This window comes from Alosa pseudoharengus, unplaced genomic scaffold (assembly GCF_046254945.1).
Source record: "Alosa pseudoharengus isolate Yale_2024_CS ecotype anadromous, Long Island Sound unplaced genomic scaffold, YU_APseudo_1.1 YU_APseudo_1.1_scf_17, whole genome shotgun sequence".
NCBI classification, from domain to species: domain Eukaryota; kingdom Metazoa; phylum Chordata; class Actinopteri; order Clupeiformes; family Clupeidae; genus Alosa; species Alosa pseudoharengus.
This window is the reverse complement of record NW_027468640.1, coordinates 15,023,039-15,095,127: the sequence shown is the minus strand read 5'-3', so window position 1 is coordinate 15,095,127 and position 72,089 is coordinate 15,023,039. Positions and strand designations below refer to the sequence as shown.

The 72,089-nt window shown below is 42.2% G+C and overlaps 1 protein-coding gene across 11 annotated transcripts; it reads right to left on the bottom strand.

Annotated features, from left to right (window-relative positions):
* Positions 1-26,750: 26,750 nt before the first annotated feature.
* elavl2 (ELAV like neuron-specific RNA binding protein 2) lies at positions 26,751-60,784 on the bottom strand. Of its 11 annotated transcripts, XM_076289652.1 has the most exons (8): positions 50,642-50,894; positions 42,376-42,479; positions 34,014-34,167; positions 33,504-33,506; positions 30,764-30,989; positions 29,347-29,385; positions 27,197-27,214; positions 26,751-27,081 (listed from the first exon to the last, which is right to left on the bottom strand). In XM_076289652.1, exons 1-8 carry the CDS (start codon positions 50,868-50,870, stop codon positions 26,751-26,753), a joined length of 1,104 nt encoding a protein of 367 aa, XP_076145767.1. In that variant the 5' UTR covers positions 50,871-50,894. The 11 variants fall into 11 exon arrangements, with proteins under 11 accessions (XP_076145767.1, XP_076145769.1, XP_076145770.1 ...); XM_076289654.1 differs by lacking the exons at positions 27,197-27,214; positions 33,504-33,506 and adding an exon at positions 60,767-60,784 and having other exon boundaries at positions 50,642-50,882; XM_076289655.1 differs by lacking the exons at positions 27,197-27,214; positions 33,504-33,506 and adding an exon at positions 60,767-60,784 and having other exon boundaries at positions 26,751-27,078; positions 50,642-50,882.
* Positions 60,785-72,089: the final 11,305 nt, after the last annotated feature.

Genomic DNA, 72,089 nt, shown 5'->3' with positions numbered 1-72,089 from the left:
CATTTTCCACAATTTCCGCCTAAACTATACACTTTCTTTATGCCCTGTGGCATCAGAGAATATTACAGATACAAAAGACAGAAACTGAAATACTCTCTGGACTCCAAGGATTCTGGAAATGTATGCTTTACCCATACTACTTCATTGTTGGATGTGATTTCAGGACTAAACTAAGAAGGATGACTTTGGCCAAAATTCCAAATTCCAAAATTCCAAATTGGAACTTCATTGGTTTGTTAGGTAGATGTGTAATTGTGTTTCTATTGTCATGCCAAGTGTACATGAGTGTAAATCTAACATTTTGGCTACAGCTACATCAGGTAGCCTATGTAAAGTAGCTGGGTCATCCTTAGCATGGAAAAAAAGTTGTCCACACACAAATAGAACTATTGTTATTAAAATGTTCATTTAGGTCTATATTTTATTGTTTGTAACTGATCTGATTGAATTTGATGGATAATTACTCTTCGCATCATAAATATGGTGTGCAACCATACAGAAACAACATTTTTCACATGGCAATATTATACATATTTTTAGGGCCCTATTTTCCAACCTGGCGCATGGCGGGAAACAGGTTATTATCCCTGCGCAAAGTTTATTCGTATTTTGCGCGTCTCTTTTTTTGAGCAACATGCCCAGGGGTGTGGCAATTAATGACCTAAGGAGGGGTTCTGGTGCGTAAAAATCGCTATCGTACACTACCTAAAACGCATTACGCCACTGACCAAGAGAAACCTGGTCAGAAGTCCATGGTGAGTTGTTTATATGTTATTTTAAGGGCACATTATCAACAGTGATATGGGCGGGTGCACAGCGCACCATGCTTCTCTCATCCACAAACACGCATCGGCGCACATCCATGCAAAACATTACAAACTAGATGTACCGCAGAGCGGTACAAAATATGACCGCCGCCCAGTCCAGCACATTTTTTCCACAAAAAGAAATCACGCTGAAAGGCCTATATGATTCTAACTGTCTCACTAAATTGCATTATCCACACTCAATTCTCACTGGTATCTGCTAGAGTACCAAAACATGATTAGTTCATAGATTTCACATGTAAAATTCATTTTATACAACCCCACCTCCATCTTGCCTGTTTATAATTCTGAGAAATTCTTGATTGTTTGTGTTATGTTTATGTTATGTGTGTGTGTGTGTGTGTGTGTGTGTGTGTGTGTGAGTGTGTGTGTGTGTGTGTGTGTGCGTGCGTGCTTGTGTTTGTGCCTGCGTATGTGCCTGTGCATGCAAGCGTACATATGTCTACTGTGTGAGTATGTGTCATACGTATGATTACTGTGAATGTATGTGTGTGTGTGTGTGTATCTGTGAAATGGGTTAACATGACCCCTGGAGGCAAACATACAGAAAAAAATGGTCATCCTAGGCCCTACAGTTCTCAAGATATTCACAGAGAACTGTGTCTGCCCTACCCTCCTTTCGGGGGGTCCAGTCCAGCGGGGGGGCTACAGATCGATCAAAACGAAAAATGACGGTTCCATGCTATCCATGTGGGGGTACATGCCCACCAAGTTTTGTGTACCCCGGTCTTTCAGTGTCCCGGGAATCCTTCTTGGTGTACGTCACTAAATGTACACATAAATTATTTTATTGTAAGGCCCCCCATGAACGAAAGTACACAAAACTTGGCATGCATTCGGAGGGTGTCATAATGATCCTACACTTTTAATTTCGTGCAGTTTTGACCTTGTCAGCCAGAGATATTGTGATGAAAACACCTAATTTTTTGCTTTTTCATTTTTAACTAGGTGGCGCTATACATAAAATAAGTGGTAATGGGATGGGTTGACATGCCCCCTTAAGACCAACATACATAAAAAAGGTGGACCTCCTAGGCCCTACGGTTATCGAGATATTCACAGAAAACTGTCTCCGGCCACCTACAGGCCAGTTGGTGTATAGTAACATAAATTAATTTATTGTGTGGCCCCCCATGAACGGAATTCCACGAAACTTGGCGTGCATACAGAGGGTGTCATAATGATCCTACACTTCCAATTTTGTACAGTTTTGACTTTGTTAGGTCACAGATACCTTCAATTACAACACCTAATTTTTACTTTTTTGTGTTTAACTAGGTGGCGCTATACATGAAATGAGTGGTTATGGAATGGGTTGACATGGCCCCTTGAGATCAACATACAAAAAAAAAATGGTCCTCCTAAACCCTACGGTTTTCGAGATATTCACAGAAAACTGTGTCTGCCCTACCCTCCTTTCGGGGGGTCCAGTCCAGCGGGGGGGCTACAGATCAAAACGAAAAACGATGGTTCCATGCTATCCATGTGGGGTTACATGCCCACCAAGTTTCGTGTACCCCGGTCTTTCAGTGTCCCGGGAATCATTGACAGAAATTTGGGCATGCGAAAAAGAAAAAAAAAAAAAAAAAAGAAAAAAAAAAAAATCTGACTAAACCTATATGACCGCCGCTTCGCTGCGCGGCGGTCATAATTACACGATAACCATGGGAAACATAATTAGAATAAAGATATTACGAAATACATCTCACAATGAGTAGTTATTTACCATCATTTGCAAATTGGTAATGACGGAGAGGCAAATATGAGCTGAACAGCTAAAGACGTCATGAAATGTAGGCAACTCCTCTGCAGGATAAACGTCATTCGAACATTATTGGGGTAAGTGTTGCTTTTTCCAGGCTATGTTTTCGATGGTAACCCATTGTCAGTCAATAGTGAAAGTAATTAACTGTGTATAACTGTTTTGTTGTTGACTGACACCACGGTGACGTTAGTTTTACTTTGCCAATCAGTTCAAATAATAGGCGAGCACAAATGCGTGTAGGCTATACTCTGCTAGGTTTTAGTAAAGCATGGTTTAGTGGAATAACTGTTCCATACGGTCTGGCGTGCAAGCAGATTCCTTCAAATGCGCCACTGACTATGAAAATACTGATGCGCTGTTTAAAGTTGCACCGCTATCTGTTAAAGGGAATGACAGATGTGTGCCAAAACACACCCATGACTGATTAAGAAACCTAGGAACGTCTTGTTGCGCCATCCGCCCGACGTTTAAATGACTCATTACAGGGCAAATGAAGACTCTCTCGCCCGTCCCTACTGCCTGTAGGAAGAATATCCCACTTGCAAGTTCAGTGTATCGTATCCGCCGACCTGCAGTCTCACAAAGTCTCAGACATCGCGAGAAGCAGGATCAGTTTCCATCCTGCATCCACAGCACAGAGGCAGGCTAACGAAATGCTAGCGATTGTTGCAAAAGTGTGTATAATGGCAGAGCCGGCGAATAAGCAGCGAAAACCCTTGACGGAAGATGCAAAGAAAAGGAAAAGAGCTTCAGACCGAGCGAGGGCTCGTGCACGTATCGACACGTACAGATGCTAGGGGGAGTTTTGTAGAGAAAAAGCATCAGGCTTGCCTGGTATCCCTTTAAGAGCACAGCTCCTTACGTACATGCGTATGCGTGCCTGTGTGTGTGTGTTTATGTGTTTATTCGTGTGGGTGGGTGTTTGTGCATATGTGTGTGTGTCTGTGTTTTATGTAGTTTGTGGAGGACTGGTTCAGACATGTCACATCCATAACATGAAACCGTCAAATCCATAACGACACTTTTTCCTACATCAGGGGTCGGCAATTACGTTTGGACCCGGGCCAATTTTTTTTCAGACAATGGCATCGCGGGCCATAGCTTTTGTAATCGGGGGGGGGGGGGGGGGGGGGGGGGGGTTATAGGCCTACTATTTAAATTATGAATTATTATATTATATTAAAATAAACATCATCTAACTTTTAAAATGCATTTAATTTAATTCCATTAAAAACGTTTATTTGCTTATGTGCGCTGTTTTTATGCCGCCTGCTGCATCTCCTGTCGTCTCTCATGAAACAGGCGACTTGCCTAGCAACTTGCCGTAACTAATGTGTACAAATATTATTCTTTTGGATGACGTGTAAATGATTAGCTGAACATTGCTATATGCTAGTTATCGATGCAAAATGTCGTTGTCAAAAGCCTTGAAAAGAAAAATTGATTCAGAATGCAGGACCTACAAAGAAGAATGGAAGCAGAGGTATGTGTTGAGCCTGCCTGCATTTATTAATGCCAAGCCTATTAATTTAACGAAACATAGGCTATTTTTGACCTTGCCCACTGGAAGAGGGAGACAGGACACTTTTTTTTTTTTTTTTGCACAAGATTACGCGCACTCGCGTGCCAATACCGTTCCGACCTGTGCGTCATGGATAACTGCAAGGATGTTCCACCTGTTATTTTGTCACTTTAGTAGGACTATCATCTATACCTCAATAAATGTTTTGAAATTGATGGGATTGCTGTAGGCCTTTTTTTCTTTTTAAAAACATGGGGTTAAAAAAAATTTCATTTTTTTATTTTTTATTATTTAAACAGCAAATTAACGTCATCTCGCGGGCCAGATAGAATAGATGGCGGGCCAAAATTGGCCCGCGGGCCACTATTTGCCGACCCCTGTCCTACATAATGCCTTATGAAAATGACGCATAGTTTCAGGCTCATCATCATCATCAGGGACTGGCTAATCTACTGCTCAGAGGCCAGAATTTTTACTGCATAGCCACACAGATCAAGCTTGGGTTTTGTTATCAATATTTGCATAATATTCACAAAGTCTATGAATCGCAATGTTGGATGATACAAAAAAGTTAATATTTTAATTAATTTAATAAGTTGCTTGCGAATAGGTTGACAACGCTAACGTCCAATATTACCCAATAATTACATTGCTAATCATTGCTATCTCTTTTCCCAGTTGCCAGTGTCTGTCTTAAAGCAACACCAAAGCACTTTTCCTCTGTCGCATGCAAACTATTTGTTTATCAAGCACCAGCTTTGGAAATAACGATGTCCACAGACAAGGTAGAATATGTTGCATGATGAAAGTGTATGTACTGTGCATCAGATGCAAGTCAAATTTGTGGTTTCTTATGTCTCATTCCATCGAACTACAGGTCCGCTACCCGATCTGGCAAACTTGCAGTGCGGTTATAGCCGATAGAAGGTCGCAAAGCAACTGCAGAAGTGCCGTTCACCCTGTTAGTTGATGAACCATTGAAACGAAACATTATTTTAGGGTACAAAAAACTCTTTGGTGTTGCTTTAAAAAAATCTGTAAGCTTGGCACATTTGGCAACATCCTCCTCCAATGCCTTCCTTTCTTTTTTTTACCTTAAAAATGTTGTGTTTTTGATGGTTCAAAGAGCTCCAGTGACCTCTGTGTTTGTCACCAATGTGCTTTAATGAAAGCTTAGGATGTACTCTTTAAGATGATACCAAACACAATATTATACAACACTGACAAGTGTCTTAACCATGGCTTCAACCAGGATATGCACCAGGCATCTAAAATGCGATTTATATTAGAGGGTGGTTTACTTCATTAGGTGATAACCACTAAAAAGCTACCAATCTCACAGGTCTATCATATCAAAACATAAACTAGGGATGTGTAGGTATAAAAAAAATCACAACTAGAATTTGCCCACCCAGATGGTACCGGTATGCTATATTTTGGGTCTTTGGCCCAAGGACTAATACACTTATAGACCCTTTCAAGAGAGTTCCATTATCAGCATCATAGTTGTCCCCACCCACAAGGCTTCCATTTTAACATTCCATATGTTATGCAGAGGAAGTAGCCTGGCGAGCCAGACCCACATTAAAATGTAGGGTCTGGGCACTCACCGTTCGCAGCGCTCAGTCCGAGGGGGCGGGATAATCAGTTGTCTTTCAAATTCCCTCTGCATGCAATAGGACGCAATAGGATATTTGTTTTCAAGTAGCAGGGAATTCAAGCCAAACCGTTGCAACTCTGCCATCAATCATTATGTTAAGCCCACCAAACGACTCTATACACGATTTCAATGCCTGATTAAGTTTCGATTTCTGGAGCTCACAAGCCAACGGAGAGTTGCTAGACTAGCCCTGGCAGCAAATGTAATTTGCTGCCGCTAGGGGCGCATCTAGATTTCTAGGCTACAGAGGAAGTAGATTGGGAACCAAATAGAATGTTCAAGCATTGTTTTTGTTTTTATTGTTGAAAGGGTCTATCTATATACATGTACAAATGACATACAAAGAGTAAAGAGTACAAACAATGTGAATAAGTGTTCATCTACAGGATTATGGGAACAGAGTGAAACTGTGTACATGGGCACAAACAAATGCATGGGCACTTACTTCATGCCCAAAAGGCATAATTTCAACCAGGCTATCTTCAGGTCTGGCGTACAAAGTCACAACGTTACAAACAATCAAGCTCACCGACACTCAGAAGCACAGAGGTTCAAGATGACTGACAATCACACTCGCACACACACATATTTCCCCTCATTGTTTTGAAAATCTAATTTGACAGCTGTAATTTGGCAAGTGGTGTAGTGGTGTGTACAAAGTTCAGTGTGAGAGTAGGTGTAGGTTGTGTTCATATATCCCCTTTCATGTGTAGCTGAATCTGGAACTGATTTTTTTTTTCCTCTTCTTTTTTTTTGCCCTTCTTCCCTGCTCTAAGTTGACCGACCCTTTTTAGAAAAACACATAGTTCTGCACAGCAAAGTGACAGATCTGGATCAAAAGTGCTATTGCAGAATCAAAGTCAAAAGATGAATTTTTCATCTCTGTGAAAGAAGGAAGGTGAGAGGTGTGTGTGTGTGTGTTGTAGCAGGGAGCTGGAGTGTGGAACAGCAACCTTGCCCAGCTCAGTATCTGCAGTTTTTTTCTAAAATAAGATTTGTTTTTTAAGAGGAAAGAAAAGAGAAACAGTTCAAGGCTTGACCCATTTTTATAGGTATTTTTGGTTAGCTTTTTGCATGATCTGATGCTGCTGCCACTTTTGACTAATTTTAGTGGGATGGAGTGCCAGACTCCTTTGGTTTAAAAGACCTTCACACTCTCACTCACTCACACACACACACATAGATACACACAGAAATACACACATTCAGTGTGTTCAGGTATCGTTCCTGCTTGGCCAAAATTAAGAAATGCTTTTTGAGCACCTTGTGAAGTTGTTGAAAAATATAATCTTACATAATGCAGGTAATTTGTCATCTGTCATTTTTTTTAGTGATTTAATGAGTAATTTGTATTCACTGTTCCATCTCCTTGTTTCATCTCCCTGCAAACTTTAAATCCATAGATGACTCACTCGTTTTTTTTTTTTTTTTAGAATCCCCTCGGGATATTCTCAACTGATCACAATTTAAACAAACCTCAACAAGAACAAAAAAGAAACATCCTACCAGTTAGTGACCAGTTTTCTTTTGCGTCAGTAACTCACGGCATGGTGTTTACATCACTGATGTCATAAGTTAAATATTGTGGGCTCGTAAAACACTCTTACACTGAGTTTTTACAGAAGTGTTCTTCTATTCTAAGACTACGATTAATCCATGTACAGGAAGCAAGCCCCATCTAGTTAGAGATTTGAGTAGTTTTGGAAAAATGTAATACAACCTAATTTTCTGAACAGAGAGATTTTTCAATGGGTGGATGGTTTGAGTCTGGGCAATTCTTTATGACACAGATGACACAATTTTAACGTGCACATTCAATGTGGCTGCCCAAAGCTATTAAACACTTACCGATATTCAGCAATGGGTTAAAATATCCCACATTCTTCTCCCATCTTTCTTCTGTCATTCTTCATCTTTAAAAAAGAAAGAGAGAGATAGTGGGAGAGAGAGAGAGAAAGGAAGAAAGAATTGAAACTCTGCATTATTTCCAGAAGGGAAATGAGCTCTCAGCAAGTGCAATTATGAAGCTGCTAGGAGCCAGCTGATAGGATTGAGGCCCATGTTATTTTTTCTCCCTTTTCCTTTCCACCTCCTCACTTATCTCTTTGGCAAAACAGCACAGAGGGCTACATGCATTTTAATACGGAAATTATTGAGTGAATGCAAAATAGCAGCCGGAGCAACCACTTCTCTCCATCAGTATATTTAAATGGAGTCTGCTATTACAGTTCTATGCTCACAGTGTTTCTTTTTTTCTCTCCTCCTCGCAGTCCACACTTGAAGCCTCGGTCGTATGTTTACAACCGCTTGCACACACAATGACTTCCGTGTCACGGGTCGTCTGCTTAATTCAGTTTGTTTTGTCCGTTTCTGAGTGGATTGGGTTGTGGTTGCCCGCTAATGGGCTAGCAGTGGTTTTCAAGGGTGTTGTTGGAGGCATGCGACATTAACTTGAGGAGTTAGAGGCCATTATCGGAAGACATCCTTGAGATTGCATTTTGGGTAAAGCAACAAGCGCTGACAGTAGAGCATCTCTCTCTCCCTGTCTCTCTTTGTGTACGTTTAAAAGAATGATTCGGGCTCAGAGCATCAGCAGCGATGGGTTTTACTCGACAGCCTATTCTCCATGGAAATTGTCTCTTTTTTTGTGCTTAGCGGTTTCCCCGTTTTTTTTTATTCTTTTCCTGAGCCGAGCTAAAATGGATAGACACACAGCAGTGGTCCCAACAGGCCACTCTATCTCCAGGCGATGCCTTCCACTGTTTGATGAAGCTCGACAGACACGCTTCTCCACAGACGCCCTTGCCGCTGCTGACACCGCCGAGGAGAACAGGAAGAGCAGTTCACCACCTGGAGTCCGTGGTGCATCTCATGCTTTGCCAGCAAACTCCCCCTCCTGAGGAAACAAAAAGCCTTGCCTTCTTCCCAGAACTCGGCTGTAGCTGCCTGACAGAAACATCTCTAAAGCTCCCTGCTATGTGTGGATCATTTGTAAGAAACAAATCTAAAAGTGATAAAAAAAAACCCTATAAAAATGTATAAAAAACCCAAAACATACTTAGTCATTGTAGGCTTAAGTATGTCACAGATCTCTAGATCTATCTACCCATTATGCTTCTGTGCTTTGGCAGCCATTTTGGATCAATTGTTTCAGTTGCTACCTGACAGGGCCATAGACTGAACAACTGTGCTGTGGCAGACATTTTGGTTCAGGTGTTACAGATGGGGCTCACTTCCTGGCTGAGGGCTCCAGTGTGCATCTAGAGATTTCCGTGTCTCGTTCCCTTGTACTCTGCAGAGTAGCCCGAGGCAGGAGGATGTTGTATTAATTAGCTTGCCTCAGTGCACTTTCATCAAGAGACGGGTTTGTGGATGTGAGTGTGTGTGAGTGTGTGTGTGTGTGTGTGTGTGTGAGACTCCCGTCCAAGTCTTCTTCCCCTGGCGAGGGTGTTCGGAGCCAGCAGTCCGGGCTCCATAAACAGCTCGAGATTTACGACACTGCAGTTGGAACGCGCCAGGCATACACACACACACACACACACACACACACATTGCCAGTGTAGGCAGTGTGAGTGTACCCTCTGCATCCCATTAAGCAGAAAGGGGCTGAGAGACCGTCTGGTTCATTTGTGAATCCATTTCACTCGGCACGATGGTTCAGGACATATATATATATATATATGTGTGTGTGTGTGTGTGTGTGTGTGTGTGTATAAACACATATACACATACACACACAGACATGTACATGACGTTCTGTTTTACATGTAGGCAGAGCCCAGGACTACCCTTTTAATACTTTTGGTCCTCTGTCCTGGCCAGTTGTCACGGTATTGCATATACAGTAATTAGCTACAGGATGGTGCACTAAGGGTGACATTTTAATTAAAAAAAATGTGCTGATCCACAATCAGTAATTAAAGGGACTATTTCTTTGTACCTCCAAGGACTCAAGAGATGTACATGACATAAGGTTTTAAATACAATTTCTCATGTCATATCATAAAAGTAATGTAAGCAGGAGCACCTTAGGTAGGATGTAAGTAAGGATGAATGGATTATTGTTCTTTACTTGGCTACTACTTAGTTAGCGTGTAAAGTGGTGTGATGCTACCACATTTTTGTGCACTGAGATGCCAACAGAGTTTAAAGTGGAGGGAGAAAAATACTAGCTGGGCCATTTTGTCAATAGTTTTGTCAATAGCATTTCATTTAATTTCCTATTTATTATACAGGAAATTATTAAAATGGGCTTGGCTCAGTAAAAAGCTGATTTCCAGCAGGTTCCTGTTCTGCAGCACATATTATATAACAAGTAACAGGGACAGGGCACATCACACATCACATTTACATACAACACAAGGCAAACATATAGACATCAGACTTAGCACAGACAGTGATATATAGAGGTCAATGTTTGCAAGTGTATGTATTGAGGAGTAGCAGTTTATAGTTTTTTTTTTTTTATTCTGTGAGAGTGAGGGCGGGGAACCTGTACCACGTTGTTTTCCTCTCTCGCAGGATATCAAACGCAAACCTTGAGTAAACGACACACACCCTGCATTCTCCGTCAATCACCTGCCTATGAAGTGATTTGCTCACAGCATGTAGACTGAAGATTGTAATACAATGTGTTGTTAGCAAACACTGAAGAAAATCTAATTAATGTCCTTAATGTCGTCCTGTGGAAATTACATGTGTTTTTCTCCTTTCTTTTCTGTTGTTGTTGTTGTTGTTTTTGTTTTTGTTCTCTGTGAGAGCCGTTAGTCCTGCCGGGTGTAATCAGTGCTAATATTTTGCTGAGGCGCTGACAAGAAACACTGAATTATCTCAGGTAATTATCTCTGTCTGCACATTACGAGCTACATTAAGAGCTACAGTGCAGCTTAAACAATGTGGGTAAGATTGCGGCGTACTGACACCAAGAGCTACAGTAGGTGACAAGGACAGAGTTGTGGGTTAATGTTCTAAACAATGCCCTTTCTTCTCACATGGGAAGGGAGAGGAGAGAGGGATGAGGGGATAGGAGAGGAGAAAGGATAGAGCTGAGGAGAGGAGAACAGAGAGGATAAAAGAGGAGAGGAGAGAGTGATGAGGGGAGAGGAGAGGAGAAAGGATAGAGGAGAGCTGAGGAGAGGAGAACAGAGAGGAGAACAGAGGAGAGGAGAGAGTGATGAGGGGAGAGGAGAGGAGAAAGAATAGAGCTAAGGAGAGGAGAACAGAGGAGAAAAAAGGAGAGGGGAGAGGATACAGGAGAGCTGAGAAAAGGAAAGAGAGCAGAGGAGAGAAAGATAAATGATACAGAAGAGCTGAGGAGAGAGAGAGAGGAGATGAGAGAAGAAAGGATACAGAAAAGCTGATGAGAGAGAGAGAGGAGAGGAAAAAGGATACATAAGAGCTGAGGAGAGGAGAGAGGAGATGAGAGAAGGAAGGATACAGAAAAGCTGATGAGAGAGAGAGAGAGGAGAGGAAAAAGGATACATAAGAGCTGAGGAGAGGAGAGAGGAGAACAGGGTTGCAGATGGAGCCGTCCAAAACAGCCTCCTCATTAAAGGATCAAAACAAAGACTGCGTAGTAGCCAGCCCCCTGTGAAGGAGGGATTTTACAAACACACACACACACACACACACACACACACACACAGACATACCCGTACAGTGTGTAAGCTTACTAGCCGCTTTCAGGAACAATCTCCTCCTATATTCTAAGGAATCCTTAAAGCTACTCAAGTACAAGTGTGTTTTCTTTCAGAAAAAGACCCTGCAGTAACGTGTGTGAGCTATAGAGCTGTGACCTGGTACAATTGTAGGAGAGTGCATATGCCTCAAAAAGATACATTGTTGACACCGCATCCCAGGGTCACCCTGGACATGACAATGCCATGGACCTGTAACTCATTCATGCTGATCTTCCCAAGTCCACACTGACAATGTCTCATTTATCAATACCACTCAAGGCTCTATTTATCATTCACTCAAGTCTTCTTCACTTCAGTCACTCAGTCAGTCAGTCAGTCAGGCGCGCACACACACACGCACACACACACACACACACACACACACACACACACAGCCTTGGACCTTGGACACCCTCCCTCTCTCTCTCTCACTATATAGAGTTTGGGATTGTCGTAAAATCACTAAGATTAGAAAATAGACCTCTATTTTACGCTACTGACAGGCTCGACATGTAATCATCACACATGTTGGCCAACATGGAAAGGATCTCTATTGATATACTGTATAACTATGTCTGTTTTACCCAGTGGATGTAAAACAACTTAATACAAGTGATTGTACAGGCAGTAGTAAGGTACAGCATCGTAACATCAGTAGGCAAACTCAGTGTTACAAAGCCCACAGAACAGAAGCCAGTCTACAACATTTAATGGTCTTATTTTATTTAAGTAACTCTGTTGCCTTCTTGTACATCTCGTCGCTGTGAAGAAGCTCACATTTGCTTATATTACGGTCCATTTGTTTTTTCTTATCTCCTCTTGGCGCGTGGCTAACTACTTTGTCATTAGTAATTGCTGCGTCTTCCTTTAGGGTATCGGTAAAATGGCCGTTGGTACCTAAAAGTGACATAGTCGCCCAAACTCTATAGTCCAGTGTGACAGACAAAGTAACTGATCACTGTCTAAATAGGTGCAATTAATGCAAAGTACATGAGTGACTCACCAATGACGGTTACTACAGTTACAGCTGTGGCGTGTTTGAGTGTTCTACTGTTCTGCTCTCCTTTGTGTCCAGGTCCCACCTAATCCTGATTGGCTGGAAGTGGGGGTTCCTGATTGGGCAACCTTTAAAAACCCTCAGATGGCATACAGGCGGCTCTTGGTGCCAAGACGCGGATTTGTGGTCATTGGGACTTGTAACTGTGTTGTGTGTTGACTGTGTATACCTGTGGGTGGAGATGCAACGCGTGCCAGAGGCTATGTGGGTGTTTATTTTCCTTCATTTAATTAGTTTTGTTGATGCGGGGTTTAAACAGGGTTTTTTTTTTTTAAGCCTAATCTAACTCAAGGTCACTCTGCTATTTTCTGGTTTCAGTGTTAAACCTTTTTGGTTAGTTAAGAATTGATGGGTTATGTCGCCGTATGCTCCCTAGGCTTTAACTACGGCAGACGTACTATACACACACTATACACGTGAGATACTATATTCATACTTACCTACGTGTATACTATGATCTATACAGCACCTGGAAAGACTCAGATGGGGAGAGCTACCACCATATGCACACTGTATTATATTAAGCATACTCTTATGTATGACTTAATATATATGCTATCCACAGGGTAAGAAAATAAATAAATTCTCAAGTTGTATTTAAATCATCTGTGTGTTCAGGTGTTTTACCTGCCTATTGTACACTATGCTAGGCATACACTCATGCAAACATATATTGAGACGACCACAATTCAGAGTGAATAAAAATAAGTATTTCATGATAAGAAATTAAATGTTTTAAGAAGAACAGATGTCATCTGTGTGCATGTGTGTATAAGAGAGTGCAAGTACATGTGTAAATGTGTGTGTGTGTGTGTGTGTGTGTGTGTGTGTGTGTGTGCACGCAAGCACTGACTCTGGAGGCTAGAGGGCAGGGTGGCGAGGCTCCAAGTGCTGCAGTTTCCTGCCACAGCATCCGAGGGACCATCAGTCACCGGCTGCAACGGCCACGACTCGACCCTGCGGACACTGCGTTGTCCCTGGCGACAGGACCGGCAGAGCAGCCTCAACCTTACAGGTTCTGCAGCAACAGAGACAAAGATACAGAGAGAGAGAGAGCAAGAGAGAGAGAGAGAGAGAGAGAGAGAGAGATAGCTGTGGAAGAGAAGGCTGAAAGAGGGAGATAGAGTTGAGAAAGAGAGAATAAAAGCGAGAGAGCATAAGAGGGAAGCAAAGAAAAGGAAACTGAGGGTGGGGCCAGAGAGAGATAAAGAGATACTAAGAGAGAGAGAGAGAGAGTGCAAGAGAGGACATAGAAAGAGAATAAAATGGTAACCTGGAGCGAAGCTCTCAGAGTGCTTTTTCTCTCCCTCCCTGGAAGTCATCTGCTTCTATTTCACAAGAACCCTCTACCTGCACACAGAGGCCTTATCCAGAGGGGAGAGACACAGACTGTAAGGATGAAACAAATATGGAGAGAGATTATATATATACATACATATTTATATTAAGGCTGTCAAAGTTAACACAATAATAACATGTTAACGCAATCTCACTTTAATGCAGTTCAAAAAAAAATGTGGCATTAACACAGGTTCTATCATGACTAATATTTAGGCAAGGTAGCGGCAGTTTCTCACTCACTCTCACTAGAGAGAGAATAGAGCGCGAGAGAGAGAGGAAGAGAGAGAGAGAGTGTTGATTGGCATTCCCGCTCTGGTGCGCTGTTGGCGTGAGCAGGGCTTGTTTGTGCGAGGGATTTACACTGAGCTGCGAAACAGAAAGTGACACGCTGCGAGAGCGAGCCCCACCTCATCACACCAACATGGATTAGCCGAGGCGGCTACGCTAATCTGTAGGCCTCTCCATGGAGGTACCAGAGAGGGCAGAGGAGGCAGAAGCATGGAGAGGAGGGAGGAACGGCAGAAGGGAGAGAAGATAAACAAACGTGATTTAACAGGGGAGGAGACACATGAGGTGATGAACACATGAATGTAGTCAGTCAATACTATACTCCGCAAGAGGAAATGAGGAAGGCAAACAGCTGTGGATAGGGAAAGCAGGTAAGGGAGATAGAAAGAGATAAGGAAAAAGGATACGGAGGAAGGGAGAGGGTGGTAGGAGTAAAAACAGAGGAGCTGTGAAGAGAGGGGGAAAGGGGTTTGGGGAAGAAGATAAAAGGTTTAGATAAGAGATGAGAGCGAGAGAAGAGAGAAGAAAGGGAGAAGACAGAAGTGGAGAGAGGTGAGGAGATGAGGTGAGGAGAAGAGGTGTGGAGAGGAGGAGAGTAGATGTGGAGAGGAGTGGAAGAGGAGGTGGAGAGGAGAGGAGGTGAGGAGAGGAGGAAAGGAGAGGAGGTATGAAGAGAAGGTGAGGAGAGGAGAAACAAAATGTCCAAAATGATTGGAGCAGAAATACAAGAGGACAGATGAGAGCCCCCCACTTATGCAGTACCAGAGGTAAGAGACATGGAGTGTGCAGTATACGATTCTGCTAATCTGAACATCAGACTCCTTAAAGACCCCATATCTTCAGTATCGGAAGACAGCTTTTTTTTAAAAAAAAAAAGGTCCAGCATTTTCAGTCGTTCAGAAATCTCTAAAATAGATACTGGCCTTGGGGCATCTTGTATTTGAATATAACAAGTTCAGTTGGTCGGTCAAACAGTTGTTGGTTGAGACCATAAAGTGTCACTAGTAAACTCCACTTGTGTCTTGGAAGAGTCATGATCCAGCCGGCTGTCATATAATCAAATTTAAGCGTGATTCTCATGCAATAGGCAAGGCCAAACAGTTTCATTTCTATAGTGCATTTTATACATAAGGCAAGTCTGTGCTTTATATCATCCGACAACTAAGACTGGCAGATAATAAGAAATAAAAGCATGAGGGACAATGAAAAACTCAACTCACAAAACACAACTCGCTGAAATTCAACAAATCCATAAAAAAGTCATAAAACACAGTGGGCAAACTGTGTGAAACTCTTTCTGTCAAATATTTGTTTTAAATAAGAATCCCAGCCCATATTTAAACTCGTTGCCTTAGACAGATAGCAAGATCCACAGGCCTTTCCAGCCAGCCCCTGCGTTCAGGTGTGTGAATCTAGGGCTCCTTTGCACCAGGAGGGAACTCGCAGACTCCCTGAATAGTCATCCAGCCCACACAATTGATTGCACAGCCATGTTTCTTCCTCTTCCAAATTCTGGCCCAATTTCCTGGCCTTGCGGAACAATGGCACCTTTGGAGCCGCAGTGTTCTTGTTCGTCTACTTGCGAGTGTGAGAAAAAAGGCATTGCGTAACACAAGGCTTCTGATCCTGGAGATCAGTAATTACTTAAGAAACAGGCGCCACATATCTGTGTGTGTGTGCGCGTGCGTGCGTGTGTGTGTGTGTGTGACGTGTGTCTGTGTGAGAAGGTAATTTTTTAAATCATTGTGGAGAGCCAGCTCTTGTGAATTTATCTGTGGAGTATCTGTGACACAATACCACAAAGGGGAGCTGTGTGTGGCAGTGTATGTGTGTGTGTGTGTGTGTGTGTGTGGCAGGATTTGGGGGAGGGGAGTGGTTCACCACTTTGACTCTACTCAACGTTGTTCACTGAAGCCTTTTTCATTTAATATGTTCAACAGCCTTTTCAAAGGACGGATAAAAGAGACTCGACCCCCCCCCCCCCCCCACACACACACACACATCTTGAAACCCCCACCCAACTCAATCCGAGAGCAAAGGCTCTCCTCTCTCAATTTGATTAAACTGTTTCAGGCCAAAAAATTTAATTGAATTGTAGGCTACTCCAAGGGCTGGAGACGGAGCGAGCGAGATCCAAAGAACAGAGGTAGCGACAGGCCATAGATCTTCAGTCAATCTGAATCGCAGCCAGTCAAACGCGGGCGCTCGGGCACAGTAAGTGCCGAATCAATCAGATCAATCCAATACAGTCATAGCAGCAGCAACAGCAGCGGCAGAACACATCTCAATAATTCTTCTCTTCTGTCTCTCTTGCGCGCGCATACAAACTAAAACGCTTGCGAGTGAATATGCTCCGGCTCGCTAAAGTAACTACCGAAGACGATAAAACAAGGCTGTTGTCAGATGGAGCTCTACTGCAGTGCTTGGCAATAGACCAAATGAATAACACAAGTGCTTTTTCCCGCCCTTGCGTAGTTTATGGAGCGTGGACATACAGAAGGGCAGCACTGCAGCAAAACACTAGTCACACTCTGGATCCATCAGTTTGGTTTTTCTATAGACTAAAGGTCATTTTTATAGATGCACACAATGAAAACGTACACATAGAGGTGTGTGTGTGTGTGTGTGTGTGTGTTTTTTTACCTATATCTATGTGTATGTGTGTGTGTGTGTTTGCAGGGAAGCCACATATACTGTAGGTATGAGCAGGTAGCAACCGCTGCAATGCTTGTCCTGTCTGTCCGAGAAAGCGGTGGTCATCTCTTTTCCACCTTAATTTTAAATGAGTAAATGGGTGGGGTATCTGCCAGACAAGGTGTGTGGGGGGGGGGGGGGGGGGTGTCTGATACACACACACACACACACACAATGCATGCCCTACCCCGCTCTGTCTCTGCAAGATCACGCCATCTTTCAGACTATGTGCGTCATCCGGATCCGAGTAGTACAAGACACAGAGTGTGTGTGTGTGTGTGTGTGTGTGTGTGTAGGGGGTTGGGTTGGGGTGTAAATGTACCCCCCTCCTCCCCCCGCCCACAAGAGACATCCCTGAGGACAGCACACAGCACCTCTTGCTTTCCTGGAGTGTGTGTGTGTGTGTGTGTGTGTGTGTGTGTGCATGGTGATATCATAATCCCAGAATGGCATACATCTCCATTACTTGTGTGTGTGATGATGTCATAACCCCCGAATGGAATACAACATCAACAACTCTGCTGTCTAAGTGCCTGTGTGTGTGTGTGTGTGCCTGTGTGTGTGTGTGTGTTTGTGAGAGAGAGTGTCTGTGTGTGGAGGGGAAGGCTGGGGGGTGAGAGGCATGTAAATAATTGAAGGCTAAATAAGGAGTTAGGTATGGGGGAGGTGAAGGATGAGGAGTTAGGGGATTTCCTCACATGAACCTACAGGCAGGGAGCACCTCAAACCACCTCCTCTAGACAAGTAACACTGGGAAGCGCTGTGTGTGTGTGTGTGTGCGCGTGTGTGTTTGGGGGGGGGGGGGGGGCAATGTTTGGTGTCTATCTGTGTGTGGACTGTTTGTATGGTGAGCGGTAAAAGCCAGTATGTATTCATTTGTGTGTGCTTGTGTATGTGTGTACACAGTATAATCTGTTCATGTATCTGCTTGTAGTGTAGTGTGTGTGTGTGTGTGTGTCAGTCAAGGATTGTGCGGGGTGTTCATTTACACATCTGTACCCAGAGTATAGGCATATGCCTTGAAATCTGTTTTTGAAAAGTGTGGCATATCTTTGTCTGTGCGTGTGCATGTGTGCCCCTGACAAAGCAGTACCTCAGTCCTGCCTGGTGGCTTGTGTGTGTGTGCGCTTGTGCGTATGTATGTGTGTGTGTGCGCACTCTTGTGTGTGTGTATGTGTGCGGCCGCGCGCTTATGTGTGTGTATGTGTGTGCGTGCTAGTGTGTGTGTATGTGTGTGTGTGTGTGTGTGTGTGTGTGTGTGTGTGTGTGTGTGTGTAGCCCACAACACAGCAGGCAAAGCCAACCCACACAGAGGCTGACAGAAGACGACATGGGGAGATCCACTGCATCAACATGATCATGTGGGCTGGCCTATAGACCCTTTCAACAATAAAAACAAAAACAATGCTTGAACATTCTATTTGGTTCCCAATCTACTTCCTCTGCATTAAAGGTGCGATTTGTAGGATTGTTAACGAACGTTCTGTAGGCCAAAATCAAAACACTGGTGAACGTTCTCAAGACTACCAGATGCAAGCCTCTTCTGGGTTGCCAGATGTAATGAAGACTTAGCTAATGTTAGTTGACCTGCAGCTGCTTTAACGTTTCTCCAACCATGACCCAGCTACACATTACGGAAACAGTGAAAACAAAAAAATACCTCTCTAACCAACGTAACATATTTAGCTGAAGTTAGCGATGCAGATGAAGTTTAGCATAGGCTACCTGTTGTGGAGAAATATGGCCAGCTCTAGCCCATTATTAATACGCTATTCCAGAATTAATCGTTCAAAACATAAACGAAAATTCCAAGAGATTCCGCCCCGTAACTGATTTTTTTTTATGGGTTTTACGGAGTTTCACGGGTTAGAGTAATGTTGTCAAATAAGCCATTACTTCAATTCATCGTGTTTCCTCACTCTCTGACAACATATGGTGATCATTTTTGGAATGGTTACAGTTTATTTTCCATTATTTCCTACATACTGGACCTTTAAGATAACATATGGAATGTCAAAACGGAAGCCTTGTGGGGCCAACTATGATGCTGATAATGGAACTCTCTTGAAAGGGTCTATTAGTAACAGACAACTAACAAACTACCATACAAACAACATTTAGAACTTCATGATTCATGACATGCCTTCATGACGCAAGCTGTTCACTGTGTATATAAGCTAAACATACTTGAAGATTACCGGTACATACAATTGTGTTCTAGCTTAGGCGTGTTTGTTGACTATATCAAGTACATTTATCCATCTTGAAATAACATAACATATGACATTTAAGAACCCAAGACTATTCGGGCAAATTTACTAGCCAGCCGGCTTTGGCATATGGATTTTGACAGGGCTACGGCCGTGTGAGTGGTGCCCCTGAACAGAGTGTGTAAATCGCTCCTGCCTCAGACACACACAGGCTGTTAAATCGCTGAAGGAGCAGAGGAATGAGGCTAGGATTGGATCACATCAATCAGGACCAGGTCTACAACCAAGTCCCATGATGCAACACCAGCGGCCTCAGGGCATGCGCGCGCGTGTGTGTGAGTGTGTCCGCAGATGATGCACAACAGCAAAGGGTTTAGGGTGTGAAAAAGTGAAACAAGGAAGCTGAAATCAAACACATGTACACCATTTGTTAAGTTAAATCAAACTGGCTCTGCCACACACAATCACACACACAAACTAAAATGGTGATACAATGTGGAGGGGATTGTTGTGGACAATGAGTGCAGGGCTATAAATGAACATAATGGAGACGCACAAACACACCCTCACACACACACCCTTACACATATTTTGGTGTATGCTGGTGCACTGAGCTGATGGAAAGATGTGTGTGTGGCTATAAATGAACGTAATAGACACAGACACACACACACACACACACACACACACACACACACACACACACACCCTCACACACAGTTTGGTGCATGTTGGTGCTGTGGGCTGATGGGAAGATGTGTGTGTGGCTATAAATGAACATAATAGACACACACACACACACCCTCACACAGTTTGGTGCATGTTGGTGCTGTGGGCTGATGGGAAGATGTGTGTGTGTGGCTATAAATGAACGTAATAGACACACACACTCTCACACAGTTTGGTGCATGTTGGTGCTGTGGGCTGATGGGAAGATGTGTGTGTGTGTGTGTGGCTATAAATGAACGTAATAGACACACACACCCTCACACAGACACACACAGTTTGGTGCATGTTGGTGCTGTGGGCTGATGGGAAGTTTTGTGTGTGTGGCTATAAATGAACGTAATGGAAAATTCCGGGTGCCATAAATCATGCTGGCAGACGGTGCCATGCAAATGTGTTTACGGGCACCTGCTGAAATCAGCAGCACAGCGCCCAATTTACTGACGCTCGCACACACACACACACACACACACACACACACACACACACACACACACACACACATCACCCAGATAGGGGATTTTGGAATGGTGGGATGGGGGGGTTGAAAATGGTGGATAAGAAGCTGACACATGAGCTTGTCCTGCTCCTCCTGCCACACCAGGGCTAAATGAGTGAGTGAGGGAGGAAAGAAAAGAAAGGAATCGAGGAAGGAGAAAGAGGAAGGAAGAGGAAGAGGAAGAGGAAGGAAGATGAGGATCGAGGAAAGCTAGAAAAGGGGAGGGAAGGAGAGGGGAAATAAAATACAGGAGTAATTTCCTGATGTATGCACGCATCCAAAGTACACTTCCCTCCACCAATCACCTAGCCTAGAAATCTAGACGCACTCTAGCGGCTAGTCTAGCAACTCTCCGTTGGCTTGTGAGCTCGAAAAATTAAACTTCTATCAGGCCAATCAAATCGTGTATAGAGTCGTTAGGCGGGCTTAACATAATGATTGATGGCAGAGTTGCAACGGTTTGGCTTTAGCTTTTATGAAGTTGGCAAAAGTTTGAACTAGCCAACTAGCTCCGCTGTGGGGAAACGCATGGGACTCATAGCGCTGTCCTATTGCGTGCAGAGGGAATTTGAAAGACAACCGATTATCCCGCCCCTCGGACTGAGCACTGCGAATGGTGAGTGCCCAGACCCTACATTTTAATGTGGGTCTGGCTCATCAGGCTACCAATCACCATACTGTGAGGGGAAAATGACAAAGATGGACTTTAACCTTGTGTTGTTTTTGCTCTGATACTTGTGTTTCTGTAAGACCTTACACTTTTAAATAGACAAAACCTTCTCAGACTCCAAGTATTTATAGATCTCAACACACACATACAAGACAGGACTGGAGTGGAGAAATGAGACAACACCATTGTATAGATGCCGCCGACTCTTTGGTCACCATCACCACAGCGAGGAGGAGGGAGCGAGAGGGAAGGGCTAGCAGAGGAATGGAGAGAAAGGAGGAAGAGGAGAGATAAAGATGTGAAGAGAGAAGAGGGTCAGCAGGAGACTGGTGAGGTGGGAGAGGAAAGGACGACAGGAGACTAGTGAGGTGGGAGAGGAAAGGACGACAGGAGACTGGTGAGGTGGGAGAGGAAAGGACAGACACACACACACACACACACACACACACACACACAGAGGAAAATTTTGAGTCACAGTAACGCGGGGAGTGGTTCAACAATCCGGGCGTGTAACTGACGTGTTTAGTTCGTTTTGCATCTGCTGCAACAATTAGCTTCCACTATAATCAATGGAACTGGCTACACCAGACGTGATAGTGGTGTGCATGTTCAAAAAAAGGAAAAAAATAGATCAGTCTTCTAAAATGGTTTTTACACGTCGCAAATGGAACGGTTCAGTTACACGCCCTGTGTAGCTTCTGTGTAACGTGATGGTGCACTTAATAATGGAGCTAGAAAACACACACAGAGAAACAGAGTGTTTTTGGTAGCCATTAATGCAACTCATGCTAGAATGAGCTGTGAGAACTTATGGCTTTTTCTTCTCTGACTAGAGTGTGTAAAACCTGTGAAGGTGCTGCTGGTGTCTGTGTGTGTGTGTGTGTCCGTGTGTGTGTGCGGAAGAGGTGGGAGAGGGGAGAAAGATACGGCGCTGTATTTCAGGTGAAATTTATGTGGCCCTTCCAGCACGGCGGCCTGATAGGATTGGATTTGGCCAAAGGAAAATAAAACGACCCAGACTCAATTTCGAAAGCCATTTTGGCCAAACGCGGCCTGCCATCACTCACTCTCAGGGCCATTAACCGAGGCAGGGGGACTGCAGTGGGGGATGATGGGCTGGGCAGGGCCTCACAGAGCCCTCAGACACACACACACACACAAACAGCACAGGCGTCAAATGCACACAGCCAATCATACATACAGTATATGCAACTGCCTCCATAACACATTTATATATACACCCTCATTTCCTCAAAGTTTCCTTATCACTTGGCTCCAATGGAGATGATCACTAGTTTTTCACACACACACAGACACACATACTCTTAGCATGCATTTGGAAAATCCTGGTGCTTAATTTAAAATGCACAATACAGTAAATAACTACACAGTGGTTATTCACAATATGGTGCACTATGAGCTACAGTATACGAGTAGCTGTTGGTTGAGAACAGGAGTGTTGGTAGCATTAGTGATGGTAATGTTGCCCAGAAACACAGGTTCTGAAAAAGCATCAAGGAGTAGAGCTTTATTTTATGCTGATAAGGTTATGGACATGATTCTATTAATGAAACAGGTTCTTCCAAATTAACTCTTTACTTAAATTACATCAGAACAGATGGAATTAAGGCCCTGAAGGTCTTACTGTCTTGAAGCCTAAGCATTTTTTTTTTTTGCAATTTGCAAAGGTCTGTGTACGGGCTTCATTACCCAGCCCAGTTTCCATTCTTCCGAAGATTTTAAATGCCTGTTTGTAGGGATGAAAAAGAAACAACTAAAAAGTGTTGGTCCAAGAGAAAAATAAACCCAAAACAAACCAAAACGGATCACAGAGGCATCTGTTGGTGTGCTAACAGCACTGTGCAAAGTCAACCAAAGGTCATAGCGCTAATGCTAACAGAGTGCTGGGCGCCTCTGAGCTACTTAGGGCTTTGAAGTGTTTCATCTTAGCGAAGCAGCCAGCTTTAAGTGGAGCTACGCCCGGCCCTGGGAATCAATACTCTCGATTGGGTACTTCCACGAGATGTTTCCTCCCCCTAGTCTTTGTGTTCAACCCACACACGGCTGAGCTGGTGCCTAAAATCTGCGGCAATTACAGATGTCGGCAGGGGAGAAGAGCTACAAAGCGGCAAGCTGAGGCCTAGTCCATTAATGTTACCCAGGCCCTGAAACCACAAGGCTTTCAGGATAGCACAGCGATGAATCGATTGAGGAGGAACAGTCTGCCGCTGAAGTTGTTTTTCTGTCTCGTCACAGAAGTACATCAGAGGATTCGACTGTTGTAATCCTGCTTGTACAAGTAAGTAACACAAGTGGCAAGGCACAAAGTAAAAACACTCAACTAACTTTTAAAAAGGCTTTCTCTTCTTTGGCCAAAAGTAAACCTTCAGTTCAGAGCTAAAAGCTACCTGTTAAATGATTTTCACTGGTGCTAATGCTTAAATACTACTCATTGTGATTGTCTTTTGCCAACTGCTCCAGAACTGCTGCTGAAGGTTGAAATTGCAGGAACGTTGCATTTCACCTCTCCAGACCAGATTGTGTGAATCAAATAATAAACAGCTGTTGGATAGATACACACACACACACACACACACACACACACACAGCACAATGATCTCTCCATTTACTTAAATGCAATGTAAAAGGTGCCGTGGAGAGAAAGTGAGGCGCACGGTACCTGTTATAGCAAGGACAGGCCGGTGGCAGAGGGGCTCCCCGTCTGAACAGAGGTCTGGTCTGTAAACTGTAGATCTTTTGCCACGGTCTCACCATGTGGGATCTGGTCCTCAAAGAAGTGCCTTTTTGACAATAACCTTTGTGAAATCCAACTAGTGTAATTAATTTGACATTTCATAATAAACTGCTCTTCATACGCTAGCCTGGATGAACACAGATGAACCTGTTGGCAAATTTGAATTTGCTCTGCAGGACCAGTAAATTCAAAAGGTTTGTCTGGGTTCTCTCAGGCTATTCATTCATAATTGCCAACAGTTACCATAGTGCCACGCTGATTTAACTACTACAACTTGGATAATACTGGCAAAGGTAGTCTTTAACTTTATGGATAAGCTTCAAAAACAGGCAAAGACCAAGCACAATTGGCATAATTTGCCTTCAACTTATTTATTGATGTACTGAACATGAAAAAATACAAAGTATTCCAAACACAAAGAAAAGAACATGTACATCTGTTTTAAATCTTTTTTTTAAATACTCAAAAGATATACTCTATATCCCAAAAAAAGAAAAAAAAGAAAGAAAACAGCTGTGAAATCAAGTCATACTGTACAACTTCAAATAAATAAATCATCCCCACAAAAACAATAGAATTGAGACTAGGTGGGATGGTGAACCTCTGGCCCAAGTCCTACCTGCTCCACCACACCACACCACTACCAACGCCCCATCCTCCGACCAACAACTCCCCCCCACCCCCAGTATCTTTTTTCGACCCCCCCCTCCCCCAATGTCAATACCTTCAGCAGAGGAGCAAGAGAGGAAGATGAAAGGGGAAAAAACAAAAGTGTGTGTGGAGGGGACAGGCATGAAAACAGAGGTTCCCAAATCCCACAGCAGCAAGTATCTCACAGCTCATTTAGACTCATGTTAGACCTCTACACTTCCAACAATCAACCAAGAATAAACCAACTTGGGAAAACAAAACAAACAACAATAATAAAAAAAAACAAGTAAACAAAAAAGTTGCAGTCGCAAAGATAAATATATAATGCATAGCACACTGCTTGTAATAAGGGGAAGGAAGCATGAATATTAATCAGTTATAAATACAAAGCTGGATGCAATACAGTCATCAGTGCATCTAAGGCTCGACATGCCTTCCTTTGCATGAGAGTGAAAGAGAGGCAAGACGTTCAGGATTATTTATTTTTCCCCCTCTTTAAAAATCGGAATCCTTTTTTATAGTCACTATGGCCGCAGAACTGCCTCGTCAAAACTCTCCCTTGTCATAAATTAAGCAATATACACCTTTTTTACGATTTTTCTTTTTTTAAAACAGGTTATATGCATTATGTATACATGAATATGGAAACAAAAAAAGTAATCAAGTAGTTTCAAAACTGTGGCTTATATTCAATCTTTACCACATAAATATATATTTATGATGTATATTTATATAGATATAAAAAAAAAATATCAAGTCAACTCAGACCAACTTAAATGCCTAGAATTTTTTTTTAGTAGCATAAGCAAGACTATCTACAGACCAAACAACCAACAAATCTGATACACTTAATGCTAGTCCATATGAAAACAAAATAAATCAAGTATTTCTTTTTTTAAAGTATACCATACTTATTCTTATAAAAAGGAAATAAAAAGCACTTCGCAAGTCCAAAGAAAAAAAAAAAAGAACCAAATAAACTCACTCAACATGAAAAAGTACTTATATACATATAACTCTGCAGGAAGGAGCAGATACCCCTCATACAGAGTCTCATTCAAACTAAATTTTTGTTTGTTTTTTTACCTATTCTTGAAGCTGCTGTTTTTGTTGGCTAAGTTTAATTTCAGCCTTCACACAAAGCATGTCAATCCCTTAATTTTAAATGTATCCTCTCTCTCGCTTTTTATTTTTTTAAAGACAAAGCGTCTTTGACAATAAGTACACCAACAAAAACACCATGAGCTTTTGCCTGAAGGGAGTGCTGAGGGAAGATCTGATTTGTTAAACCCCACCAAACCTCAAACCTTTTGAATGATATCTAAGGACAGAATTTTGCATGCAAGTTTTTTTTTTTTTCTAAAGTGGAATAAACCTTTGTATTTTACCTTGTGTTTCAGAGGGAAAAAAAAAAAATCTAATCTGAACACGGGTTGCTAGTCACAACAATCAGGATGATTGGGCAACCCACAGACGATTTTTTTTTAAATAAATGAAACACTGCCATTGATTCTAGAATCTAAAGATATTAATACAAAGATCTCAAAAGGTATCTTTTACATCATAAATCTTCCCAGAAATTTGAACCTCTGCAAACTCTCTGGTAAAGATCAAAAGCTCACAAGGTGTCATATGAAGATATTTCTCAAAGTATCCAAGTCAAAATATTTGTTCCAGGTCCTGTAAAAAGTTTTTCCAAATGTTTCTGTTTATAAAAATAGATGCTCTTAAACCCACATCAAAGAGGTTCTTAGCTCTTTGGCAAGGTACTGCTTTAAGAGTTTTTTTTTTTGTCTTTTTCTTTCCATTCATTTTACATTAAGCAACATTACGCAGCCAATCAATAATACAAAATGAACAAAATAAAACAATGCAACTAAAATAAATACTTTTAGCACTTTAACTGTAAACACACCTAAGGCAACGCAGAACATAAAAAAGGCAAAAATCTACACAGAACCATAAGCTGATGTGCAACAAAAACACAAGATGCAAAAACACCTCATTGTTACTTTTTTAGACAATGCTTCTTTATTCAACATAACTCAAAATTTGCACGTCTACTTAACAAAAAAAGCACAAGTTCTCCATACAGGTTTCTTTTTGACGTTTTGAAGATTAAGCAATGAAGGGGGAAAACAAAAAGAACACTAAAAACCAAACCAACTGAAAAAAACAAACAAACAAAAAAAGACCACATTGCTGGACGCTGAATACTGGATCGTTTTTTGTAACACTGATTTAGAAATGTAATTTTGTTTCTTTTTTATATTTTCTTTTATATACTAATGTAGAAAGGATACCGCAACACTCCCCCATTCCCCTTCCCATACCCACACCCATGCCACAGGGATGGGAGGGCTTGGGAAGTTTTTTTTCTTAAGAAATGATCACGAGACGAGAACGTTTAAGCCTTGTGCGTTTTGTTGGTCTTGAAGGAGACCTGCAAGACTCTGTCGCCAAGGCGGTACCCATTCAGACTGGCGATAGCCATGGCGGCCTCATCGTAGTTGGTCATGGTGACGAAGCCAAAGCCTTTGCACTTGTTGGTGCTGAAGTCGCGTATCACCTTGACGTTGGTCACTGCGCCAAACGGCCCAAACATCTGCCACAGGATACTCTCGTCCGCGTCCGGCGCCAGGTTGTACACGAAGATGCACCAGCCCGTGCCCGCGTGCCCCGGGAGGTTGATGCCCGCTAGGCTAGACACGCCTTCGATAGCCATGGGGGAGAATCTACTGTAAGACAGAGCGGACAAGGTGGTGGTGAAAACCGAGGAATCACATAAAAACCACCAACCAATTAACAGACCAGGAAATGGTGAAGTGATGAGAAATGGTTATTGTGCATCACACAATCGTTCCCAGTGAACTCAAAAGCTATATTTGCTTTTGTCATTTTCGACTGGCATGCTGGGGTCCATGAAGCACCAATAACAGTACTACATTTGACAACCACGGTCACTTAGGTCGAGAGAAAAGGAGGGTGAGTCACTAAGCTATATTTCAATCATGTCCATCTTTTAAACAGCTAAAGACATAAGTAGCACAAAATACTCACAAACTATTTTTAAAGTGCTTAATTTGCAGGTAGAGTACAATTTTAACCTTACAACACAAAGGTCAAAATGACCGATTCAGTTATCAAAAGCATGCCTTTAAAGGCACTAAATGCTTTCTATTAAACCTTAGTCGCAGTAAAATAATAAAGCCCCTTTTCATGAGATAGAATGAACAGCCCTCTGAAGAAAAGAAATGACTAGAAAGCGACTTTCTCTACTCTCAACCTTTTTCATTGGGAAAAAAAAGAAAAAGAATAATGTGGGAGCAGCTCATTTCAGAGTGAACACTGTACAGCAAAGCCAGAATACAAAAAGGTAAAAAAAAAAAAAAAAGGTGAACTGACAGCTGTGGCAACGCAAGCAAAATGTGACGGGGGGGGGGGGGGGGGGGTTTAAACGACAAAAAGGAAAACGAATGGACAGAGGTGGAGCGGTGCATTATCCAGGAGCGCATGAATTATTGCAACTGTTTCACGTGAGATTAGATGCCCTAGTTGCCATCTCTGAGCACACACGACCTGACAGGTGTGTGTGTGTGTGTGTGTGTGTGTGTGTGTGTGAGAAGACTTCAGCAGGCCAAGAGCCTAGACAGCGCCTGTGTGCATGTCTGAGTGTAAGTGTAAGGGAATTAGCATGCGAGAGTACGCACGTTGGGACAAAATGTGCACATGCAAGGGTAGGAGGGAGTGTGGGTTTGTGTGTGTGTGTGTGTCTCATATGAGTGTTTTGTTAACCAGGGTCTACAAATCCAGCCTGTACGAACATTAGATTCTCATAATATAAGCCTACTTTCAGATGTACAATCAACAGTCTACACAGCCATGCCATGTCAGTAGCAGCTGAAGAGGGATGTATTGGTATATGCTTGGTATATGGTATATTCCCTCATGGGATCAAAAGACTGTACTTATACTTGAACCAAGGGGATGGCGGTGCATTTTAGACGCGAGTCTGAGTTGACAGTGTGTGTGTGACTAAGAAAGAGAGGAGGCATTGGGGGTTGTATGAGAGTTGTCTGTATGAGCTGGGCAAGTGCTGTGTATCAGTTGTGTGCATGTGATGTGTGCCATGCTTAAGGGAGGGAAGGGGGTTGTGTTTAATTGTATAAGCAGTGTGTAGGGTATTTGAATGTGTGCGCTAGACTTGTTTGGGGGTAGGGGGTTGTTTGAGCTGTATAAGCGGTTTGTGCAGTGTGTGTGTGTATGTGTGTGTGTGAGTGAGTGAGAGAGAGCGAGAAAGAGCGAGCGAGCGAGCGAGCAGTGTGTGTGTGTGTGAGAGAGAGAGAGAGCGAGAGAGCGAGTGTGTGTGTGCGTGCGTGCACACGCTTGAGGGGGTGAGGGGGATGTGCCAGAGGGTCTAATGTGCCCAGGGAGCAGGTAGGCAGCAAGCAGCAAACCATGTGACCCGTCACTAGCCTTTGCCCTGCCAGACTGAATCACACTCACTGCCCGCTCGAGCACAGGCTTACAGACCATCACACAAACACACATCCACCCAAACAAACCCACACAGAAATCGCAAAGGAACATGTCACAAGCCTTACACCCACCTATATCTAGCTACACCTGAACACAAGCTTGGAAGACAATTGAGGGGGAGGGGAGAAGGGCAAGAGAATGCAAGAGAGAAATCAAAAACTATTTCTCTGCATCCATGTAGCTGTAAGGTCTGGGGGGAGAAGCTGGGCAGTGACTACACATCTGTTCTAGAAGCAGAATTCTCAGCAACGCTCTGATTCCATTCCACTGAGTTCTGACTCAAGCTGAATGAGGTGGAATGACTGAGGTAACAGACAAAAGGAAAACAAACCCATAAAACAAAAACCAAAACAAAATAATAATAATAATAATAATAATAATAATAATAATAATAAAAGAAAACTCACATTTCATAGGGCAAGCTTGAGCACACACAACAATCACAGAAAAAAAAAAAAAGTTACCTTTTTACTCCATAGGCCATGTTTAGCAGATTGTCCAACCTAAAATGAAATTCAATGCATTAGCCGATGGACTTATTGAAATGATTTAAACGGCTAAAATAATATAAAATAAATATTTTTTTAAAAAAAATTACAAGAATGTCTAAAAAGTCTAGCCATGTGGGCCATTTCAGTACAGTTCCTAATCTCTTTGTCTTGTTGTCAAAAAGCATCACTTAGGTTAAACAAGGCAAAGGAGGAGGATGAGTCAACTGAGTCATATTTTAAATCATGGCCCGTCACGTCCAAGGCTACCACCACTAGGTAGCAAAAATGTTTTTGTTTTTTTTATGCTTAATTTACAGGTAGAGTAAAATGCGACGAGACAACAGACAACAGCAGCGCGCAAGCAAGGATGATGGTGAAATGTGAAAGCAGGCGAGTCATCTTTGGCACCATTTTAGAACCATGCTCCACCTAAGCCGCAGTGCCCCATGTTGCTAATTCTTTCTGAGTTCATTCTCTACTGTCCCCGAGACAAAAATCACAGTTCCAGACACATCACTGACTTCTTTTCATTCTTAAAACAGGCACTCTTCACATCCTCCTACTCTTAACTCTTCACAAAGCTAGACTCATAATAGCCCATTTGAGAATGGCTATTTAATGTGACTAAATGGTCTCTGATCCTCCTTTACCGTTAGCATACGCTCTTGCATCCTGCTCTCTGAAAACACACTGATCAATAGACTCCATTTTATTTGATGGCTTTTTTGAGGTCAACTGGACCTCCCCATGTCTTCATCTGCCACTTCCAGACTGCCTCCGCCCTACTTATCCCTTTTCTATACCAAGAACGATGGGGGCAATGTCTTCATATAATAAAGTCCTGAACTAGCTGTAGTTGAAATAACAAGACTCCAATGCATTTGTTCCACACTTGTTGAATAGGACAACTAGTTTAATTTAATTAAAATCACCATTAATAACATTATTGCAGTTGGATAATGGATAATACTTGAATGATTTGGTTTTGTTGTAATACTGCACATTATTTGATGATATTAATAATAATAATAATAACAATAACAACAACAACAACAACATTAATTGTAAGGTGCTAAACAAGTCTCGTAAACAGAACCAACTACATTCTGGTTCACACTCCTGATGTTGAACCGTTCAGAGAATTTCAACTAAAACATAGATCTAAATCTGGCACCAAGAAAATAGTTGTTTTCCCTGTGAAGTGGGTGTGTAATTCTACGATTAAGTTACGCATGCAACACACACTGTTGATGATGTACCCTTCTTTCCATTCAAGACTGGTGGACAAGACTGCTTCACTACATAACACCAATGTTTAAAGAACTCTTGAACGGAACTGGCTCAAGACCCCACCCTTTTGTGGTTAACGTTGTGCGGCGTGTTCGTTTACCTGAAGCGCTGCGCTTGCTGTGCGAGGGGTCCAGGGTACCTTCGATTGGGCGACTGGTAGAGCTGCGAAAGCAACGCCTGACTGGTCTTCTGGCTGGGGTTGTTGGCAAACTTCACCGTAATCGGCTCCGAGGCTCCGGGTGGCTTCTGCCCGTTCAGGCCCTTGATGGCCTCCTCCGCCTCCACTCGACGGTCAAAACGGATGAAGCCAACCCCCCTGGACACCCCTGAATCGGAGGAGAGAGAAGAGAGGGAGACAGCGCGCGCACACACACACACACACACAGTCATGTCAGAGAAAGAGACAGACAGAGGAAGTATTCCTAATTAACCTCTGATGCATCTGCATACCATAACTCAGCTAACAGGCTGAGGTTGTTGGGGTGGGGGTGAGAGTGGGAGTATGCATGCATGCACTAGCAAAGATGGAGATTTACTGGTTACATACATATACTGTATACAAATTGCACATATGTTGCAAATTCTGCACATTCCAGGTCGTTAACATGAGCACCCACATATTGGCAAAACCCATCTGCACAGGAAGACCCAAATAAAACACACACACACACTCTTACTGGTTCCAGTCACATGAACACATACTTGATATATAAACACGGATTCCTATAACCTAACTGGCAGAGGAGGGTGCAATTTCCTTATGTGCTTTAGACAGGTCCTTCAGCCGTATTCTAGGAGAATATTAAAGACGTGCAGTGATGCATCGATTAGAGAATGTCAATTAAATAATTCAATAACTGATTAGCGATTACAGGCGAAACAACCACTGCCAATCAAAAAACACTGCCACAAAGTTACGCCATCAAAGCTATCAGAATCTCAACTATTGAGATGACAAGCGATGAGTGATGAGCACAGAGTCTGCAGCTGTGTGTGTGTGTGTGTGTGTGTGTGTACATGGCTTTATAGTAGAGGTAGAGACTGGAAGTTGAATGTAGTCTCTGTGGTGAGGAGTCTAACCTGCCCAAGGACGGTTTGGATAGAAATTGTGAGATTTAATTTTCTGGCTGCAACCAGAAACCACTTCCCTTCTCATATTAGAGCCTGTCAGCACCCTTTTTGGAGCCCCATCGGCTGCACTGAGTGGACGAGGATGGGGAGGAGAGAGGAGGAGAGAGGAGGAGAAGGGAGAGGGGAGGGAACCTTGGCAACAAAATATAAAACAAGAAGCGAGCGTGTCCCTAATCCGTGTTGGCAAAAAAACACTGTGCGTCTCTCGGGGAACAGGGAGAACGTGTGTGTGTGTGTGTGTTATGTGTGTGTGTGTGTATATATATACGCGTGTGTGTGCGTATGTGTATGTGTGTGTCCGAGAGCATGTGTGTACGAGTGATTGTGTGCACTGAGGGGTTGGGGGAAGGGCTAGTAGAGCAAGCTGCAGTTTATTAGCGCTTCATGGCTAACACGCTAACACACACACACACACACACACACACACACACACACGTCCCTCCTCTCCAGTTGGCAGTCGGGGGAACAGAGATTATAACAGCTGTACATTTATTTTATTCCTCGCCGTGAAAAACACATTAGGGCACCTCAGGGTAGAGGTTTTGGGGGAATGGGGGGGGGTGTATACGTGTGTGTGTGTGTGTGTGTGTGTGTGTGTGTGTGTGTGTGTGTGTAAAATGGCAAGCAGCATGTTGAGGGAAGGCAGGGGAAGAGACAGAGGATGGTATAGTGGGGTGGGGGGGGGGGGGTGACGAAACGTGCTTAGTGGTAAATTGATGCTCCTGCTGACAGAGAGGTGGTAGGGAAGGGCACAGGTTGGGCTGGCTGTCGGTGGTGTCGGTGGTGTGTGTGTGTAGGTCAGAGAGGGCATTTCAGTGTTCAGTGTCGAGGATGAGGATCAGGGTGTGATTTAAAACGTGTACGCGTTTGCGAGCCCATGCATGCATGTTAAGGACAAATGGGTAGGTAATGTGACGTGGTATGAAGTGTTAGCAGCAAGGGGAAATACAAACAGTAAGGCGAGGATCACATCAGCCAGCAGCAAGCGGCAGCGGCAAACATAACACAACGCTCAGACCATAATAAGTTGTATCTCTTTCCTAAGCAACACAAACGGTTTGTCAATTGAACACATTGCGCTTTGAGAGTTGAACCAAGTTCAACGCTCAGCTTGTTCAACGCTAGCGTTACGACATCGTTGCCACCGTTCCGCTGCCGAACCATAGAAAACAATAGGAAACCTGCCGCTTGCCGCTGGCTAATGTAATCCCTGTCTAAGAACACACTGAGAGCAAATTCTCCAGAGAAATGGACATTTAAACATAAACGAATCCCATTTCATTTGATATAATCTTGATGCCCAATGCAAGCAAATGTGAGACTTGTTTGACAAGTTAATACAGCAGCTTAATTTGCAGTGTAAAAAAGGTATGTTGCAGGCTGGACTAACTCAGAAATGCTATGCTACTGGCACAATGGTGGCATAGTGACTAAGGAGCTGGGCTAGCCAGCAGTAGCCAGAAAATGTGAGGCTGACACTTATCCAAAGCAACCAAGTAACTAAGAAAAGGGCCAGTGGTCCATTTCCTGAAAGTGCTCAGTGAGACAGAGTGAGTGAAAGAGTGAATGTTTAGTTTGACTTGACTGCCTGTCTGTATTACCCTGGAAATCCAGAGTTCTCGCAAGAGCACAATGGAATTGTCTCTGCGAGACACTCTGGCAATGAGCAATGATGATGACGTTACTTCTACCCTAACATTCTGGGGAACCAGCTAAACTGATGAAGACAGCGCTGCAACGTACAGTACACATTGGTTGTAGTGTTATCCGATTGCGTCGAAGTCCGAAATCATTCAGAGTAAACATGGTCTAGTGGTATCCAATTGCGTGCAGTGTGATTTTTAAATGCATGCTTGTTGCCGCCCCTCGAGTTGGGCCATTACATTGTTCGTGGCCAGACCCTTAATCTTTCTAGATTACCAGGGTCCGGATTTTCCAGGCTATGTCTGTATAGTATTATAGGTAGTGACACCTCTGTCCAGACTGCAACTCACTTGGCCAAATAAACCCGATTCTGACGATCTCAGCGGAGTACTGCGCAACGAATGACCACAGTGTCAGTAGAGAGAGGGAGAGGTAGAGAGATAGAGAGGTAGAGAGGTAGAGAGGTAGAGAGGTAGAGAGGTAGAGAGATAGAGAGATAGAGAGATAGAGAGATAGAGAGATAGAGAGAGAGAGAGATAGAGAGATAGAGAGATAGAGAGAGAGGTTTGGCTCACCTGTGACCTGGTCGACGAGGATGCGTGAGGTGATGATACGTCCGTACTGAGAGAAGAGTTGCTCTAGCTCCTTCTGGGTCATGGTCTTGGGCAGGCCGCTCACGTACAGGTTGGCATCACGAATGGAGGCCGAGCTGGGGCGTGCGTACGACACCTGGGTTGGGGGGGGGGGGGGGGGGGGGGCGCAACAAGATTGGATACATATTACATATGGATACATAAGTAGGGCACATACAAGATTGGATAAATATTACATATGATTAAAAACACACCCACAGAGCAGTGTGTGGATTGAAATACACAACACATCTCTATATTGCTGCAGCACAGACTGCATTCTTATGATGGGGGGGGGGGGGGGGCAGAAGGTTTGATGTCAAGATGTGCAGAAACATCAATACTCTCTCTCTCTCTGATATCTATGCCCCTTAATGTCAATATTCAAAGCCTAAGCATTTACCGCTAAAACAGTACCAGGTCAGTCAAAAGAAAATCTAAAAAGGGCCATGGCCATATCCATTTACATTATATTACATGATCCTACCGAATTACCTTACATTACAAGACCCTACCCAATTACATTACAAGATCCTATCCATTTTCATTACAAGATCCTACCCATTTACATTACAAGATCCTACCCATTTACATTACAAGATCCTACCCATTTACATTACATTACATTACATGATCCTACCCATTTACATTACATTACAAGATCCTACCCATTTACATTACATTTCATGATCCTACCCATTTACATTACATTTCATGATCCTACTCATTTACATTACAAGATCCTACCCATTTACATTACATTTCATTATCCTACCCATTTACATTACATTTCATGATGCTACCCATTTACATTACATTTCATGATCCTACTCATTTACATTACAAGATCCTATCCATTTACATTACATTTCATGATCCTACCCATTTACATCACAAGATCCTACCCATTTACATTGCATACGATCCTACTCATTTACATTACAAGATCCTACCCATTTACATTACATTACAAGATCCTACATATTTACATTACATGATCCTACCCATTTACATTACATGATCCTACCCATTTGTATTACATTACATTACAAGATCTTACATATTTACATTACAAGATCCTACTCATTTACATTACAAGATCCTACCCATTTACATTACAAGATCCTACCCATTTACATTACATTACAAGATCCTACATATTTACATTACAAGATCCTACATATTTACATTACAAGATCCTACCCATTTACATTACATTACATGATCCTACCCATTTACATTACATTACATGATCCTACCCATTTAAATGCAGTCCTTTAGCTGATGCTTTTGCCCAAAACAAATCACAACTATCAAGGTTCTACAAACTCCTTGTATGCACCAACTCCCATGATCAACAATGTTCTATAGTGCACAAGCGTTCAAGAGTATCAATGTTCTATAGTGCACAAGCATTATAGAGAGAGAGGTGCACAGTAGCAATGTCAGGGACATCTTTTATGTATTACAAGTCAGTGAGGAATCAAGTATTAAATCAAGGGTCAGAGTGAAGTAAATTCCTTCTGAATTTCAGAGGGTGCACACATGTCTGTGCGCAAGTTATAAAGACCTTATCATTATCGCAGGCGTCAATGAGAGAATGCTTCACATATTGTCCATACTTATAGGATTTCAGTTTTGATTTTCTAACAGGAGTAAATCTTTTTGAAAATGTATCAAGACATATTAAGATATCATATCAATAACATTATATATTAATAAGATATAGTCATCATTGAATGTTAGGAATATTGGGGCAGACGTGGCCTACTGGTTAGCACTTCGGACCTGTAACCGGAGGGTTGCCGGTTCGAACCCCGACCAGTAGGCACGGCTGAAGTGCCCTTGAGCAAGGCACCTAACCCCTCACTGCTCCCCGAGCGCCGCTGTTGATGCAGGCAGCTCACTGCGCCGGGATTAGTGTGTGCTTCACCTCACTGTGTGCTGTGTGTGTTTCACTAATTCACGGATTGGGATAAATGCAGAGACCAAATTTCCCTCACGGGATCAAAAAAGTATATATACTTATACTTATACTTAATCTGCAACCGATTACAACAGCAGTCACAAGAAGAGGAAGCATCCATGTTCCACTATACCCTTGCTATGTAATGCTTATTTGTTGGCTAAGTGCTTGACATTTCCTGATCGCTAAACATTTCATTCCCTTTTAGTGGCATGCCCTGCGTACAGAGCCTGCAATTTCCTCTGACTCGCAGACTGGCCGTAGTTTAAAAAACTACTGCTACTCGACAATGTCAGTTCTTACATTGTTAACACTAAGTAGACGATATACATCACACACCCCTATTACATACAAAATTAGTGATCAAGATGTACACACATAAACCCTTAGAGCAACACGTCTGTCAAGACCACAATAACAAAAGAATGGTTAAAATCGGGCCACACACACACACACAAAGGACATAGGGGGTGATATCAAAACGCACAAGCAGTCACACAGCCTGTTCAGACATGAAGAGACGCGAGCATAACAGGGATCATATGTAGATAGACATGAAAAGCATCGTTGGAAAGGCATACAAGACATGCATACCAAAACGGTAGTTTTGCATTTAGGAATTTCAGCACTCATCCCTTGTGCCGTTATTGTACACACACACACACACACACAAAATAATGGCAGCACGTGCACACAAAGACAACACAAACATAAACATAGCACAAGCCCCGTCGTCTCATCACGGTTAATGAAACCGGACCAATTAAAATCTGCGAATTGGGCGATCATCTTGTGCTCGTCTGCCCTCCGCGAAGAAAGGGACTGCTAATTTGGCGAGTGCCGCGTTAACGCTTACAATGAAACACTTCTGCCACAATTATGTAAATGGAAATATTCATGAGCAGCTTGCATCTCCCTGTTGACTTTCACATGCCTCGCACAAAAAACATGCCCGCCAATGCCAAGGGTGTGTGAATAAGTGTGCGCGTGTGTGTGTGTGTGTGTGTGTGTGTGTGTGTGTGTGTGTGTGTACGTGTGTTTGGAGCGGGGGAGGGGAGGAGAGAGAGATTGAGGAAGAGCTGGAAGAGAGGATGGTTGCTTTTAAAAGCATCACAGCAAGGGCTGGAAGAGATTCATTTATCACATTATCAACGCCAAGTGTTGAACAAGAGAAGAGGGCGGCCATATTGCTTTCAGCTGGAAAGGCCTGACAAGCTGGAGCGGCCAAGGTGAAGAGAATTATGGGTAGGTGGGAGATAGGTGTAGGTGTGTGTGTGTCTGTGTGTAGGTGGGGGTTGGAAGTGTGTGTGTGTGTGTGTGTGTGTGTGTGTGTGTGTGTATATATATATATCAGAGGTGGGTGTAAGTCACACATGTGCAAGCCACAAGCAAGTCTCAAGTCTTAACCTTCAAGTCTCAAGCAAGTCCAAGTCATTTTTTGTGACAGTCAAGCAAGTCAAGTCATAGCTTGGGTCAAGCAAGTCAAGTCATAGCCAAATCATTGAAATTCATGATGATTTACCCATGTTTTCATTTTAAAATAAGCTACAATTGGCTAGTTATGAACTGCTGGAGTTTTATTTGTAACAAACAAATAGACATTGCATTCATTCAAGCCACATAGCCTACATCTGAACGGTTTATAGAATAAGATGAAATGTATATGAATAAAAATAAATGTATTTCAAGTAGGCCTAGACCTATTATAAAATAGCCTATTATTGTTTCAATATGCCTCAAATATTAGGTAGCCTAACTACATCAAATCATGAAAATATATTCAAACAGTTCAAGTTACACCTGTCCTGACCCGTCACATCTCCAGGGAACCAATAATGTTGAAAAAGTGAACTAATCAATCAATCAAACGCTGCCGCCGACGTCACTGCCAAACTTTGACAAACGCGACAGCGCTATGGGTTTTAGGAGGGTTTAGGACCGTCAATGCTATATCATAGTATAGCCTACATAAGCCTAACATGTGAAATACGCTACTTTTCTATGCTGATTGTTGGCAGTTAGCTAGGCCTACTTACTGTTGTTAGCCTACTACTAGACTGTAAAGTATGGAACAGGGACTTGTTTAAGAGGGAGGGAGAAAGAGAGGCGCTTACTTTAGGTTACATTGGCAACATTTATATATCAAGATTAAACTTAGACAAGAAAATGTTTCACTTTGCCATTTCACACATTTTAACCTAATATGGCGTTAACTAAAAAGCATAATAGATTCAAAGCCAACTCTTAACATGCCTCAAATTTGACGTTAGGTTTCTAACACGACTAACTTCGGATGAAAATCAACGTGGTGGTGGTTATGTCGCAATTTTACACACTTGCAGACTGCTGTTCATTTCTACTTTCACTTGTCAGATACATCATCTGTGAAGCCAAACATTATTATGTTTTGGTATAAACGTAGAGCCTTCTATATTTGCAAGTTAGCCTACCTCAGTCTCTCATTTGACCTGGCACTTGCTGTTGGTCTGTCACGTCGCGTCACTTGGTACAATGACAGGTTCACTCGCGTGACGCATGCAACAGCACCTAAGCAGATTTTCTAAAATACAGATACAGATTTTCTAAAATACTAAAAGCAAGTCAGTCAAGTCGAGTCTTTTATACATGTTGATCAAGCAAGTCTCAAGTCTTAAAAAATGTGACTCGAGTCTGACTCGAGTCAAGTCATGTGACTCAAGTCCCCCATGTCTGGTATATATATATATATACTGAAAGTGTGTGTGTCGATGTTGTGGGTGGAGGTGTATGGAGGCGTGTGTGTGTGTGTGTGTGTGTCGATGTTGTGGGTGGAGGTGTATGGAGGCGTGTGTGTGTGTTGGTGGGGGTTGGAGGTGTGTGCGTGTAGGTGGGGGTTAGAGGTAGGTAGGTCTGTCTGTCTTAATGGGAACCTGCTACTCAACTCTGGAGTAAATGACTGGGTATTTGCATGCACCTGAAATGTCACTGAAGCATCGCGATGCATCAAACAACAAAAAAAAAAAAACGGGCAAAACAGTCATCATACCGTCAAATGCATAGTAAATATCAAGGAAACAAACAGAAGCCCAAGCGCATTACCTTGGCTCGTTATTGAGTCAGCGCAGGGCATTATTAAGCCCGCTGACAAGGTCTTCAGAGTCAAGCGTACCAACAGCACCAGTGGAGAATAGAATAGAAGCTTGGCTCATACATGCAATCAATCATCTCAAAGTCACATGATCTGCAACTGTGATTCTCAAATCCTACTGCCAAGTCTACCTGCTCGACATTCAATGGGGGTACTTTGGATAGTTTTACTAAAAAAGCAAGAAAAGCTTTTTTTCAACCGTGGAAAGGAGTTAGCAAGCAGCAAGCATCCCTTAAAAAAATAAAAATAAATAAAATAAAAAAATAACTGGGAACATGGAAGCACTTGTTCTATAAATACTATTCATATAATCAAGGCTTGTGCTGCCAAATTCTCCATGGAGTGGTTATCTTATCAACAATCAGCAGCGACCTCAACATATAGGCCTACTCAACTCAAACAGTGTGCACAGCACACCGCATGAATTGTCAAAACAAGCCTGTAAAAGGCTTTCAGGACGGCAACAAAATCCTCTTTTCCCCCTCCGAATGGAGGTAAGCAGTGTGATAAATCATCTGAATGAATGTACTTTGAAAACTAGCAATGGAAGACGTACGCGTGTGATTTGAGTAACTATAATCCTATGAGTGACAACACACACACACACACACAAACAAACACACACACAAACAAACACACACACACACACAGATCAGATCAGAACCAGTAGTGGATGTTTCTGCGGTTCGACATCTGGCAGCTGCCTTCAGTAGGTCCTCACTGGAGCAGGCGAGGAAACGGACGAACGAGCGGGCGAACGAGCAAGCAACCCCTGCGGAAGCTCTAGTGTACATTAATCCTCTCTCTTCAATGGCCATGCTGGCTCAGTTGGCTTTACAGGGTTTCCTCCTCTTCCCCACCCACCCATCCTACCCCCCTCCTCCACTAGCCGCTCGCTCACTTAGAACACAATAGCCAATGACCAGATTTACTCCAGCTGTTTCATCTCCTGCTTATATGAAGAGGTGAAATAGAGTTTAAAATGTTCAAGTTGTGGCCAAATGGTGTTTTTTTTACCTAGCTAAAGAGACATTTTGTACTGAGTTGAATAAACATAGCTGTAAATTATGATTGCACAATTCAATTGAACTGATGACACTATACTATTAGTAACGACATTTCTAACTGATCCAAATAAAAGCAGACATATCACAAAATATTGCTTTGGATATAATGTCTGGTCAATTCCCACACATGACACTGGCTTGAGGAGTCCTGATGGTGTCACTATGCAGGTGACAGACTGACCATAAGAATTAGTTGATTTCAGATCCCGACATTTCTAACTGATCCAAATAAAAGCAGACATATCACAAAATATTGCTTTGGATATAATGTCTGGTCAATTCCCACACATGACACTGGCTTGAGGAGTCCTGATGGTGTCACTATGCAGGTGACAGACTGACCATAAGAATAGTTGATTTCAGATCTTCCATGTTGGATCCTAATTAACCTAATCAAATTTGCAACCATCTGAAAACTGAGACTGAAGATCTCCTTTTTCTCCTGCGTCACACGATCTCTGGGCACAGTTTTCCCTCTCCCGACCAGTTTCCCTTCGCCTTTTAGAGAAATGGTCCCGGTCACCTTCACATTTTGATTGTCAATTTGTAACAGTGTATATTTGGAACGTAAATATGTTATGCATCAGTGTGGTCATGCATACACACATTTAGAATTCAGGCTGGTCCCATATTTGTGTGTGTGTGTGTGTGTGTGTGTGTGTGTGTGTTATCTGGACTCTGCAGATCTTCTGTCTGTATAATCACAGTCTAGCGGGCTGCAACATGCCTCCTTTAAGACGTCTCTCTCCCTCTCCCCACTCCAGACTCTCTTGCTCGGCCCGGCGGATCCCCATCAATAAACGCCCCCACGCTAATTAAACCTCCAAATGGGATCCTTTCTCGGCGCAGCGCTGCGATCGATGGACGCCCCCATCTCCTCTCGCAGACACCCCCCCCCCCCTTTACTTACCCCACCTCGCTCAAGCAGCCTGAAGGGCAGACCATCAAGGAGAAACCTTCATCTCATCACTCATCCCTCCATCCATCCATCCATCTCTTCTCTTTCTCCACACCATCAGGCTTCATTTTCACAGTAATGCTTGCAAAGTATATTCCATCAGCTCATGGAAAAGGGTTATTTGCACTTCTGAAAGAACTGCTGGAGTATTTTGGGGGCTTTTGTGTGTGTGTGTGTGTGTGTGTGTGTGTGTGTGTGTGTGTGTGTGTACTGATGGTAGTGGTGGTGTTGTAAGACCTCATGCTTTAGTTCTCCTTTATGCCTCGGTTCCCTCCTGTTAAATTCCATTCCATCAGAGATGCCAGTCAAATCAAGCAAAAATACAAAAAATATGTGGATACAGGCACGTATACATGCATACACAAACATACCCCTTAATCGCCATTCATAGATATAATTTCCTTCAGTAGCAAACACAAGTACACACATACCACACAGGGATTTGACTAGTGGGTTGCTGTGCGGCTGTTATGTTTGAAAGACATGGGATACCATGGACAGGATTTACATGCATCTGCCATTCCCAGAAATGTGTAAGCAGAGGAAAGAGCAGTGTGTGGAAAATGACACCTCAACCAACCATTAATCTGTTCTACATCTCCCCCTCACTAGCCAAACCTACTTGAGCTAGAGGTCGTGTGTGTGTGTGTGTGTGTCTGTATATGTCTGCGTGTGTGTAAGCTAGAGGTTGTGTGTATGTCTGTGTATGTGTGTGTATGTCTGTGTGTGTGTGTGTGTGTATGTCTGTGTGTGTGTGTGTGTGTGTATGTCTGTGTGTGTGTGTGTGTGTATGTCTGTGTGTGTGTGTGTGTGTATGTGTGTGTATCTCTGTGTGTGTGTGTGTGTGTATCTCTGTGTGTGTGTGTGTGTGTATCTCTGTGTGTGTGTGTGTGTATGTCTGTGTGTGTGTGTGTGTGTATGTCTGTGTGTGTCTGTGTGTGTGTCTGTGTGTGTGTGTGTATGTCTGTGTGTGTGTGTATGTCTGTGTGTGTGTGTGTGTGTATGTCTGTGTGTGTGTGTGTTTGTATGTCTGTGTGTGTAAGCGAGTGTATGTCTGTGTGTGTGCGTGCATGCGTGCGTGCGTGCGTGTGCGTGTGCATGTGCATGCTGTTCTCTTTGACCCCATCCCATGGTCACAACGATGGAAGGGATTCTGTTTTAGGGATCGCGTCCCTGCTGCTGCTCACCTTTATGGTCTTGGTCTGGAGTCTGAGTCCATTTAAAGTGTTGATGGCTTTCTCTGCGTCCTTTGGCTCGGCGTAGTTCACAAATCCGTAACCCAGACTCTGTCCTAAAACAATAAACACAAAACAAAAGAGGAATGTCATGAATATCATACATTAACCTTTAAAGGTGTGGGTTTTGGAACAATCTAACATAAGATTCCGTTCTGCAACAATTCAAGGTTCTAAAATTCTATGTTGAATTCAATGAACCCAGATATTCTTTAGAATGTTTATTTTCCAACATTCCCATCACACTGTTATTTATTAACCCTTGCGTTAATACATGCAAACACACACTGTTCTGGACTGCAGACAGCATTCTCTGAACACGTATCCACCCACCCTTCCTAATTTCATTAGGTCGTAATACTGTGCAGCACCCTATAGTGCAACAGTGCAGCTTTCATGTTATCTACAAGGTGAGGTTAAAGGTTTTATCAGCAATTGCAGGCCCAAAAAATGCCCAAACATAAATGATCACATTCATCTAATCTTTCCTAACGATCCGCTAGCTGCCAGCCGCATAAGAGGAGGGGAGTAGCGAGCTAGCTGTCTTTTTTGTTTGAACGTCAACAGAAGTGGCGTTACCCCGCCATCGCTGATACAACCTTTAAGACCAGAAATGGTCAATTTCTTTTTACGTTTTGCCACATGGTTCTCTAAAAAGTAACTTTCTAACCACCATGTTAAATGCAGGGTGAGAGAAGACAATGATGATGCATTTACTCTATACTACATTAACCCTACCAGTAGTTTTGTGTAGATTACAGCCATTAATAATATGTGCAGGAGTTGTGGAAATAAAGGGTATGAGAGTTACATTACAGCAAAGTCATAATGGCTTAATACAATAAAGAGTGTAAACGAGATTACTCTGTTAGAACAGCTGAACCCCATTCAAAAGGATTGGCTGATGAAACCTTGGTAGCACCTACAGAAATCCCTGCATCTGTACACTCCCTCTTGACAGTATTCACCTGAGGATGTCTGAAAGTACTAAAATCACAAGTTAAGGAGGAACATATCAGGCACGGCGAACAAACCATGTGTCGCAACAGAGCCAGAGTCGTTTCAGAATCGTCTGCACCCTGGTGCACCACAAAGCACAAAGTTAAACAAAAAAGCCGCCGCTTCTGACACGTGAGTGAAACAACCATGACTCACCATCAATCCATCAGAATTGATAATAAAATGTGTGCCTGCCTCTCCCTCGCCCTCTCCCTCTCTCTCTCACTGTCTTCTGCTTCATCCATCACTTCTGTCCAAAACCTACAAAAGATTCCGACGACGCCCACGCCTCTCGAGCGCCACTGCCAATTCAATTTCCTCCCGCCCACCAGCGCCGCCTCTCCTCGCATCCACCTCCGGTCAAGTTCACCAGCTCCTGCAGTATTAATAATATATTTAAAATACAAAATAAAAAAAAACAGATAATCACTTCAGACAGCGCGCGCTGTCTCTGTTCGCCTGGGAGACCGGGCTTTATGTAATTATATTCCTGCCCTCCCAGCACTCCTGCGGCAGCCACAGCAGTAAGCAGGCCGCGACTGAGCAGAGCCAAGGGGGAGTGGAGAGGAATTGGCACAAAGCTTGGTCGTGTGCTAGCAGCTAGCAGAGAGAAGGGGTTCTAGGGCCCTGGTAGAGCATGTGCTAATATTTTGAAGTTCAGAAGCCTGGTGTGTGCAGCACACATCTTTGATTGGGTTACTAAAGAGGGAGGGAGAATAAGTGATCCTCCCTTCCCTACTCCCAAACCCCTTTCCCACAAAGTTAACCAAAAGCATGACAACGCCCACGTTTTTAATTTGATCTATTTTAGCAATTTTTAGCTCCCACCTCATCATCAACCCGCCCCATCTCCATTTGGATCTCCCTGTTAACACCCTCCTGTCTTCCCTCTGGTTCACGCTGGGTTGATGTTGATGACTCACTGCACACACACTTTGGGCTCCCTAGCTAGCACGAAACAAGTAGTTCGTAAACTCTCGTTCACCTTGCGTCTTAGCGTTCCGCTATCGCCAGGAGAAACGAGCTGCCTTTGAACACGACGAGTGAACTCGTGGTGAGATGACGCTCTTTCCGCTTAAGCCTTCAGGCCAAATGGAAAAGGAGATTTGAGGCGGGGGTGGGGGGGATATGTGATGTTAGGAAAACCAACCAGCGAAGCACCAATTACAGTAGTCCGATGGATACAACTCATCTTTTTGTTCCTCACAGGCTCTTCAAGCAAACCCTTAGATGGAGAACCAGCGCCCGTCAAACATGGAGGTGGTGGATAAACCTTGGAAGTACCCCGTTTTTTTTCTTCCATTTTTTTTTATGAGGGATTGGATTTGGGATTGGCATGAAGATAAGATTGGGGGAAGGGCAATGTGGATATTAAGAACTCAAGGTCTGATGGTTTTGTGCTGAATGACTCAGATTGTTCACCTGCTAAGTATTAGCCAGAGACCTACACACACACACACACACACCCCTGGGGTTAATAGAGAATATGCAGAAATGTGTGTGCGCGTGCACACACACACACCTCCGAGACTTCACATGCAAAATACACAGCTCTTGCAATGCATTATGGGTGTGTTAAATAGCCTCAGCTGAGCAAATCTAAAGCGTCAAAAGTTCACCCACAGCACACATGCATGAATTTCAAGGCAGATATTCACAAAACCTGAAAAACAACGCAGAGAGTCTTCTCAAAAACTATATTAAATTAAAAACAAAAAAAGTCATCATCTCTATTGGTTTCCAAGAACCCAGTCAGGCAAAGAGTTCCTTTCAGCTCAGTTACACACACAACCTCGAAGTAGCAGCACGCGATTCAATTAGTCAAAGAGAAAACATGTAGACGCTCATCCATTAGTGTGTAATGCAAGCATCCATTTCCTCTGGCCCCTAAACCACCCTCACACACACACAGCTGGGAATTGGCATGAAACACACACACACACACACCACACAACTTTAATGAGCTACACAAAAGCACATCATCATGTCCATTATCGTTTCCCAAGCTGCCTCCTTCAAGAGGCAGACACTAGGCCACATCCGGCACTGTACAGGACTCTATCCAAGGGAGTCAGTGTTTTTGCTGACGGGAAAAGATGACTGGCGAAAATGGTATTACAAGACTAAAAGTGTATATGGCATTGCACTACTGTTTTGACAAAGAAAGTAGGAAGCTCCCGCACACTGTCTTCATTTGCAATTGTACTGTTTTTTTATTGCAACGTTTCGGTCAGATGACAATCACGGGAGCTTCCTACTTTCTTTGAAATTGGTGACCCTGTGGTCCTTCCCCGACACACCCGACCCAAAGAGGTGTGCAAAAGCACAAGTTTTTTTTACTACTGTTTTGACAGACAAACACATCCAGGACAGGCAGCATATGACAGCGCAGTGGCTGATTACAAAGTGGTTTTGGTCTGTACTGCAAAGCCGTGAACACCGACAGTACAGACAAGGGACCACCATCTGATCAAGTTCCAAGTCAGAGGAGTCAACATTCCGAGATGGCAAAGCTGACTGGCTAATAGAGGGTGACACGGGAATCAATCGTCGCTCCCATCCCCACGAAAATACTCCCGTCATATCCCGATCACGTGACTTGCCCTCCCCCCAGAAAAAAAAATCCCTGCAAAATCCCAAGAGAAACACTCGCGCATCCCTTCCCACCTTGTCGGCTGCTTGTGGCAGGTCAGGCTATGACGCTGTAACCCGCTAGTACCACTCCTTCTTTTCAGAATCCATTTTGCTGACTCTCGGTGTAGTCGCTGATGCTGATTGACTGGCTTGTGAACAGGGCAGCTGCTTTGTCTTTGTCACTCTGATTGGCTACTCTGCGGCTAGCAGTAGCCAATCAACAAATGTATTGTGAGTTTGTAAGTGGTTCTCTTTTATAAAACAAGATGCCTCGCAATCTTTGGGCGCACTCATCGCATTGCAGCATCATTTTTTTTTTTATTTAATCTCCGGCTCAGTCCCGCTCACACCCACATGATTTCTATACTCTATTCCGTCCCTATTAGGGATGCAACAGTATACGGTATATTATCGTACCGAACGATATGCCCCCCACGGTTCGGTGGCAGACGTGTACCACGATAAGTCGGTAGATCTGTTATTAATGATTTGCAAACGTTTTATCATTGTGCTGTAAACTACACGAAAGTTAAGACATTCCAAAAAAAAAAAACTCCAGAGAAACTGTGCATGGGTCCTCTCACTGTCGCTTGTCAACAACAATTTGCGATTAAAACATACAAAATAAACATTCTCTGCCAAGACACGTCTTTCAAATGTATTTAAAGTGAAACTAGGAAGTCTAATGGACTCCTCTGGCCCATTCTTCCCATGTTTCATGGGAATTCGGCCGGTAGCTTGGCATCGTCCTTATAGCACCAAAAACTTGCTTAATATCTCCCAGATAGTACAATAATAATAAAAGCCTATTTGGTTACTGCCTCAGGATTCAGTCACAATGTAAAAAATATTTACATTCACATTTTTAGGCTATGCCTAGACAGTTATATTCAGGCAGCAATGCAACTTTTAAATTCTATGAAACTTGGGACCAGAAAATGATTTCACTTTCGCCATTGACTACAGATCATAAGGGGTGGACTTCAACTGAGCAAAAAATGTAAAATAGATTGACACAGGGGCACTCCAGCTCTCTCCACTGATAGTTCGAACAAAGCAGTTGAAAACTACCCTATAGTTAGGTTAAAAACTAAGCCAAGTCAGTCAGTCACACTACCATTTTTTGTCTATAGGCAAAATATAGTTAATTGTTTATATCAGTGTTTTATCTATATTAAAATACCGAAACCGTATCGTTATCGTGGCTCACAAACCATGGGCACTTTACCGTTGCATCCCTAGTCCTCATCACATTACCAACAGTAAAATTGACTCCTGTACCGCGGGACTCTTGCGGGAATACCGTGACACGCGGGAGTCCCGAAAAATTGTCACCCTCTACTGGCTAACACGGGGGACATCCAGAACACAGTAAAGGGGTGAGAAAGACTAGGCTCTATGCACAATGTATTCAACGCGAAAGGTGTTGGACAGCTTGTACAATAGAAACTTTCAATGTCATCCAAACTCAGGGGCTTGTAAATAGAATGCGATTGCAAACACACTCTTCTCCTAACACCTGTGTTTGAGACTGCACAGTGAGTTCTTGTTTAGTTTAGTGAGTCGTATTTCATGCTTTTTTTTTTTTCTTTTTGTACACCCACTCTTGGCTAGAGCACAGTGGAAGCCACTTCAATCACCTGCCTACATGAAATTTGAGCCTTCACCACCTGACTAGACCTAGTCTGTCTTTCAGTCTTAGTATTGTATTTTTAAACACGCACATCCTTAAAAGCAAAATCCCAGATCAGAGGTAAAGGAAACCCATCTTACACTAGACAATATTAAAAGCAATATACAAGATTAAGTATAAAAAAACACAATCTGCTTCCAAAAAGTATTTATGCAGGAAAAATTAAAAAATATATATTACATGTTAAGCTGCACAGCACTATGTGCACCACTACCACCAGTAGCCTGCCTCTCTGATTTCCCAATTTTACAATGAGGCAGAGCAGTTTGATGCAGCATCAACATCACTGCAAACCAACCTCACCCCTCCTGACTGACAGTTAGCTTCTGAAGTAACTGACCGGGAGGCACACACCTGAAGCCCAAACCCAGCTGGGTGATATCAATTCCACAAATACATGCGATGTGCAACACATAACCCACACCTCATTAGGAGTTTAAAAGCCACACACACACACAAACACACACACACCTTCCTTTTCTTCTGAGCCTATTTTAGATTCTCACCAGATTTGTAATATCCACCTAGGGCCACTTGGAGGAAATTAAATATATACATAAAATAAAAAACTAAATATAAAAGCTGTCTTATAACCCAAGTAGTATTACTTACAAAGTCTGAAAACTGTTTGCTGTGGAGCTACAGTACGCTTTGGAACTAATTGCGAGACAGCGTCAGAAGAACTGTTTGCATGCCTTGAGAATCCAACCATCTGCTTAGATTAAGAGAAAACAGGCAGTGAATTCAGCATGGTAAGCTGATCACAAAACTAAGACTGCCAGTTTGACAAATGTCTGACAACCCTAATGCTCTCTTCTGAGGGAAAATGAGGCCAAATACACTTTGGAAACTAGCAAGGTAAAAAAAGAAAACACTAGCTGCAAGATTAGAACAGTAAGCAAACACAAATGTGGTTTCCAAGGATTCTCAAGGGTCACAACTTGGTAAAAAGACAACTTGTGGTATGATCAAACTAAATGTGAATTCAGTCAATCAAATAATTTAGCCCAGTCAATTATTACTAAGACCATAGCTCAGTTTCTGAAAGTTTAAGACACACATCTGTGGTTTGACAAGTACAATGTAATTTCTTCTTGCATCACACAGAGGCTTTATGGGACTGCATCGATGGGATCATGAACAGCCAACATTTGAGTCCAAGGCTTAAAAATGACACAAATGGACTGACATGGAGAACCACGGGCAGGTCACTCATGACTAGGCCTTGCAAAGCTTTTTTGGCAGGGCGTCTTCACCAATGAACTGGGGTGAGGCACTGCATTAGGTTAGGAAAACAGAAGGGGAGACTTTAGGAGGCGGAGGGGGACTGACAACATTAGAAACCGTAAAATGGACATTCCTGTTGCCAGCGACGCCATTTTCAAACAGGCAAAGGGAAGTAAATGGCTCTGTGTGGGTGCTGATAACACATTTAGTTTGATCATACCAGAACCTTTAAATAAATGCTGGGCGCTAGTTATTGCAGAGCCGAAGGTATAAATGTCAAGGTCCCTAACAAAGTAGGCTATTCTGTAAATGGAAGAGCATTTTTTTGTGCCTCTCCTTTTGTCTAAGTCTAAGGGGACCAACACATGTACTCAGTAGAATGTATTTTAGTTGATCGAGTCAGTGTCACCTCGTGATGTAATTGCCATACATCATATGAAAAATGCATGTTATCCTTTATACATTTCACTTACAAAATATTGTATAGTTTGATATATTTAATCATTGCATTATGTTAACAGTAAAATAGTATTGTAATATAGAAATCAGAATATGAAACGGACACTAATTAAGAACATCATTGAAGATCTATTTATTTACCGTTCGCTTAATACAACTTATTTACACTGGGCATATTTCATACCCTTCCTTACACTGCAACTGTCTCAAAAACTGATGACTAGATCTGTAGCTAGAAGATGATGCATTAATGTTAATTACAAGCATTGCCCTCGACGCCATATAATAGTCATCAGGCATTTAACAATCTCATAAAATCTAAAAGGAAGACCAACATGGAACGTTAAGCCCCCTGCTACTAGCCTATTACCTACAAAAACAAACGGGGGCCATTGCTAAGGCTCGTGTTCCCGTCTCCCAGCTATGCTACTAGTCTGGCTTGATGGGGGTAGTGTGGTGTGTGTGTGTGTGTGTGTGTGTGTGTGTCTGAGTGTTTAAATGTTTGAACAGGCAGCTTTAAGGGAAGTTATGAAACCAGTGATATTTAACAATTAAATGAGTCTTTTAATGGTGTAAGCCAATCTGGTTTGTTGCTGTGGGGAAGTTTCATAATGGTCTTCGCTTAGAAAGGGGGGTGGGGGTGGGTGTGTGGGGGTGGGTGTGGGGGGGGGGTGCATGGGGAGTATATGAGCATATAATTAGAGCATTTTGCTGTGCTGAAGTCTAACCCTTCATGCCTCAATGGCCATGATCAAGATGAGAGCCCAGTGTTTTAATTGGGGCTAAAAAGCAAAAAAAAAAAATGAAAAAGACTTCCATATTGCATGGTGCTAAAGATCAAAGCCAGACAGCCAGCAGGCCAGGCCATGAGGGACAACTGGGATATAACCAAAAAATAAATAAATATAATAAGATATATCTAATATTATTAATAATGTAATGCTAAGCCACAGTGAGTTATGACCACACCGAGTGTTCGCTGGGACCTTGAGTAATCGGAGCAAACAGGAGCCCATGGAGGGGGATTTAATTGAGGTTTAACATCGCAGCGGGTGGAGAGAACCACTAGGGAATGGCCACTACTCCTCGAAGAACTCACAAGAACAACTAGGCCTAAGTACTTGAAGACAAGGGGACAAAAAAAACGGTCCAAAAATTAATAAATAAGAAAAACCAATATATTTCAGAAGTGAGCAATTTCCTTACCTGTTATTTTGTCTCGTACAAGTTTGCAGGACTCGATATCACCGATGCTGCCAAACAAGCTCTTGAGCTCTTCCTGGGTCATATTCTGCGGCAGGTAGTTGACTATCAGGTTTGTTTTGCTGTCCTCTATGCTGCCCGATTCCACCGGGGATGAGCAGTTGTTCGAAAGTGTGGCAGGACCATTGGTCGTGTTGTTACAGGTCGGCCCATTGGACAGCTGTGCTTCCATCGCGGCAATCACCTGCCCAGAAAGACGGAGGAAATTTCAAGTCAGTACGAATGAAGGATGCATGACACAAAGCTGACAGTTAGGACCTCCACCCACTCCACCTGGTTAAATGTCACCCTGCAGCTTTCGATTGTAGCAGCATTTCTTCACACTTGGCTTCAAACAGAGATGCTCTTAAAAGCCCTAAATAGCCAAAGTTGAAGTGTGTGCGTAATTGTGGGTAGCGACTATCCCCAGGTAGTCATGTAGTGTTTAAACAGTAGTATGTATTGTTACATAAGGTCTCCTTTGCAATGTAGCTTGAAAGTTAATACTAATTTTCTTAGTCACTTTAGATTAAAATGTCTGCTAAATGAATACATGTTAATGTAATGTAAAGTAATTTAAAAGGCTGCAAGAAGGCAGATAACCTGGAGGAGGTTCAAGACAACATGTTCATTAACCTTATTCCATCCTTTTGTTTCCATTGAAAACAAATAAATAAAAGAAAGAGAAGTAGCAAAGGCTTTAAGTTTTACAGGACTCTATAAGAAAGGTAGCCTATAAATTAAATTAGCTCCGATACAAGAGCACTGTATTCTGACCTGAACACTAGCATTACACACTGCAAAAGGAAACAACAAAAGCCTAGGCTTTAAGAACAATAGTTTAGCTTTCTACACTGATTGCATGTTGCAAATTATTACTGTGCTCACTGCCTGAACATTAACTGTGATATTGATGTACACAACAGGCCAATTGGTCTAATGTTCATAATGATGCAAAATCTGATGGTGGGTGTTGAAAATGAACGAACAAAAAAAATAAAATAAAAAAAAAATAATCAAAACCACCAAAACCATAGCCATCTTGAAGTGGAGTTTTTGAACTTTATGAATTTTGACTTCAACCAAAATAAGACAAAAGCAAGTGGCCCAGAAAGTATCTTATTTGGTGCTTCAGAGAGATGAAACTAAGTTGGTGGCTAAAATACTTGTTTTTAAGTTATCAACAAGAAAATATGAAGTAACTACCTTAGTAAATCACCAAAGCACTACAATACTGCTGCCTGCCTTAATTTGAGAACATATTTGGCTAAGCTAAAAAAAAAAAAAAGAAAGAAAGAAAAAATGTAACCCATTTTGCACAGAATACAATACAATAAAAATAATTTGACTGGGCCATTTCTAAATGAATTTGCAGATAATTAAATGAATGCACCACCATTACTTTAAATTAAGCAATTACTGAGAGAGGGTGAAAGAGACTTGGTTATTCAGTTGTGAAGAGGTGCACCACCACCAATTATGTATCAGCCCAATTTGTTACGCTACACAACAAGACAAACTAACTGGGGTCATATACAGTACACTTCGATCTACATGCATTCCTCACAAACAAACAAACATACGATGCATTCAAAAGCCATTGCAAAGCCTGAGACCATACCAATGCCACTCACTACCTTAGGCACCCAGTAGCACTAAGACATCCCAAATTCGAATCTGAACGAAAGTGGTTCCAAGAAATGGGACACTGGCCTCCAGTTCAGCGAGCATCTAGAGCAAAAAGTGGAGCGCAGGTATTTGAAGCTCACAGTGTCGGCTGGTTTTTCCATCTTTTTTTGTTTACGTTCACATCAATAAAAAAAATAATTAAAAAAAAATAACCCTGGCCTAATGTAAAAGATTTATAGAAGATGTACCTTGCAGAAGATCAAGGTACAAATAAGAACACACAATCCATTTAAAAATAAAAAATATAAAAAAGAAACAAAGTCGTCAGTTAAATCATTAGATTATGACGTCCAAAAGTCCTTTCTTATTTCTTCCTTGCAACCACAACCAGCAGAAACTGTGGACCTCAAAGACCGCAGCAAACCTCCTTTGATGGAGGGATTGGTATGGCCTGAGTCCTGACCCACTCCTAATGTTTGTGTATACAGTTTAGATTTTTTTATTTTTTTTTCAAATAAAAAAAATTAAAAGTCCCACACACCCCAGTCCAAGGCTCTGCTGCCCAGGAACCACTTCTAAGTAGAGAGGTCACATCGCACAGTCTGACTGCCATGTTAGTGTGGAGTTGACGTCTGCAATGTGGACACACACACAAAAAAAGTACTGGATGTTAGATTGACAAGAGACAAAAAAGCAACAGTCAGAGGTCATCACATATAAAAAATTTCCCCCCGCTTCCTTTTATTTTATTTTTCTTCGTTTCATTTGGTCCACAAGGACATCCATGCAGATTAACTTGAACTACCAAAGGGAGGGGCACAAGGCTATTTGTTTTGTTTTTTTCCCCCCTCAACGCTAGGCTAATAGGCAGATCTTCACATAATTGAGGAGAAATGTTATAAGACTGAAAAAACAACATCTACACAATTTGCAGTTGAGACAATAGAAATGTTCCATAGAACTGACCCAATAGGACATAAGACATCTCTAAGAACATTGACAATTAGTAAAGATGAAAGATGTGGTTTATGTTCTAAAATACTAGGAATAAGACAAGAATTTAACACAGCATTGTAACCATACAGTGCTGTACAACACTGTGAACAAACGCCTTTGCAACGCTAGCAGATAACACAATTGTATTGGTTCTTTGACAGACTTGAGCTTAACAACCATCCATTACCATAACAGGCTAAAGCGGTCTCTAAACAGGACAGTTGTTGATAAAGGCATGTGGAAAGCAAAGAGACTGCACAGGTTAAACCTTCATAAACCTTCAATAATGTCCTCACAAATCAGCTGCCTTAAAATTATCCATTCTAAACAATCTAACCCATTCTTAAGCCTAATAGGAGTTATACCAAGCATGCTATGCAACTACAACATTTAGCCTATAGGCTAGTCATACAGTGTACTGTTTATGAGTCAAAAATTATAACTAGTTTTATTTCTCAAGAAAGAAAAAAACTCACTGAGTGAGCCTGTCTGCAATCCATAGACAAGCCTTATTTTCAGCACCAATCACTGTGGAATGAAATTGTATGATTGCTGCTTGATATCTTAATATTATGATTGCTGCTTAATATCTTGATATCTTACTAGGCCCTCTTCAGACCTTTCGAAACAGCGAAAAACATTCCCAGTCATACTAATCTCAAGCTCTCGAACAATATTGACACAATATAGCCATGCCACTAACACAAACTTAATATCAATGCAGTGTGTGTGTGTGTGTGTGTGTAGACTTGGGGAGGAAGAGGATAAGAGGAACTAGGAATTGATTTTTGGGCATTTCAAGAGACATAGATTTAGCAGATCCACTACACACAGCATAATCCAATCACACCTACCTTGAATGAAAACAAAGCGAATCGCAACAAGTGATGTTGCACCAAATGCACTACTAGCTGGCCTATACTCTCACCCGATTTGGTGCCAGTCAACTGAGCTTTTCCAGCTTTTGCTTATGAAGTGAGCATCAATGGCAGAGTGGCTTACAACTGCATGCCAACTGTCAAGAGCTTACACGGATGAGTGCACAAAGTTCAGTATCTGTATCTGTGTAAACTCGCCGAGAAAACAAGACCAAGCTACACACACACAAACGCACAAAAAAGGGCTCCCAAAACACTTTTGATCACACAAACATGGAAGGGAGAGCAATCCTGGAAACACAAAGTCATCAGGAAGCATTGCAGACACGTGTGCTGAGTGCTTTTGCACAGTCAGCAAGGGGCAACACTGTTTAAGCATCTTGCCTGAGATACCTGGGACAGGTTCTGTTTGCCTGGCATGTCATCTAATGTTTACAGCACTCGACCCTGCCATCAGTCCGACAAGAAACTATCCTCAAGTTCAGTTTGTTTCGGTAGTATAGTTTTAACATTGTGTTACATTCAACTGGAGGAATCAGCACAGTCACATTTTTTAGGAGACTAATCAGCAGGGATGGAAATTAGCACCCGCCGGCAATCAAACACGGGTGAATCTGTGCACTGGCGGGTGAATTTGGTCAACTTACCAGCCATTGTGGCAGGTATGATAGAGCTAGCATACCACAAATATACAGTAAGATACGGGCAAATTTTCATAGGGTCTGACGGTTAAAAATAAGAAAGTGTCTCTTAGGGATCATGTAACGTTATCAGTAGCATATAAATGTAAAACGCACTAATTTGAAGTTACCTATAATAACTACCAGTGAGCCGCAGTCTCTGCGTAGCATTCTGTACATATTAGAATCAGAGAATATACAGCTCATGGTTAAGAGTTTGTCAATGTAGCCTAAATGATTTATTTTCACAAAATACTAAGTGTGCATGTATTTTAAGTTTCTTAAAACTGAACTGTGCTTAAATTGGTCATGATTTCATAACAGGCTAAATAGAAAATAAATGTTAAATATAGCCTAGATATCTGTAAATCAAATAAAATCATATGATATAGGCTACATAGTATAGTTAGATCATGTTGGATAGCTCCAGAACTCACACCAACCTGCTCTCATCTGTGAAAAGCACATGGCGCTAGTGGCAGACCTGCCCTCAGGCCCCCTTCATGAAGTCTGTTTCTGACAGTGTGGCCAGAGACATTCACACCAGTGACCTGCTGGAGGTCATTCTGTAGGGCTCTAGCAGGGCTCCTACTGTTCCTCCTTGCATAAAGGAGCAGATACTGGTCCTGCTACTAGGTTAAGGACCTTCTACCACCCTGCCCTGCTCTCCTAGAGCAACTGCCCGTCTCCTGGAATCTCTTCCATGCTCTTGAGACTACGCTGGGAGACAGCAATCTTTCTGCCAATGGAACATATTGGTGTGCCATTCTGGAGGAGTTGGACTACCTGTGCAACCTCTGTAGGCTCCAGATACTGGCTTATGCTACCAGTAGTAACACTGACACTATCTTAATGCAACAATAGTGAAAAATCAGTCAAGAAGGATAAAGATGGAAAAATTACCAGTTGCCACCACCTGTAAAACCATTCCTTTTTTGGGGGTCGTCTCATAGTTGGCCCTCTAGTACACCTGTAGTAAATTTCGTTGACATCAAAGCAGGTGAACCTGATTCACAACCACCTCTGTTGCATAACTGGCCAGATCAATATCCCACAAGTGTGACTGACTTGATGCTATACTCCTATGACCAAGTGTTCCCTTTTTGAGCAGTGTATTTAATTTCCATCCCTGCTAATCAGCCTGCAATAGTAAAAAGGTCCAAGATCAAAAGTTCCAAATCCTGCACCTTAGGATCTTGCTCTATACGGTGGCCCTGGGGGGCCATGCCTGAAAGAGTTTTTGCACTACCACCATGGCCACCAACATGACCGCTCATTCATTTAATTTTCTCCATCACACACACACACTTTTACTGGCTGTACCATATCTGCCAGCAGTCCACCATCCAGAAAAGTCCCTACTCTTGGCAGGAACAACTCATGGGTTTGTCATGGGGTTGAGCACCAAGACAGTTAATGACCAACAGTGAATTAATCAACAAAGGAATATTTAATTTAGCGCATTCTTAACATAAACAACAGGTCAACACTGCAACCATTAGCTTGTCTTTTTCATAACATGAAGAAAAAAAAAACAGGTTGTGTTTCTGCTATACGTGCTGCATATTTGCATCCATTCCAAGTCCTATTCCACCCCCCCCCCCACTATCACACATGCTAAAATGCTGAGAGAGAATTCTCTCTCTCACACACACACACCTTGGATCTTGCCTGACCCAGAAATATCCATTTTGTTATCAAAGGAAGCTCCTGGCCTGACAGCAAGTTTGTTGATCCACCTGCAACCCAGCCATCCTCTACAGGCAAGGCTGGCACCACGAGTCCTTGCTTTTCCACTTAAGCCAATTCACACCCTGACCTTTAACCCATTTACTCCTAAAATGCCTGCTAAAAACACCTATAGAATCCTATGGCATTCTAGACTAAATAACCTTATTTCCTGAGGGTTTTCTGAAAAAATACTAAGTTATCAACGTCTACCAAAACCTTTATATCTAAGCCTCTGTACACCTAGAAACATGAAATAAAAAGCATGCTGCGCTACGCAGCAACCAGCGGGAGATTCAATGTTGCGCTATGCAGCAACCGGCTGGAGATAGAATGTTGCGTTGTGCAGCATCCAGCACGAATGGGTTACATGTGGAATTACAGGCAAACGTCCTAGAGACGCACAGAGAAAAAAAATCAGATTTTTGTGTGCACACATAAGACACAAAATAGGCCTAATGCCTAAGCAAGAATGCAAGTGCACACACTGTACGCACACACACACACACACACACCTCATTACATAAACATTTCGATCGCAGAAGGGAGCTGACAGCAGAACAGAGCCTGTCTGAGGAGGAAGAGGAGGAGCCAGGAGCCCCAACAGCCAATAGGGGAAGGGGACCACTAGAGAGCAAACATGGGGGATGGACCCAAAACATGACATCAGCAGAAATGCCAATTTTAGTGTAATGACACTTAGAAAAGAATTTGGAAGGATGTGTGTAGGTTATATGAACACTTAAGAGAGTGGTTAGTACAAGGCAATGCTAGCGACAACCAAGACGTTTTTCACAAGCTATTGCCACAACCTTTTAACCTGTAAGTATATGTGTGTACTTCATTCCACAGGTTGGGATTTATTGTTGAATATAACTTAAACAGCCTTTTCTTTTATACTACAGTAATTTGTACTATCCACATTGTATATAAGCCGCAGAACAGTGTTTTATGTAAGTTAAAAAAAAAAAAAAAACATTAACTGCCCCCGCTGTGTATTAACCTCATAGCTGAAGAAATTTATCAAAATCAATGTATAAGCCGCAGCTAATAGTTGGGAAATTACGGTATGTGATGTAACGCAAGATTATATAAGTGATCAATTCCATGCCAGGACTTCCATGACGTCCTGTTACTATGTCACTTTTGAATAAACTCCCACTTGATAACCAAAGCCAAAGTGCAGTATGTGAAAATTCCAAACTGAGAAAAACAGCATTGTTGTTTATCTTTCACACTCTATTTTAGCAGATACTGAAAACCCCTATATCTTCAGGAAATGTTTCAGTAGATCAATGATATTTTGATAGGTTGATCGGAGGATATGGCATTTTATATTGGTGTAAGTGGTATTGGTTAAAAGCGAATCGTACAAAATATGCAGATACCACACTTTGGCTTTGTAGGGCACGTTAGCTGGTTGCAGACTTTTCCCTTTTACTTCCACAGTCTCACACACCCTCAAGACACACAAAGGACAGAACTCTTTGCCCTCATCTCGGCCTCATCACTAAGAACCCTTTAAAGACTCTCTAAGAGGCTGTGGTTCCCCCAAGAGCTGTATGCTTCAGTTAGCCTTCCTTTTTCACTCGCTATTCCCAGGGCAGGCTGCAATCAAAAAAAATAAATAAATAAAAATAAAAAAAAGAAGGGGTAAGGAAGTCAATTCTACAATGCTAACCAATGTTTTTATTCTGTGAATGGCGGTTATTTCAACGGAGATCTACCGGGGGTGTGATTTGAAGTGTGGACACTTTTGGAGAGCTGAACCCTTCTCGACCCCAAAGCTTTGAATTATTCAGGGCAAACTTGTGAACCCCTGAAAGGCAGTGCATCACCATCACGCCATTGGAGAGCTGTGCTATTCTTGAAGTAGCCTAGCCACCACAATGCACCACACTGTATTTAGACAAATAACGTGTGTGTGTGTGTGTTGGCACTAAGTGACAACCAGGTATTTAAACTAATGTCAGACCTAGTCGTGGTAAATGTACAAAATCAAGCTCATTCTTTTTTTGGAAGTTGACGTTTTTTAAACTATATGCCACTGAAGGCCGTTTTTGACTCAACCAGTGTTTCCCATACATTGACTTATTTGTGGCAGCCCACCACAAAATCAACATTGCCACCACACAATGATTTTCCAGGTTGTACTAAATTGCGCTGCGCTAATTTGTTAAAAACTGTTGCATTCAAGTTAATTCTGCAAACCTACCACCACAAATAGAATTTCATTCTGTGGGAAACACTGCACAACACAACCCACACTACAAGAGCTTCCATATCCATAATGTATAGTGCAAAGAAATAAACAAGTTACACAATCACTAAGCCATTATAATTAGACAATTGTCTAATAGCCTAATAAAGCAACTAACCAGCTGAAATGACTTGAATTACTTCCATGTTTTTGTTTGTTTTAAAAAAAAAAAAATGTGAGGAAATAAATGAGTCATGCTGTACACAATATCAAAAAGGCCCAGGCTATGTGTTGCTTTGATAGCCACTTTAGTTTGCATGCAAACCAGCCAGTCAGAGACTGTTTCTCTCTAATAAAACCCGTTTCAACCTAGTGGGGCTGAAACTAATACAATGCAAGCTAATGGAAGGGTGAAGTTACACTCCAAGACAACTCCAAGCCTACGGCATTCTACACATATCCCATCACATGCAGCAGGCACAGAGATCACGAGGTGTAGGCTACAATAATTTCTCCCTTTTTTTCATGAGGAATTAAACATGATGCGTTTGTTCGCTGCCTTCACATATGAAGCCCTTTGATTAACCCCCAGAGGATGTCCTCACAAGCTGCTGCAACGCATACACACACACACACACACACACGATCACGTCAGCCATCTGGCAACACATACATGAACACACTCTCAAACTGCATGCAAAACGCTCTCTGACTTTGACCCCTTGCTACATGTTTAGCAACCTCTTGCTGCAGTACAGTTGCACATGATGTTTTGCCCTCTAGCCTATGACCTCTTGGCTGTTCCATCCCTGCAATACTGAAGAGAGTCTAGCCCGGCAGCCAGCCTTACCCAGTCCGTGAACAGATGCTGAGCATGATTCATCAAACACTAAGTGTACTAAGTGCAAGTAAGAGTAATATATGAAAGCAGAGCAGCCTCTTCAGCACATAGCCCACCTTGACTCATTAGTACATGAAAATGGAAATGTACAATATTACAATACAGAATAATTAAGGACAGAAACAAACCATTAAGACAAGATTGAACCACTTATTGGTCTGCTGAGGCTTAGGTTTGTAATGTTCCTCAATAAGCCACACTTGTATGAATAGCACAACTAAACACTCATTTTGTTTCCTCACTTCAGGTGAAAGTCACAGATTTGGCAAGCCTGCAACCACATAAATAGATTGCACAGAAGCACCGCGTTTACCCGTCCCAAGACGATCATGACAATCAAAGAGAGTGACATGAATGGAGGTAGAATACAAGAGAGAAGGAACACAAAAAGCAATGGAACTCAAGTGCATCACCATAGAACATCGTGGCAAGATATTGCAAACTTCCGGCCGTGGGTTTTGAAAAATGAAGAGTTCTCTGTCTATAGACGAACATCTGGCTTCAGTTCAGCGAGTAGCCCTTCCACCATAATTTTACCTGCCTCAAATCAAAGGGGCGACACTGCCTTCACTTCAAAAGAGCGGCTTTGGTAATTGAGCCTCTTAGGAGTTTGTAAACACACACACTCAAATTTCAATAGTGTAGGAGGACTTATTTATAGCACAACCAGGCTGTGTGTGTGTGTGTGTGTGTGTGTGTGTGTGTGTGTGTGTGTGTGTGTGTGTGTGTGTATTTACTGTGTCAGACAATGTTGTGGTATTTGGCAATCTTGCTTGAAAATATGGATTTGTGCATCAACAATGGAAAATGTTCAGAGCAAGGTCTTCAAAAGTACAGTTGCCGGTCTAACTTTGCTGCAGTTTCTCTAGACTACTCCCAAGACAGCAAGGCTCAGAATGTGAACAAGAGAAAGTATTTGCCTTGAAACATACTGTTGGGAAATTGAATAGTTAAGGACAGGTTCTGCTTGCGCGCGTGTGCAATACTTACAGGCCACAATCTTGCTTAGAAATATGGATTTATGCCTGGTTCTGAAAAAGCTTGTCTGAGGACACACACACACAAAACAAACAAGACCTGCAAAGCAACTTCTCTTTCTTTGAAAAAGACTACATGTAGGTCTTTCAGAATATGAAACAAGATCCAGGACACCCACCACAATGGAGTAACACCTAACACAAACCACTTTGCTTACACTTGGCATTAGACAGCAGCTGTTCATTTTATCTGCTCTGACCACACCAGACCTTGCACGAGTAAAGCGTTTGAAAGAACGACCTGTCAAGAAACACAATGTAGCCATTTTACCTTAAAATAATGGCCAATATGGTATGGCATTGCTATATGTAGCTTTCACTTGAAAAACTCTCTATCTTGCTCCATTTACATGACCCAAGAAATCAGACACATTGTTAATTAGCTGTACACACCTGATGAGAGAGAGAGAGAGAGAGAGAGAGAGAGAGAGAGAGAGAGAGAGAGAGAGAGAGAGAGAGAGAGAGAGAGAGAGAGAGAGAGAGAGAGAGAGAGAGAGAGAGAGAGAGAGAGAGAGAGAGAGAGAGAGAGAGAGAGAGAGAGAGAGAGAGAGAGAGAGAGAGAGAGAGAGAGAGAGAGAGAGAGAGAGAGAGAGGTAGCAATACTTTATTCATCCCGATGGAAATTTTAGACAACCAGCAGCTTATACAACCATAACACAACAAACACACATATCGCACAGACATAAAAATCATGTAAAGTGATTGCAAAAGTCTGGGAAATTGTTGATTAATTAATTATTGATTTCATAATAATACAACTGTAATGATTTGATTCATAATGAAACAAGTGGGCTTGCAACAAGGATACATTGAGGAGTTTGGGCACTGAATACCTGGTTCAGAAGCATTTCTTTAAAAATGCAGTTTTCACATGTTGCAACTTGGGCAAGCTACAAACTGATCCATCCAATCAACTTCCAATTTTGACTTAAATTTAGTACAAGCGCCACTGAACAAAATCTAAAATCCTTTTAATAAGCCCTGTTCTCCTCATCTAATCCAATACTTACCTGATTTATCAGTGTTTTTTTTTTCAAAATAAATAAATAAGCATAAAGTAACACTCCGCCTCAATTATTTATATTACCTTTTTGTTATACAATCGTTCCGCTACATAATTCATAGAGAGAGATATTATACAAGATGAGACATTACAGTAGCCTGCGTTGCTGACAGCAGCAAAGCTCAAGCAAACTAACATGACTGGCTCCATCCTACAGTACAACGCTTATAGCTCACACTGTATTCCAAGTTGCCTTAGGGTGCTACGTGCTAATACCACCTCAATTAGTATAGTCTACTTGCAAGGCTAACAAAAGCATGTGGTCACAATCTGCACCAGCAGTTGAGGACAATAGAAAATACTTGCTTATTATATATTAAAAATGATATTCAACTTGCAAACACAAAACACATAGTACCTCAGGCTTAAAGACCCTAATGTGTAGGATCAAGAATAATCAAGAAATATTAATGTAAAGAAAGGCTTTTTTTGATATTACATCAAAAAAATGGTGGTTATGCTTCTTTGTATATACCCAGACATCCATATGTTAGCATGCTAAGCTATTAGCGTCAGACTCTATGTACCCTCTGTACCTCAAAAGCTGCTGTATCAAATCTCTTTCTCGAGTGTATGAGTGTTGCTGCAAACGTGACCTGGTGATACAGTCAGACAAACTTCCTCCACCTCCGGCAGGGGTTAGGAGTGGCGGGCCATGCCAGAGTTCCACTTCCTGTCGTGGCTCCTCAAAAAGGAAGAAGTGACGAGGAAAGTGGGTGAGTAAAGAGGAGGACAGAGGAAAAAAAAAAAGAGAAAAGAGAGAGGTAAAGAAAAAGAAAGAGCAACATACAGAAACGGACAGGAGGCAGCAGCGCGAAGTAGTCAAATTACAGGAGAGAAACAGTGTGCGACAGCAGTGGAGGAGAGAAGGAGGGAGGAGAGAGTTCAGACTCAGCACAGAAAGAATTAAGAATTAAGAACCTCAAACATGAGAGTTCCATGACTGTAGCAGAGGCTACTTGGATAACACTGTGAAACTGTGATGAAAACAGCTATATGTAAATCGCATGATGCTTCCATCATAACAATAATATATGATGACTAACACTACTGCCCATTGCTTTGTGAAGGAAAGTATCAAGCTTCAGGTTTTCAGAGTACCATGGAAAGGTGCATGTCAACGGGATGGCTACACCAGGGTTATAAACAGCATCTTACCAATGTTCAATTAATGGAGCCACACATCCTGTCCAACCCCTTTTCTGCCATGTATGATGATTTTAGTAGAAAAGCTTGGAGGAACTCAAGCCATCCTGTCACTCCAAACTAACCCAATTCCGAGACAGGCCTGAGTTCCCTATGCCGCACGCTTTTACATCACTGCACAACGCACGCACACACACACACACGGCCTTCAGACTGGCAGCCTTTGTGTGGTGTCCTTAGCGCTTTGTCAGCCTGCTTTATTTAGCACGGGGAACGTGTGGGCTCAATAATACATCAAGACAAGAGATCGCATCCGCCACCACTCCTGATCTGAGCCTGCCTGCCTGCAGTAGCGGTGGCAGGGACACCATGACGAGGACACCATGGGGACGGGGATGAACCTTCTCATATATATATATATATATATATATTATCCGAGCACAAAGGCAGCGGAACACTCCCGGCGAAAAAGGAGATGCTATTTTTAGATATGGAAGGAGTGGGCTTGGTTAACCCACTGTTTGCAATAAATATATCCCAAGATCTTTTTTTAGGACATTTAAAAAAAAAAAAAAAAAAAAAAAGAGGCTTTGTTGAACTGAGAAGCTTTCCCATCCTCCCCTGTGAGCTAAGAATCATGGGGAGACTGTTCAACTGCAATGCTATTTGCATAAACAGCAGCAAATGTGACAGTCAAGAATAAACCTTGGAAGAACGCACAGCACCATCTGCGGCGATATTAGTAACGCTTATGACCGTAAACTCAGCCACCAGATCGACCGCAGCTGCCACTCTACACAGTTTAAACAGAGACGACCCAGAACCAACCACAACACCAGCACCAGGGTGTGTGTGTGTGTGTGTGTGTGTGTGTGTGTCTCCGCATGCATGTGTGCGTGCAAGCCTGTCTTTTAGGTGAAGGGAGGTCAATGGTGGCAGTGTGTATGCATGCAAATGTGACCATGAGTCTGTGCAGTATAAAGGACAAGAGGCGTACCGGTATCCGCATATATGAATTGTACATTGGCCAATGATTTATAGGGGCATGTGTTATTACGGGGAGTGAGCTACGTACAGTGTGCTCTGTGAAGGACAGCCCTTGCCCTTCACAGATGCCCCACCCCGCCCCAGCCCACTACAATAAGCATGTGGAGCCACCAGCACAGATGACGCTAGTCAGCAACCCCCACCTTGCCATAAATCAACTCTCTGCTTCATGGGCCCCTCACTTCATTTATCCAGACCCCGTGTCTTTTAATGGATGCTGCCTGGCACAGGCTCAGAGGCCATCTTGGTTGCATGGGATTTCCCTTGAGTAGGGATGCACTGATACCACTTTTCTGACTGAGTGTGTAGTGTACGAGTTAGGCTATTTACATTTGCCACTACAGATTACTGATACAGTTTGGAATAAGGCAGTTTATCTGCCATAAAAATAACAATAACCATCAAAACGCAATTAATTTAAAGATGGGTTTTTATTTTCATCAGATACACTCTGGTGTTACAAAATAAAGGGATACAAATAACAAAACATAGTGTAGGCCCAACAGGAGGCCGTTACCAACCAACATTATACATAAAACTTAATTGACATAATCTTGCCCTGTAGAGGTATCAGTGCATAGCACGAGCACAAGTTTGAATTCAAGCCACAACTGTTCACAAGAAATATATTTTAATGTGTACTAGGTGCTCTCTTGTCTATGTGTTTGTTTTACTAATTGTTAAGTCTTTATAGTGTTGCACAACCATCTTCTGGTTTATAGTGTATCTGTAATGAAAAGCATGCCTTGTTTTCATAGCTACTCAATCACTACGCTAAGGTCTCGTATCCCACTTGTAGCATGAACGATAATCCTCACTTTAAACTTGTTTTGGAAAAAAGCGTCTGGTAAATGTAGCCTAAATGTCTTGGTAAGCTGGAAGACAAGTGTCCACCCCTGTTGGCAATAAAGGTATAGGCTATAGGCCTACTATTCTATAAGAACACCCAATACCACCAACACCAGCATCTGCCACACCTCTGGATTCCAAAGCAATTGGGTGCTGGGGCGGAGTCTGAGGCCAGCTCTTGTACTAATGGCTGCTTCGGGCTCTATGTCAACACTGGAGTCCCCTCAGCATATCAGCTACTTCTAACAAGACAAGCAGCCAGGCAGACATTTAAACTAATGGGGAGACAGACACACACACACGTGCGCGCACGCACGCACGCACGCACATACGCGCGCAGACACACACACACACACACACACACACACACACACTATGTGCACTTCCAACATTTAAATACCACTCGAACAAGATTTGCTCAAAAGTCTAGAATTAAAGACTGTCATGGGTATTGAGTCAGTGAGTGACTAGAAATAACTATATAAAACTAAAATTAGCCTGGTAGCACATAGCCTAATATTTTTAATATTTCATCTAAAAAGTGTAAGCTGATGAATAATGCATTCATCTTTTACTGTTTGGTAGTGACAGATCACACGTCATTAAAACTAACGACTACTTCAAAAACCAAGAAAAAGAAAAGTGGAAGAGATCGACAGAGAGATAGTGTGTGTGCGCATGTCTTTCAAAGATAAGGACATGACCATTTAAAACAAACGTCATTATCTGTTCATCCCCAAGAGAACGTGGCTGATTACTCACACAGCCCCTGAAGGGCAAAAGCCTAGCTCTGGGGTAGCAGGAAACCTTCACAGCACATCCCGAAGAAAAAAATATATATACAGGAGAACTGGGACTACAGTGGAACTGGTTTAAGATGCAATGTGCTACTTCTGTTCAAACGGCTATGTCTGGTTGAAAATGGTTCCTGACTGACTTTTGTGATGGATTATTTAAGAAACGGTAAAACGACCATTATCACTATCAAATAACGATCATCAAGATATCAATACCTTCATTACATCGCCAATTTTGTTAACGCATACAATTAATTTTCTTGTCTAAATAATAGTGATGCACCGATATATCGGCAGGCTATCAGTATCAGCCAATATGGGCCTTTTTTGCTGCCATCTGCGAAATGGCCGATATTAGTGGCCGATATTTTCAAATATGCTGGCCACGACTAAATCGCTGATAAGCGTCACCAACCCATTCTAAGAGTGCAGATCTGAAAACTTTCCATAGGGAGTAGCAGAGGGATATGCAAGATTAAAGTTATTTTTCTCTCTCTCCAGGGCCTAAACTATCACTGCGGGATTGCGGGTATTGCGCATAATTTGTTCAAGTCCCGCAACTCTAGCCATCATAATGTGATAAATTCCCGCATACACTTTACAGCCTGTCTGATGCCGCTAATCTAATCATGAAGAGGTGTGAATGCTGGGCTATTGACAAGATGGCTCAACTATCAACTTGAATTGAACATAGCCTCACGCAGACGCAGACACACACACACACACGCACACACACAGAGAGAGAACCACTTTGCGCTTAAATCATTAATGAACATTGTAGGACACTCAGTGTTTCCCATACATTGACTTATTTGTGGCGGCCCACCACAATTAACCTGACTCTCGCCAGATGAATTTCGTTCCGCCTAGCTCCACTCATCCATCTGGGATCAATCCATTGAAGTGTTGCTTCAGAGGGCTGGGCCTAATCAAAAAATGCTTGCATATGATTGGATAAGCCACTTGTCCGTCATCTATAGACGTGCTACTTCAACCACTCACATCGAAGCCAACCCGTGACGCTGATAACAGTCTCACAGTCGCTTCTACGCTATGTCACATCTATGAAACTCCCGCCCTGCGTCCTGATTGGCTCTACCATAAAATCTGGTGCAGAAATCACTCTCAACATTGAGGTTCCAGCTGGATGCGAGTGAAGCTAGGTGGAGCTAAGTAATAGCAACATTGACCACCACACAATGATTTTCCTGGTTGTACTAAATTGTGCTTAAATCTGGTTAGAATCATAACCGCGCTGCACTAATTTGTTAAAAACTGTTGCATTCGAGTTAATTCTGCAAACCAACCACCACAAATATAATTCAATTCTGTGGGAAACACTGACACTAATCTCTTCTATGATCCCAGAAAGATTTTCTTCGACTTGTTAGTTATTTATTTTATCTAATGACATAGAAAACAATTAATTGCATCCAAATATCCTTATGCACTATGTGCAACTTTTATTCACTAGCCTAAAACCGTGAGACTGAAAGCTAATTACTCACGTATGTCTTAATGTGACAGGCACTCAATTACACCTACACATCACCAATGTGCACTCAATTAGACCTACACACCACATTAAAGATATGCCTAAGTGTAACAGTTTAAAAATCAATATGAAGTATTCAAATTACTAAATATGTTTAGCTACTAGAAATTATGGCGATTATAAAATACTATATATTATTAACTAAATACACTTATACTACAATACTTTTTTTGCCAGCAAAGGTGTATCAAAAAATGCCTCATATTGTCTGAAAAAAAAAATTTGGGATACTGGGATAGTCACCTAAATCCTGACATGAAACAAGGACACAGTACATGTATTCAATGCTGCATAAATGGCCTAATAACAGCTGGCAATTAGAAATACTACCAAATACAAATAAAAGGTAGCTACTTTCAACTATAGCAGGCATTTCGATATATACAAGATCCTTGGGTAGTTTACAGTAGCGTGACTGGAATGTGGCAAGGCTAAAAGATGAGGTTGAAATCAAATATGTACGTTAGAAGCATATAAGGCCTTCAGTTTACTGCACCGACTGACTCCAAAGACAACACGGTGGAAAAATGTATCCTGGGCGTGCATGGATTCCGGTGCATGAATCAGCACACATACCCGCACATACTGCAGCACACCGTTCTGTAGGTAGACCCAACACCCAGACAGGGCAGAATAAAGTCGAACCCGATTAGTCGACTATAATAACCAATACTCGACAAAAAGCAGAATTTTGTCAAGAAGTCATTAGTCTCACGTGCGATCCAGATGCACATAATTGAACTGAATTAGCAGAATGATTGGTTGGATTAAAGTTAATACTGATGTTATTAAATTCACACCCCAACATTACCATGTTTGCTAGCTGCTAGTTAGGGTAGTTACAGATGTTAAGGTTAACGTGACATTCAGTTAACATAACGTTAGGATTTAATCAACAAATATTTCACACCCCAACATAGTAAAACATAGTAATGTTATTAGCTAAGAAAATATTTAACAGCCAAACATGGTAAAACATAGTAATGTTACCAGCTAATGATAACCGTAGGCTAACTAACGTTATAGACCAACCTACCATTTGGACAAATGTGAGGTCAAATAATGATTGAATTAAATAATTTACTGGCTTGTTAGGCTAGCTAGCTGGCGTTTAGCCTAGCATTACTGCTACGGGGGCATGTGCTTTTTGAATCGACTGTTTGAACCATAGACTGTATATATAGAACAGTCTATGGTTTGAACCCATAGTATAAAGTATAAAAACGCTAACGTTATAATGTTACTCTATACTATGCAGTTAACTGTTAGGGCTTATTCATTTTTTGTTCTACAGGCTGGTCTATTTAACCTACATTCTAGAGCCAAGTTATTCAAAACAGCCTCACTTTCCTATAGTTAAGTTCCAACTAAGTTAAACATGTTGTAACTAATGTGCAACACAACAGTAGACTTCGCAATCATAATTCTAGTATAAAAATAAATGGGTAGCTGCTAGCCCAATTATCACTGTAGCGTTATATGTTCATTTTAGCCAACGCCCACTTCACTTATGTAACAATACGTGAACACTAAAGCTAACGTAAAGGCTAAAACTAACCGTAACGTGAACTACTTCAGACCATGGAGTTATAAGAAAACCCTTAACAATTAAGCCCACATGGTTCAAATGACCTAACAGTTCGCAAACACCACATCCAAAACGTCTTGACTAACGTTAACGTTATGGGCACGTTAATGAAGAGGTCACATTAATTCTGTCAAAATGAATTTACAACCGCAGTCGTTAACTTTACAGCTTAAGCACAGTGCATTTCCGTCTAAGCATATCAAATGCTAAACACGAAATTAAAACTGGTTTGCCCTTACCTTCGTCGATAAATACACCTCACAGTGGTCTTTAGATAAATGCTGGTCCATAAACACCAAATGTCAGTTCAGTAGCTTGATCTTTCCACGACGAATTAACAAGAGGGGGGCCGATGGCGGGAAACCTTGCCTAGCTTTATAAACTGACGGGATCTCAAACCAATCAAAAACGACATTTTGTTCGAACCCTCAGCCTTGATTCGAACTCTCATGTAATTGGGTAAGCGAAATCAGCTGTGGAATGCGGCCACCTGCATCTTGACTAATGAATTCAGGTGCAACAATTTTGCTTCAGCACAACAAATTGACAAATCACCACAAAATGCGTATTTTGTAATTATTTGTTTAGGCTATTTGAAAGGAACAGCAACTTATAGTAGGCTGCATGACCACAAAGGACTAATAGAAAGCCGATAATAAAAGTTAAATAGCCTTGAGCATAGAACTATGACCATGATGTTCAAACAATAGGAGTTGCCTATCCCATTTCTCTCGATTGAAAACCAAACAAGTCATGGCCGTGTTCTTCCCTTTATAGTCAATAGGCTACATGTTCTCGTCTGGTTTAGGGCAAAGGCTAGCCTAGACTGTTCACAAGGTAGGCTAATGCAGACTCAGACGTGGCAAGTAAGATTTATTATTTTGCAGACATCCAGCTATGTCGCTATAGCCTACGCGGCACTGCCCATGAGAGCTACATTTGGGACAACAGATCAAGATTCATGACTGAATCATGTCAATTGTGATTTTATTTACAAACCACCCCATTTAACTATTTGTGCCTTACATTTTAGAATATCAGCTGTGCCCCCCCCCCCCCCATCTCAGGTTGCTGGCATATCCCAGACAAGGTTGCAAAATGTCATTTTGGCTATGGATAAACAGTTGCCGGGTGCACCTTTACAACTAACACCAAATTATATTTCGATAACCCGCAGATAGCCTACCATGCTTTTAGGCTTTGTGTAGTCACTACCAAAACAAGAGATCGAGTGCTAACTTATTACCTGCAATGATAATATCACGTTAAAATAGCCTGCAGAGTGGTTCAATCCAGCAATCTTCAGGAGTAGTGGTGGGCTACGGTTCAGCTGTTACAGGGTTCTGAAAGCGTGGATCTTACATGAGACCTACGCATAGGGAAAATGTGAGGCGATTGTAAAGCAGCCGCAGCTCCACGTTTACAATGCCACGGACGCACCTCCAGCATCAAGACCATCAAACACACAGCGATTTTAGGTAGCCTATAGCCCATTTTCTTTTATTTCCCAGTGCTACTGCTGGCACGCTTAGGAGGACCACAATTGAAGTCTTATCCCATAACTAAGACAGTCGTTTTACAATAAAGATTAGTAGGCTACTTGCAGTGAGACACTATTGCTTTCCATTTGGCATGTACAAAGTCATGGCATAAATCCTGACAAACGGCAACACTGGAAAACTGAACAGATGTCAAAACTCAAAGCAATGGAATAGCCTAAATGTAGCCTAAACGTCAACATCAAACCTGTTTCCAATTTTAGGGGGAATGAACATGTAAAAAGCCTTACCGTATATATAAATGAAAGTTAAGGACGTCCACAGCCAAATAACGTCTTATAATAGCCTAGTGAATCAAGATATCGCTTGACAGTTAAAAAAACAAAAGCGAATTCCGTAGCCTGTTTTCTTATCTTAAACTTGTGAACCTAAAAAAAATGAACAGACAAAATCATTTAGGCTAAAACGATTATCTTAAAGATTCATTAAAACAAAAATACACAGGGTCCCTTTCAGGTAGCCTACTAGACCAAAGTAAAAAAAGATAAAATAACTGAAGAAATAAAAGAATGAATCAAATAATTAAAAAAGGCCGACTTGTGCCTGTCTTGATCGTTACAGGTTCACCACACCAATACGCGACATCACTGAATGAAAACCTATGTTTGGAGAAGGCTGTCTTTAAAACGGTGATATAGTCCTGCCATGGGATATATAGTGCCGCATCACAGCATCCCTATACCTCTCCGCTCTGCACACTGTTTCATCCATCCAACCTATAGGCCAACAAACGCGCACGCAGACGCGGAAGTATACTCAGAGAAGCTCCATCCATTGAAACGCATCGACTTGCTTGGCCCAATCGACTATAGGAGAAATAGTGATTGACAGACATCTTCACCAATGACTACTTAGCAACGGTAACTAGGCACTACTTCCCCCGTCAAGGTGGAGGATCCTTGAACGTCTGTCGTGTTTGCCCCCCACCGAATTAGATGCTATTGGCCAATTATATGTCATTCATACCGAACAGGCACTTCCAGTTCCATGAAGTTATCGCACATATTGCTTGAGCCATGCAAAAGGGCAGGCAACAAACAAGTCCTGCCAGGACGGTTGGCAATATTAGCTCAATGCAGAGGTAACATCGTGTTGTCAGAATAGCCTGCTATTCATTAAAGCATTCGTTTCACACGCTTTAGTTTCTACCAGAACATCTGTAATTTCCTAACTGCATTACCATGCATTTAAAGAAAATCTTAAATTAACATGTATTGTCAGGCCCAGGTCCTCTATATGTCAAGTCTAGATATTAAAAGTGTAGGTTATAGGCTATAGGATACTATACCGTCAATGCAGATTTGTTTTATATTTTATCTGAGAAACACTGTAGCATCAGACGCATGCTTTATGTTGCAAGTGAAAAGGTGTAAGAGTTAAAGATGTATACTTTGCATGCTCTATAGAGACATATTAGCCTACAGGCTAGGCTAAAAAGCATGTTCATGCGTGTGAAAAGATAGAGCAGAAGGATACTATGCGATATTACATGAAAATCAAATGTTGGGCATATCTCCATGTCGATTCTCCCAGATTATCACATGCGTGCAGTTGGCGAAGGCTAATCTCTGCCTTCCAAACGATAATAGGCTATAGCCTCAGCCATTCAGACTTTGCAACAGCATATTGAAATATATACCTAACTACTGAGGGCCATAAACCACAGAATGTGTATGCTAAGACCACGGGAAGCAGGCTATACCACTTACCCTAACTGACACGCAAGTCTTACTTCCGCGTCAGGGATTTCAGCACCACC

Coding starts and splice junctions, on each gene's coding strand:
- elavl2 (XM_076289651.1), bottom strand. CDS start 52,919: ATGGCAGTCAGACTGTGCGATGTGACCTCTCTACTTAGAAGTGGTTCC. Junction 30,990..34,013: donor CCTCGTCGACCAGGTCACAG/GTGAGCCAAACC, acceptor CCTCCGATTCAG/GGGTGTCCAGGGGGGTTGGC. Junction 29,386..30,763: donor CAGCAAGCGCAGCGCTTCAG/GTAAACGAACAC, acceptor ATTTCATTTTAG/GTTGGACAATCTGCTAAACA.